The 72,089-nt window shown below is 30.1% G+C and overlaps 1 protein-coding gene across 1 annotated transcript; it reads left to right on the top strand.

The window, feature by feature from the left end:
- Window positions 1-41,595: 41,595 nt before the first annotated feature.
- Window positions 41,596-62,365, top strand: LOC127287060 (uncharacterized; the record flags this gene model as incomplete). Its single annotated transcript, XM_051313783.1, is given in 2 exon segments — window positions 41,596-42,918; window positions 61,251-62,365. Coding segments are annotated over 2 exon segments (1,725 nt in total). The 5' UTR covers window positions 41,596-42,008.
- Between the last annotated feature and the right edge of the window lie 9,724 nt (window positions 62,366-72,089).

Here is a 72,089-nt window from a genome sequence, read left to right as displayed (position 1 = left end):
ACTAAATTTTTAACACCAAATAAAACTATAATAAAATTAAATTTCCATGCAAAATATTTTATCAAGTAATAATTATTTAATAATAATATATATGAATTTTTAATTATTTAAATAACAATTAATTAATTTAATTAATTAAAATAATTTATTTATTAAAATTATTAATTTCTTAAAAAATTAAAGAAAAATTAATTAAGTTAATTTTTAAAAAAAATTTAACAATTTTAATCTAAGAATTTTATCAACAACTCAAAAGAAATAAGTGATTTTTTCTTTACAAAAACTAAAATTTATTTGTCTTTTTTTTACTATATTATCTATATTTTAGATAATAAGAAAAATTATGTTCCTAAGTTTTAATAAAATAAAAAAATGAAAATATTGACTTATGTTAAATAAATTATTTAACATTAAAAATAAATTATAATTTATATATAATTATTGTTATTATTTTCCTCAGTCGCAACTTATCAATTCAATTTTGTATTTATTTTCTCACGTTAAGTTGGCGTAATGGTTAGCGTGTTAGGTTAGGGGGTTCGATCCCAGCGAGCGTTAAATATTTTTCAAAATTTATGTAAGCGATTGCGTTAAATAATAATAGGTAGGGGTAAATATAAGGTCTCCAGTTATAAATAATGTGTTAATTGTATAATTAATTCCATATTTAATTTTTTTGTTTAGTGTTGGTGTTACTACATATTTGAAGTTGGGTCGACTTTGGGATTATTATTTGTCAGGCTGGAATTGTGCATTCTTCTGTTTTTGTTTTGTTACAAGTTTTTGTTGCTTACTGATTCAATCAATTACTCATTACAACTGATTATAAGCCTGTAGTGCATTTTTCACTGATTGTTATTTTTGTCACAAAATATAGGGTTATTCCCAGGAAAACTCTCATGGCCCTGGCAAGTTCATCCGTAAGTAGGGCAAATCCTTGCAAAACCGTTTCAAGCCATTACTAGGGCCTTGCCAGTTTGCCATGTCAGGCCCTTGCCAGAATCCAGGCATACTGGGAAGGGCCTTGAAAGGCCCAGACCATAATTTCAGCACGGGTATATACTATACTCAGCAGAAAAGTACACTTTTTTGCACTCAGTGCAGCAAAGTATTGGTTTGAGTGCAGAAAAGTATACTTTCCTTCACTGAGTGCAGGAATTAACAACTTTGTGCTGCATTTACATTAAAAGTAAAGTGGAGCTTTTTTTACAGATGTTGCACAAAATTTTTTTGTTTGCCCAACCAAATTTTAGTTGCTGAGACGAAATATTTTTCTCAGTGTAAATAATAAAAATTTCCAAATATGATAATAATTCATTTATACATATACATATATATTATATAGAATATCGAAGAATCGAGCACTTTCCGACAAGTCAATCGTCGTGCGAAATTCCAGAGAATGAAAATGGGTTTCCTTTACTCAAGATAATCTTCTCGATTCATTGCTCTGTATACATCACAGTATATATAGTGTATCTTTTTCCCCGGTGAAAAAAGTAAGTACGGTCGATAAAACGCTTCCCATCAGTGGAAGAAAGACCTTCTGCTATGGAAGTGGGTGGGCTTGAATACAACAGCATTAAGTATATATGTATATATATATTATATATATAGCAGGAGAGGGTGAACAGGATTCGTGGACGCGTCACAAAAAAAGAAGGTTTCAAGTATATATATAGTAGATGGCACTCGCAATGTAAAGTTTTGCGTTTCGCATCTGCAGAATATGCCACCGTAGAAAGAAGTGTTGAAGGTGGCAGATATAGAGCGAGAAAGAAAGAGAAATTGAAAGTGGAATGGTTGACGGGTGGTTATGCTTCAGCTCTGTGTTCTTGTTCGTTTCCTCCCAATTCGTTGGTAAAGTACTTGGTTTGGGGTTTGCGCGGAGAAGGAAATTGGCGTTGCAGAATATCGTTCTGGAAAAGTGGGTAGGTGAATACGGAGCGAAGGGCATGCGAGCAACCATAGCTGGAAAGTGAGGAGTCAGGAGGATACAGGAGGTAAAGGAGGGTGGCAAATAATAACAATAATCATATTTCCCGGCAACATGGCCGCTGAAAGAGGATGGCTGGGTTGCCAGCGGTGGATGAGGCGACGCCACCGTGTGCCAATGGCGGTAAAATGAGGGTGAAGGGGGAGGTTAGGTTGGTTGGTTGCGGGAGGGAAGGTGGGTTATCATAATATTACAAACCACCCGCCACAGGGCTGTATCCATATATATAAACACATATCTGACACGTTATACTAAGACCTCGCCTCGAATCATCCGCATCCACAATTGTCGCATCGCTTGATTCTACTACGAAATAATAATAATAATAATAATAAAAAAAGTATTCTTTTGCATTCGTCTATTATATTGTAAGCATTTTGTGTCTTATTTTTACCTCATGCCACATTCGTTCGGCGAAAATCCTTTTTAGCGTACGTGCATTGCTGTCTATGGGCGGAAAAATAATTAGCAATAAATTTTTTGTATAACTCGACACGAGAGACAGTGTTTGTGAATTTTTTTTTTTTTTTTTTTTGTCGGTTATAAAGATGTGTTTGTGTATATGTATGTGAACAGTATGAAAAACTCACGCATTTATTCATAGCTCTCAGTCATTTATAGAGATCGTACACTGTTGTGTTGTTATATTGCAGTTTTACTGCCGAGAGTTCAATTAAAAAGTCAGATTGTTAGAGGGTTATTTATAATCACACAGAACATGATAAATCTGGGAGTTTAGTTAATTTGTGTAATTTGTTGCGGACAAAACAAAAGAAATATGTTTTTACGATAAGTCAAAAAAAAAATTTTTTCATAATTTTTTTGTACATGATTTGATGTACATGAACAGAATTTTTAACTCTCTAATATAACCTAATCCTGATGCCACACTTACTTTATCTTCAAATTTGTCAATAAAATTTTGAACTAGATTTCTGAATTAACGACCGATAAGATAATATTTCGTACAAGCTGGTGCGATACTTGTCACTATCTGACATTCGCTCGTCGCATAATTGCATTTTAATCTAATTAATTACAAAAAAGGCGATGTCATTCTCAAAATCCTGCGACCGTATCATTTAAAAAAATTGAGATTAAGACCCTTTTAACTCTTTAAGTTGAAGAAGTACTGTGTCTTAGATTCAACATTACTTTTAAATAATTTCAGCTATTAATTGTCTTAAATTCAGCACATTAAAAAAATTAAGTAAAAAAATTGACAAAAATGTTGAAAAATATGTCTGAAAGCTATAATCGTTATTATACATGTATATCTATGAAAATAATGTCATGGTATTTCTCATGGAATAATAGGCAGTAGAGAAGTGAACTAATTGCTTGACGCCCGGAAAACGATTGATTCCATCAACAACATCGAGAGCACTGATTAAACCATTGTACAAAATCAATGCGCATTGAGTGGAGGAGAACGACGTCGACGACAATTCGTCGTTTGTTTCCAATTTTGGATGTAGTTTACTGGTTACAGTATCCCTCACGTATATATATATATAAATGGTTTTCGTATAGATATACATGTTTATAGCTTGAATTCGAGTGGCTAGACATTTGCGGATGTTAGGTAGTCAGCTACTTATAGTATACACGATCCTACTTACTCTTTTCTGTGTTGCCCAGACTCTATATTCTCGTAGTACTCGCGTTGAGCGGTAAAAGGGTAGATAGATATACACGTCACAGTATTAGTAAGGTATTAGGTGTTGGCCTGGGAACAAGTGCACGTGCCCCATGGAGAATCCCATCCCTTCTGCGAGTTCGGATAATTCTTTAAGTGCTTCCTACACTCCCTGACCCCTTACCCTGGCCCGATCCTTGGTCTCGACCCCCCCGATCTCCCCACCCCCCATCAGACCGATGCGCTCGCGGTGCCACTCTAGGCTCTCTTCTCATCTTCTGTCCTCCTTTTCATGTATTTTCTCTTTCTCTCTTTCTCCCGCATTCTCATCCCACTGTTCTTTGAGCAGCGAAATACGAGGATTCGGCCAGGCAGCTTTTAGAAATTCTCCGTACTCTCTCCATATATTCCTCTCGATTCTTCTGTTTCTCTCATTTTCTCTCTCTATCTCACTTGCTAAAGCTCTGTCGAGAGCTTGCACCTTCACCTGCCAAAGGCGTCGTGGTTCACGCTTCAAGGATCAGAGTCAGTTACGCGAAGAACGCTTGTGTTCGTTCGTACGTCGTATTGCTCTCGAAAAAGTTTCACTTCTCGCTGAAAGGTTTAGACACAGTTCAGTGGCGATTGGGTATTTCACTTGATGGTATACGAGTAATATATCTTGGAGATGGGGAAAAGGAGAGGAAGGGGGGGGGGTGAATTCAAAAGTTGTATGCGGAAAAAGTTAATTCAATGAAATGCTGAAAAAAAAATAATCGACAAATGGAGTATTAATTACATTTCTTGTCAATTAGAAGGCGATAAAAAGAAAAATTAATGAAATTAATCCAAATTGGTATTAAAATAAGAGAGTTGCAAGATTAGCTTAACACTTTTTGAGTCATATATTTTTCTATTTAACAAAGTTTACGGATCACTGTATAACTGTAAAGGTTTTTGGGGTCGCTGATTATGTTACTTATTATGTTACTCAGGGATTTTTGATTCGTTGCCTACAACTCTAAAGACGGTTTTCAAAAATTAAAAATGTATTCAATATATCAGACAAATACACAGAAAATTAAAAGGCATTAAAATAAGCTGCAACGCTTATTATTTTAATCCAATTTTGCTTATTTTTATACCAAAATGGATTAAAATAAGCAAAATTGGATTAAAATAATAAGCGTTGCAGCTTATTTTAATGCCTTTTAATTTTCTGTGTATATATTAAAAATTATTTTGTAATATTTTTCATTTCGCAATGACAAACACTTACAAACCAAATTGATAATCGAAGCACAGATTTTCAATTGTTTTCATTCCTGATACCAAGAAACACCTTTGGAATGAGTTTCAAACGAATCCAGATTTTTCATAACATAACCCAAAAATACATTGCTCCTTATTTGTAAAACTTTTACAATGGCTGATTGTCCAACTGAGTTTAACATAATCAATGGCGCTAGTGTTCCATTAGGTACGTATATTTTTTGACACTAAGCGGTTACCAAAATTTGGTCCACTTTTAACGCAGATTTAACATGGTCGTTCGATCTCCTTATACTACTCTATGGTTCATACGTAGTAGCACGAGATTATGTAACTTTTTCCGGATTCCCTTTTCGGATCCCACATTCCAGATGCTACATTTCAAATCCAACATTCTGGATTCCAAACGGATTTCACATTCCGGATTATACATTTTGAATCCCACATCAGATCTCACTTTCCGTATCCTACTTTTCGTATTCTGGTGTGGGATATAGAATACGGATTGTGGAATCCGGAATGTGGAATACGGAATGTGGAATACAGAATGTGTAATTCTGATAAATAATTGCTGAAAATTGGAAATCTTATTGAAGTAAGTGTTGTTAACTTCTAACAATGAAATTATAGTAATAATTTTATCATAAAAAAATTGTTAATTATATTTTATAATATACAATTTTGTCTAAAAGTGTAATATGGTTTTTTTTACCTTTATTCTTTATGAGCATATAAATATAAATAGTAAATTTAAAAATAGAAATCGAATTTCTGTTTGTCGGAAGTATCTTAAATCTTCATATGAGAAAAGGATAAAAAAAATGTTTGTCACTCGTTTATGCATTTATTTATATATGTGAGAATGATTTCTGTGCCAGACTGCAGGGCTCGTTTTTGAAATTCGAAATTCTAAGAATTCTCATATTTTAATTAGAACCCTCTTGTTAAAATTTTTTTGTCAACTGCGGAAGAACATATAAACGTTCAGGAAGTTCTTCCTGCACATTAATTTCAATTGAGGTTGAAAAAAATTTCACGCTTCTGTTATTCAATTGGGTTTAAAAAAAACCTACCCATTTCATTAAAACAACATTAGAAAATCATCATTTCTTTTATTATTATTGCAAAATAAAGTTATTTATTAACAGTTCCATTATTCAATTAAGTGACAATTATTTCATTACTTTTTTAAATTTTAACAATTTAACAATGGTTTCGTAAAAAGTAAAAAAAAAAAATCTTCATACGATTTTCACTTTAAAATTTCCGACAATCAAATTTGATTTGTAGAATCGATTTTAAGTAGTGTGTATATTGTATTTCGACAAATATAATTGGAAAAAAACTTGAAATTGCAACGCATTTAAAATGTCACTAAAGTTTTTGACTCATGATGAAAAGTCAAGAGTCACTGATTCCAATTAGTCGCAGCAATTGCGACCAATTCAAAAGTGAGAGACAGTCCAAAATTAGAAAGGCCTTTGATCAAAAGAAGAAGACGTATCTCAAAATATATATATATATATATATTATCTTGAGCGACAAATATGAGAACAGCTAGACTGCTAGTCTCGCCTTAAAGAGAATCCCAATCTCTCATTCTCTAATTGTCAGGATTTTTTTCTCATCACCGCGAGCGGAGTATATAGTGATTATGTTAGCAAGAAGGATGGCTATGAAGATTGTGTGACACACGTGTTGCTAACGCATTCCCCGACAAATTGACTTCAGGCCTCGACACACTCCGCGGGCGTTCGTCGCGCACTATCCCCACCCTCCCCCCCATCATCTCTTCCTTTCCTCTCTCCGTTTGTTTCCTTCTGGACCACATTTCCAGCCTCCCTCATCCTCATCCCTCATCCCCTTTTGCCAACTCACATATACAACGTCAAAATAGATGGAAGCAATTCTCCGTCATTTGTATATATATATATATATATATATATATATATATATATATACAAGCATCGTTTCCAAAGATGACGCCTTTATTATTAGTCATATCTCGGGACCGCGCTAGTTAACCGAGTTAGTTAAGCGAGAATTATTATTTAGTTCAACTGGATCGCCCTTGTTTCTTGTTCCACAAACTCGAGTCTTCACTATGTCTTTGTTTTCCATGCGGTATTATTATATTTCTGTGAACGATACCTTTGATATAATGGGATTTGCTATGGAAACGCAAGATAAGGTTCATATTACCGAAAAAAAATGATACTTTTTTACAAATATAATACTTATTGTAATTTATTCTTACAATTGAAAAATAATATTCTTAAAAAAACAAGCAACCAAACTATTTAATTAAGTCAATCAAAAAATTTGGTTAACTGTTTTAATAAGAAAAATATGCCGAGTTGGACTAAATTTTGATTTTATTGTCCATCTTTAATAAACAGTAGAATTCTTGTTTTTTTATCATCAATAGATAAATTAAAACAAAATAGAAAGAACCAATTTTTAAAAGTTTGGTATTTTTTCTATGCACTATTTTTAATTAAAAAAAAAAAAAAAACGACGTTGACTTGATTCAATAAAAATAAAACAATAAAATCAAGGCTTGAGAAATTTATTTGTCTTTCTCGAAAATATCTAATATTTTGATCTACACGAGAAAAAGGAATTGCTTACAGATGCTAACTGATGTTTGCTATCAGATTTATCAAAATTAGTAACCACAGCTAAATTCTTTGCTACAACAACGAAAAAGTTTGCTATGATATACAATAGCAGTCTTAATTTTTAAAAATTTACAGTCACAGAAAACTTTTTTGCCCCCACAGAAAATTAGTTTGCTGTCCCTATATTAGCTAACGTACTTGAATGTAACAGCAAATAATTCGCTGCCACAGCAAATTTTTTATATGCGTATAAAATCATTTTGATTAGACAATGGGTAAGTACATTGGATAATTAAAATTTATAATGAGGTAGAAAATTCTGACTATACACGGATAGAAAAAGTTTGCTGTGGCAGCGAACTATTTGCTGTCACAGCAAATTACGTTAGCTAATATAGGGATAGCGAACGCTGTGGAATGAAAAAAGGTTTGCTGTGACAGTAAATTTTTAAAAATTAAGACTGATATTGTTCATCACGGAAAAGTTTTTCGTAGTCATAGCAAAACATTTAGCTGTGATTACTAATTTTAATAGATCCGATAGCAAACATCAGTTAGCATTTGTTAGCAATTTCTTTTTTTCCGTGTAATTGCAGACTTAAAATTATTGAAATTTTTATTACAGTTAAATAATTTATTTAAATGAGATTTCGATTTTTATTATAATTTTTAATCCAATTTGAAAAGTATATTTTGGTAAAATTTCGATTGATGTTAGGTATATTTTTTGAACCAAGTAAAAAGAACCAAAAATTAAAAAGTTTTCATTATTTAATTATCGTAAGTCGAAAAATTCAATTTGGTCAGACATTGGATATTTTGAATTTGTTCTCTAGTATGATGGAAGCCTAAATCTTACAAATATTAGTTAATTAACTTTAGCGAAGTAGAAACAATCGATTTTGCCAAGTTGTGGTATTTTTTTATTTACTGTATAATAAATAATAAATAGAAAAATTCGATTCACTTTTTGTCAAATATATTGATTTTATTTTTTAAAAAAAGGAAATTAAGTCGATATGATGTATTTGCTTTTGCTTCCTCGTAGGAAGCTTTATAGTGATGACAATTTTCGAACTTACTAATATCAATTATTTTAATAAATTTTTAACTAATATATTTATATTTCGACATGAGGAACAAATGTCCGGATGTGTGTGTAGATGTGTATGTGTGTATGGCACCGCTTCTTGTGTAAAAATTATCTCAAACAAACGTTAATGGATCGCCCTGAAATTTTGCATGCTAATTCTACTTACTAATACCAAAAATTGGACACAAGGATTTCCAAAAATATCGACATAAAAATTTCACTTTATTTATTTTAAAAAATTATTCTATGCGTTAAATAAAATTTTTTAACCTACATTAAGTTTATATTTTACCTAAATTAATAGATGAAATCATTATTTTTATTTTTTCAAAAAATTTAAATTTTTTGTTTTTGTTAAGGGTTAGGGAGGCATATAAATTGGGATTAAATTATGATCAATTAAAACGCGGAAAACATAAGATTCAATGGGAAACTAAAGAATCCTCAATAAAATTCAGAGTCATTATTAAAACAAAGGATGAAAAAAATTTGAAAGAACTTAAGAAAAAGAAAAATTTAAGAATTAACAAAAACTTCTTCAGGAAATGAAAAATCGAAATTGAAATAAATTTAATTAAAAGTATTAAAAAAATTTTTTTTAAATGTAAATTAAATGAAATATTTTCTGCTAGGAAGCATAATGTTCGTGAAATGAACATCACATTTATGTTATATAGATGTCCACCACTTCTTGTTTTTTGTTATTGTAAATAACGGAAAATAACTTAAGTCTTTTATTTGGAAAACAATATAAACATCATTATTATAGCTGCTTTCTTTTAGCTATTCAGTTCCCCTGTTTTTATGATCATTATATGTAGTTCCACAATTAAACGAGAAAATTAAAAGATGAATTATTTATCACGCTTTTAATTACATAAAAGACTTTATTAATTAATTTGTAATTACGTAATAAAATCGGGGTGCATAAATATTTTCCTCTATAACTTTATATTTCTATTTTCCCAATCGAATTCGTCATTTTAATTAATTTACTTTTTTTAAAACCAATTTTCACTTTATTTTCTTCTTTATACCAATTTATATCTTTATAATATCCATTATATTTTGACAAAATTTACATTTAAAATAAACCCCGAGAAATCTTTTACTTTTATTTATTTAAAACAAATAAAATTTATTTATCAAATAAAAATATATTTGCCTGAAAGTCAAATAAACTTTATGAATATTATTCAATTTTATTTTTATTTTATTAAACTGATTCGTCATTTTAATTTACAGTTTTTTAATGTACTTCAAATTTGTTTTATACTATTTCTCATTGTTATTTGCTATTTATTTAAAATAAACAATTTTTTTTCTGCACAAATAAAATTTTATTTAGCAAAATTAAAATTTTTTTAAAAAACTTTTTCTCTGGGTGTGTATACATTTTGGAAAATATGCACATAAAAAATATTTCAAATTTAAAAACAAATAATTATACTAATTTTTTAATTTATTCAATTTTTTTTTATAAATCTTGTCTTCCTTATGTGATTTTCACGAATATTAATCTTTTTTTCTTTCATCGATTTTTATATAGACAAATTAAAATGAAGGCGCAGTAAAATACGATAGAATCATCGAAAAATGATAATTTCCGAGAAACGTTTTTTTTAAAAAGTGATATCGTAGGCAATAAATCTTGAATAATTGGACGGCAAGTGAATTGATGTTCGCTAAGCGAGCGTGCGACCTTTTCCCGTTGGTTCCTTGATCTCGAAGGATGGTGAAAGTCGATGAGAAGACCCTTGTCGTGCACTTGATCTATATATATGTGTATATATAAATGTGTGTATGTGTATATACATTGAGCAAGTAATCGTTACGACGTATATACCGTAGACAGATAAGAGGCATCGAGTGCTTCCCTTTCTGAGCCTTTCGACCTCCTCTTCACCTCTCCACTGCCACCTATTTCACGTATACCTTCTCCGCCCTCCGAAAAAGCTTGGGAATCCTCTCTCTCTCACTGATTCCCCGGAGTCGTCTTATCCGCGCAGGATTCCGCGCTTGGGCAAAGTGGCGGGTGATCCTCGATGAACCGTAACGGTCAGGTTCTCAACCCATCTTTTCCCTCCTTTGCCCATCCCTTTCATCCCTTACTCTTTTTTTCCTCCGACTCAAAGCTAGGGTCTGTCATAGTAACCGGGTCGCTAAATATATCTATTCTCGAGGACACGATCATCTCGGATCTACTCTTTATCGTTCCTCCTCTTTTTAAGTCCATTTCAGAGTGAAGTGCATTCGTCTGAAATTGCTATTCTCAATGTTTTTCTATTTTTTTTTTTCTAAATATTCTCGAATAAAGACTGATAAAAATAGAAATAAATCTGTACATTTTTTTTTATTTTGTTCAAGGAGGATGGTGACTAACATCTCACACATAGCACGTAAGTTTGCAGCAACGTTGCGGCAAGCTTACCGAGAAATATTGCCAACCTTGCTCGTCAAATTTACCGCAATTTTACTGCAAACTTCAAATGTTCCGTCTGACCGAAAGCTTGTATGGTAAGCTTACCGAAAGATTGCTCAATAAGCCTACTGAAAGATTACAGTGTAAGGTTACTGCAAGATTGCACAATAAGATTATCGCAAGATTGCTCAGTAAGTAGCAAGGTTGGTGTAAGTTTGCCAAATAACCTTAAATAACATTTAAAAAGTTTTTTCTTAGGTTCACAGCAAGGTTATTTGGCAACCTTACACCAATCTTGATACAAGCTTACCGTGCAACCTTACTAAGCAATCTTGGGATAAGTTTATTCACTTTTCAGAAAAAAATTATGTTGAGTTAAAATCTTGCGTTAAATAATATTATTTTCTTTAAATTTTTATTTTTTTCTTTCAGCTCTGAAAAAAATCACAATTTCTATAACCAATATCTCATTTTACTCCTCCGCGATGAAACTAACAAGATGCTTCAAAATTGATTGAAATTAAATTATACCAATTAGGTATAAAGAAATTGTTTCACTAAATTCTAAGTAGATGAAAATTAATTCAATTTCTTCAAACGTGAATTTTTTTTATTTTATTTCTCTTCTAAATTTTCAATCATTTTTCATTCGATAAAAAATAAATTCACCTTCTATATTAAAACACCGTTTTCCATATAAAATAAATTTCATTTACTGAAAAAAATGCTTCCTTTGTTGAGCTAATATTTTCCCTTTCCCAGAAAAATGTATTTCTACATTGTGAAATATTTTTTATAGGCAAAAAAATATATCTTTCACAGACATCATATTTTTCAGTTGACAAAACATATTTTTAGTGAATAAAGTGTATTTATTTGCGAAATATTTTAAGTTAGTGAAATATATTTTACTTTAGTAAAAATTGATAAAAAAAAACAATTTACTAAAGCGAAAAATATTAAAATTATATAGATGCTAATTAAATCGAAAATAATAATAAATATACATAAAAAAATGAATTCAGTATATTTTACAAAACTGACGGAGAAGCGAATACAGCTTTTTACGAAGCTGAGTTTTGTAAAACGTGATGGATATATTTTCGGATAAAACTAGGTGCGGAAATTTCGTTGTTTATACTTAATATTTCTGGAGTTCATTTTGAAAATTTCTGTCATTTTACAACACTCAATTGTATTAGCTACTCCGTGATAGTTCTGTAAAATCTACTGAATTAATTTTTTTCGTGTAGGAAAATATTTTCTACTGTTCTAAAAATAAATTTAAAGTAAAATAATTTGTCACTTGGTGGAAAAAAAATATTTACATAATGAGAAGTGCCTTTTAAACAATGTGCACAAAAGAGAAAAGATTTAAAAAATAAATTGAACTAGTGAAAGATTTATTTTAACGATTTTGACTGTTGAACCTTTCCACTCAGATAGGATTAAACACACTATACTAGCCTTTGGTGGATGCTGGAAGGTAAGAACTTGTAGCGTCTGGCGACCCCAAACTCTGTGGGTAATGTCAACATTGCAAAATGCAGTAGAAGCAACGACATAGGTCGACTTTACTCAGAGGTTTCCACGTAAATTGTGTAAGTGCCTCGACAGATTTTAAACATCTTTATTTACCTAGGGTAGCCTGCAGCCTTTCTTTCGTAAATAAATTGCCCTCTTTCTCACTTCGCTATATCAGACTCTTGAGAAAAATCAAACTAACCACAACATTTTTATATACTTTAGATAAATGCAACTTTTTTACTTTAAACTTTAAAAAAAAATTCTTCAATTTGTAAATTTTTATGGATTTATGAAGATTAAATTCTAATTGATTATTTTTAAATATTCTAAAAAATAAATGTTTGTGTAATATTAATATTTCCACGGAATATACACAAAAAAAATGATATGTTTGGGACATACATATTCGTGAATATGAATGGAACATCAATTTTCTATGGATGTGACAACCATAGATGTGGAAGTGTCAATTAAAAAAATGGATGTGGTAGCAATATAATATTGATATTCCATATTTATCTGGTTTGTTCCAACCATTCTAGACAATATTCCGTAGAATAGAATATTTATATAATATTGTAGGAATAATTCTAACAAAAATTATAAGAGTATATTATTATGAAATATTTATAAAATGTGAATATAATTTAAACTTTCCACAACTGATTTTTACTTCTGTTTCTTACTGCAGTCAATAAAAAGATAAGAATTCGAACGATTGTCTGACTTAAATTGATTTTGACTACTGATATACAAAAATTACAAGAATTCATAGTAATGTTGTGTCTTACTGATACGGTTTTTACTGTTGATACAAAAATTAAAAAATTATTACTAATTAAATTAATACTTGGAGAATTAAATTCGTTATAACTTCGTAAAAAAAATTTTTTGCAAACAAACAAAAAAGTACATGTCTAAAAATCTTAAAAAACAATATTTTGGAAGAAAAAAATTAATTTCCAGCTTAGATGATATTTAGCCTGCCTGATTTATAACACAGGACAACAAAATTAGAAAACTTTTTTGATGCGGCAAATGTCAGACCTGTTTCTGATATGTTTTTTCGTGCCGAACACGAATCCGTAAACGAAAATCTCCTATCAGCTCTAGTTTTTGAGAAAAACGGGTTTAAAATGTTCAAAAATCGCGTTTTTGGCTAACTTTGAGTACCTCTAACACTGAAACAAAAGGTCTTAGAACCTTCTATTTGGGCTTAATTTGAAGCTTAATGTTTTAACTATTATCCCCAAAAATGACCTATCTTGCACCATAACCTCAAAGTCATTTATTATCCATTTTTGATTCCCGCAAATATTAATTTTGTAAAAGTTTATGCGCGTACATCTAGTCCTTGAGGTTAAGGTGCAGCAATGTAATTTTTATGAACTACATTCAAGGGATAAATTGAATTGAAGCTCAACAAGAAGGTTCACTCACCTTTGATTTTATTGACTAGAGTTATTCAAATATTACCAAATAAATTCTGTAGGCAAATACTAGTTACCCACAATTTTGAGGTTATTAGTGAATAATATGATTTTTAGGGCTTGTAGTTCATATGCATATAACCTTAAATTTATTCTTTAGAACAGCATATAAAATAGCTTTTTTCTTGCAGATGTTACACAAAGCACTGCGTGCAACTCGAGCCGAAAGTATCATTTTCCGATGAGATTAATTTGCTAGCAACTTACAAACTCGTCAGAAAACGGCATCTTTCCGCTTTCATTGCACAATGTACTATTTTTGTGCAACACCTGAAAAAAGCACTACTTTAGAAGCAATAAATCTCGTCAGAAAATGCTACTTTCCGCTCGAGTTGCACACAGTGCTTTGTGCAACATCTGCAAGAAAAAAATCTATTTTATATGCTGTTTTAATGAATTATTATAAGATTATGTTGCTTAATATGCCTGAAAGTGTGCAGAGAAGTATACTTTGCTGCACACTTTATCAGAATGCAGAAATCAACAACTTTGTGCTGCATTTACTTAAAATTAAAGTAGCGCTTTTTTTGCAAGCGTTGCACAAAGTAATTTTTTACCGCAGGATTATTCAAGTGCGACACAATAATAAGATGATGAATGAAACTTTGTCATTTCATGCAGACGTGATGTACGTATACAAGTGGAAAATAACATCTGTTAAAAGCTGGAATAAAGGTAAATTTTGTAAAACGCTTAAGTGAAGGATATAATTACCATATCACGTTAACAGCAAGATGGGTGTTCGCTAGCGTGCAGTGATTTTGCGCACGTGCAACGTCAAAGAAGCTGTGCACATAATCGCACGCCGGTACGTAGTACTTATAATTAGTTAAGCACCGAACATGCTATGTGGCAGTTACTCATCTATAACTTCATATACATATATATATATACAACATTTCATCTTATTATGCGTTGAGGTAGATTCGCCTGCACCTTTTGCGCGTCGTGGGTGTCAAGGGACAGGTTGCTATAGGGAAGCAGTTCAGAGAGCTGTGGGGGGGTCAGAGGGAGGGGGGTAAGCGAAATAGGGGAATAGGGATTCCATTATTTAACCGAGGTAGTTTAGGCGAGTATTAGGGGTTTGAGTTTATGACACCCCTCGGCTGCCCGGATTGCCTATTAATACGATATGAGCTTCGCTCGTCGACTGTGCCTCTCCCATTTCCACCTCATTCCACTGGTGCTCGCGTTTTTCCTGCAACGTGCTGAATTTTTTTTTTTTCTATTTTTTTCGCCTGGTCCAGGATCGTTCTCTTCTGGGAGAAGGGGACAAGTGGCAATCAACTCTTCGCGAATATTGGCCAACTCTTCACAACACACTCATATATATATATATATATATATATATATATATATGATTTTTGTTTTAACCCCGAAATCTCTCGACATTTTTATTTTTACTATGAGAGAAAAATGTTTCTCCAATTTTCGATTATCAGGGAGTCATGTAAATTAAAATTTCTAAATATTATACGGGGGAAAAGTCATTGACAAACGTAATGTGAGGAAAAACTCACAATTTATATTTTTTTTAGAAAGAAAAGTAGGAAAATACCTGATTGAAGAGACAAGTTCTGCCTTTTGCCTGAAAAATAGTAAAATATTGTGTTATTGATTTTCAAAAAAAGTAATAGATATATCAATCACTTGTTACTTAGTGATAAAAAAATAGATTTTCAAAATTCAAAAAAGTGGATTAAATATGGCGGATAATTTTTAAGTTAATGAATTTTCATGTAAAATAATGTTTAAAAGTTTTCAAAAATTGCTAATTACAAATTTTATAGATAGATTTTAAAAATTCACAAATAGGAACTTTTTTAGTTAAGTATAGATATTTTGAATTTTTAAAATCTAATTTCAACACTGTAAAATGAAAGGTATTAATTTAATACCGAGTTAAGGTACTAAACTGTCATTTTCTTCTACTTTGATACCTATAATTTGTTAAAATTTAGGGTAAGTCCGGGTGAGTTGGCCAATTCAAATATTTTATAGAATTTGCTGCTACAGGTATCGCTTATTAAAGATTAATTCGCTTTGTTTTATGTCAAAACACAATGAAAAGAAAAAAACTTTACGAAAAATATTGAAAACGTAAGTAAAAAAATGATTTGTTATTTTGACTAGTTCTGAAAAAAAGTGAAGAGTTTACGTTTCTCACTGGTGTTATGTTATTTTATAGATTAATTTTGAATTTCATTTTTTTTGTAAAGTACATGACCCAAGCTTTATCATAACTTTATATTTATTCAAGAAATTTATTTATTTAAATTTTAGTTGCGTCAATTTGTCTCCTGACATTAGGAAAGATGGCCATGTTTTTTCGAGGTGAGATGGCTAAGTTATTGGCACCCTTGAGATTCGTGTGTTTGCTAAAAAAAACATTAATTCTGTAGCAAATTACATTTTTCATGACGTATATTACAACAAGACACTCCAACAAAGATTTTCAAATTTAAATATGGTCAAATAAAATAATCACTATTGTGTAATTAAATCTTAAAAACGTTTATAAACAATCATAACACAGGTCTACATAATAAGACTTTTTTATATATACATAGCGGAGTGGTTTCCAATGTATTTTTGTGTGCTGAACCCGATTCCAGGTTCCAAAACTGCGTATCACATCAGGATTTTGAATAAAGTGGAGGTAAAGTCTCCAAAAACTGTGTTTTGTTTTGAGTGTTTACAGTTTACAGTAAGATATAAGCTTTAATTTAAGCCTATATAGAAGTCTCTATCACGTCAGATTAAGGAGAAAAAATATTTAAAAATCCTCAAAAACACGGTTTTTGAATACTTTACCCCCACTTTACTCAAAATCCTGACGTAATACGCAATTTTGGAACCCGGAATCGTGTTCAGGACATAAAAATACATTGGAAACCACTCTGATATCTCAAAAAAATTCCTTGTAGCCTTCACTGAAAAAAGGGGTTTGGTATTGATAACCAAACATTTGGTTGGTATTTAAGCAACCAAAATTTTTTTGTTGAATTAACAAAATTTTAGTTGTCTCCATCAAAATTTGTTTGTCACAACCAAAATTAGAAAAAAAGGATTTTTGTTGTCCTAACTAAAGTTTGATTGAGACAATTAAAATTTTGTTGATTCAACAAAAAAATTTTGGTTGCTTAAATAACAACCAAATGTTTGGTTGTTAATACCAAACCTTTTTTTCAGTGTTGTTGTGTTGGTAAGACAGACAGACAGCGCTTATGAAAATTGCACTGAATTTAATAATAAATGTTCGAAATGTGGGGTCAGAAGAAGAAAAGATTTTGATAAAGCGAAAAGCTAAAGATTGATTTTAAAGTATTGGGCATCTCTCTCGTACGCCTATGGCCATCTCCCCCGTACATTCCGGGAGAGATGGCCAAACGTGTTTTTTAAAAAATATTAATTTTGAGATTGTTTACATTTAAAAAATTTCTCATTTCTATTAGTATTTGTAAGTTAAATGTTCAATGTTTAAGTAGCAATAAAAGTTAATATGTAAATCACTTTCTTTTTATTTTTACAGACCTTTAAAAAAACTATGTCCAACTCCCCCGGACTTATCCTAAATAAAATTTTTTTGTGAAGTGTTATACTAATTTACTTAGTTATTTTTTAACAAAATCTACTAAATTATCTGCATAACTATTTTATTAGTTGGCTAAACTAATTATAGTTTGTTGGAATAACTATATATTTAATTAGTTACCTTACTAACGAATAGTTACACTGACTAACTAAATGGTAACAGTAACTAATATAAATTAGCAAAAAATACTCTTACTAACGAAATGGTAATCGCAACCAATTAATTACTAAATTTGCATTTTTCTAAAACTTTTTAACCCAAATTTCAAAGCAAAAACATTTTTTAAATATAAAATGTGCAAACAAATTTTATTGAATCCAACGATTGACTACGATTAATTTTTCACTGTGTATATTCAAACTGGAAAATCGACAGATCACGTGAATAATTAATTGAAAACGAGGTTGATTTTCTTAGAAGGAATATATATATATATATATATATATATATATATATATATTTGCTCTCGCAATTTAAGTTTGGCTTGTGGTTTGCATTATGAATTGTATTTGAATTTGAATTGAGGAATGTTTACAGGTGTGTACAATGGTTGGGTTTGAACCCCTTTATTTTGCATTTGTAGTCAAGACACGTATACACACACAATATATATATATATATATATAAATGTGTGTGTGTGAGTGTATGAAGATCGTCTACGCGCGTCCATTGGAAAGCCAAGCTTCACTTGGAAACACACAGAACTGATTCCCTTTGGCGCTCGTGCACAGACTGTTGAGTGGTAGTCACTCGTCGATCGTTTTCTAATTTGGCGAGTAAACACTAGGTCCACAATGTCGAGTCAGAGATTCGTCGAGGGGTAAAATATATATTGGGAAGTATCGATGCCAAACTTTCAAGCTGTTTCAATGCGTAATGGACCGAAGTAGCGTTGGCTTGATCGCAAAAAGATGTGGCTACAGGGAAAAACTGCTCTCTTTCTTTTCTCATCAAAAAATTTCATCTTATTTTCCTTATCCTCAAAATGCAATTCTTCATCAACTTTTTTTTCCATTACTAAAAAAAAATGTCTTTCATCAAAAATACATTTTTCTTAATATTTTAAACTAAAATAAAAATTAATTTTTTCTTTAGAGAAAATAGTTTCTTTGTAACGAGAAAAAATTTAAAACATAATTATGTTAAATATTTAATATTAAATGTGCGAAATAAATTAAAGAATAGTTAATAAATACATTTGTATAAAATAATTAACAGAAATTATTAATTTTTTTTTGTGTATAGCTTATGTCATCGTTATGTAATTATCAATCACTTTAATGAGAGGAATTATTTTCACTTTTCTTAAGTGCGCTACGCTTTAATTAATAAATAATAATTAAAAATGTGAGATCAGTTTTTAAACATATTTTTTTTTCTTTGTTGAAATACTGATTAACTGTAACGATCATGTCAACGATTGCTCATTCAACGTTTTCTGTTCTAATTAGTCTTTCAATTACTTCACGGTTCATGCACTCTACTGCATTAACGAATACAAGTTACTTTCATCAATATTGACTTACTAACTATTAATTATGTAACAGCTCGAATATCACTCTATTTGAGGATATTATTTGTTTCCATTAAGTGAATTACTATAACATAGTGAATATATACACAGAAAAAAGTTGGATTCATATTTGTTGCAACTCAAAATGAGACAATGCTAAACGACATAGAAAGTGGCGCCACCAACCTGACTTATTTTTGTTGTACATCAAAATGAGCCATTATGCCAAACAGTACCTCAAGATTTTTTATTTAATTAATATGACTTCAAAAATTTCTTCAACTAATTTAAAAAAATCACAACATAGAAACGCAAATTTTCATTATGAGCATATATACTTTTTAAAACTCTTTTATATTTCCGGCAATTTTTTTTCCCCCAAAAATAAATAATAAAATTTCCCTAAGAAATTTTCTCGATCGAAAAAAGAAAAGCAAAAAAAAAACGTACAATTGTCCCAATGGCATTAAAGTTGAAAGCAGTGAAACTCGATTTGAAATGGAAACCGACTCGGTGAAATTACACTTCTTTTTAAAATTGTAAAATAACTCTGTGGACGAAACGAGAGAATATATCAGGGCTTTCTCATCCCCCCATATATTTTTTGTTTTCACCGGAATCTCTCTTTCTCTCATATAACTTGGTTTGGTGTGTTTTTAATTTTTTTAAAATTGGGAGGAAATAAACCGCCAACTCTATAAAGTTGGTGTTCGCATGTATACATAGGAGAGGTTGCAAATGTATATATGTATATACATATATATAGTGTTACAGACGATTTGACCTGCGAGAGTGTTTGTGGCCGGTTTTACCTACATACGTATAGAGCGAGAGAGAGAGAGAGGCCGCCGGGGTGGCTGGTTCGTTCGTTGAATGCGGTTTAATATTAATGGGAACTGATGATAAGCAGCGCAAACAAGCGTCGAGTCTCCCGGGAGAGATCTGCCTTCTGTTACCCGCGTGCAGTGGGGCGATACACGGTAACGTAGCCCAAACCACCCCATCCCCTTCTCTTCGCCCATTTTCCATCCCCCCCTGACTCCGCTGTAACTTTCCCTATACCACCTCAACGACCATCATGCCTCGGCACAAACTCCGGCTGTATAGGGCACACAGTGGAGAATACAGGGTGCTTAAATGTGAACTAAAACTCACCTACCCCCGTGATCGTTTAGACATTACAAGAGTGAAAGAGAATGATTGTGTGGGCCGTACACAATCATACAAGGATGTGATCAACAATCTCATAGAACTATATTGCAGATTTGTCAAGAAATAGGGGACGTTTTTCGAGCTCCCCTTCATTAAATTTAAACCAACAATTCCTCGACGATGGTAATTAACGAGTGTGTAAAACAGATTATAATAAGTGATGTCATTTTTGCAATAAGGAACAAATGTTCAAGCTTAAATAATTTATAATATATATTCTTAGCTGATGGGTGTTCTCTCTAAATTTGAATCAACGGAATCTCGCGGATTCTCAGCTATATGTATATCACTGATTCAAATCAGCTTATATGCACTGATGAATTAGTGGAATTTTACTGATATTTAGCGTATATCCGCTGATTGGTACCAGTGGTATACTTATCGTTGATTCAAATTTAGAGAGTTGATGAAACTTGTTAGTCGAGGGTTTTTTGGGGTCGCTGGTCACAAATTCGATGTCAGTTTTTAAAAATTGTTTGGATTCACTCGAAACTGGTTTACACTGAAAAATCAGTGAAATTTCACTCATTCATCAGTGAATATACGCTGATTGGAATCAGTGGCATACTAATAGCTGAGAATCAGCGCACTGAGAAAAATAATAATGTAATGTTAACAAAATAATTTGGTGGAGCACTTTTAGTTAAGATTAGAAAAATTTAGTTGACATAACAGTAACGAAAGAAGCAATCAATCGAGAAATTTAGTTGGCTGTACCAAAAATTTCGTTCAAGCTTTTGCGTCTGTTAACTGAATAATTTGGTTCTCCAAACCAAACCGTCTGAATGCTCAATTGCGCATGCGCTGTTCTCGTAAATATGTCACACGTTAACCATGCTTCGCTCTTCGTGTCGTCCAGTTTTATTCAAGTGTTTTCGGGATTTTTATGTGTTTCAGAAATTCGGTAAAAAAGTGTGTGTAGTGATGCATATCGAACAGAGAGAATAAAGCTTGTTAAAAGAACGGAAGTTTTTCTCCAGCCTGTATACTTTATGAAAATAATTTACACTCACATTGTCACTAGGATTCTTAGTGTAGTGGTCAGCGTTCTTGATTTGCGTTGCGTAGTCTGAGGGTTCGATCCCCAGCAGTGTTAGGTTTTTCCGCAATAGAAATTAATTTCAGTAGACATAGGGTAATAAAAGAGGATAACAAAAGTGATAAAATTAAGTGAAAAATAAAAAATATAAGTGTGAGCCAAAAAATAATTTGGTTGAGAAAAGAAAAAAATTTTTTTCATTTAACTAAATTTTTTGTTTGCTTAAAAACAATAAGTTAGTTGTGCAAAACAAAAAATTTGGTAGACCGAACAAAATGATTCAACGAAAAAATTTAGTAGCCCGAACCAAACGGATTAGTTGCACATATATCAAATAAAAAATTTGGTTTGGAGAACCAAATTTCAGTAGATGATACCAAACAGTTTTCTCAGTGCGAGATTTTATTGATTCAAATTTAGAGAGTACGAATTTAAAAACAATTAAAAATAGAGGGTCCAATATAATTCATGGTAAGATTTATTTGATAATAATCAAGTAATCGATTATTTGAATCAAATAAATTTTGTTTTTCCAGTATATCATCACTGAGAAAAATGTTTAGTATCATCTACCAAAGTTTGGTTCTCTCTACCAAATTTTTTATTTGATATATGTGCAACTAATCCGTTTGGTTCGGGCTACTAAATTTTTTCGTTGAATCATTTTGTTCGGTCTACCAAATTTTTTGTTTTGCAAAACTAACTTATTGTTTTTAAGCAAACAAAAAATTTAGTTAAATGAAAATTTTTTTTTGTTTTCTCAACCAACTTATTTTTTTGTTTCACCCTTTTCTCTTTATATAACCTACCTATGCCTACTTAAATTAATTTCTATCGCGGAAAAAACCTAACACTGCTGGGGCTCGAACCCTCAGACTACGCAACGCTAGTCGAGAACGCTGACCACTACTCTACGAATCCTACTAACAATTTGAGATTAAATCATTTTCACAATGTATAAAAGCTGGAAAAAAACTTTCGTTCTTGTAACAAGTTTTATTTATTTATTTTCACTACACAAACTTTTTTTTTTAAAAAATGTCTGAAAAACATAAAAACTTCAACACTGAAACTTCACGACGCGAACGACATATGGTTAATGTTGACATCCTGTGAATGGGAAGCGACGCCATATTTACGAGAAGAGCGCGTGCGCAATACAGCATGTCAGCTATTTAGTACTGGGAACCAAACTATTTAGTTCGTAAACATGAAAGCTTCAAATATATTTTTTGGTAGAGCCAACTAAACTTCCCGATTTATTGCCACTTTCTATTCTGTTGTGACAACCATATTTTAGTAACGCCAACTAAAAAAGCTCAACTAAATTATTTTCTTATTATTACGAAATTATTTTTCTCAGTGATTGCATTGGTCAAAAGTCAGCCCCAAAAAAAATTACATTAGATTTTTTTTGTGTTAAATTATTACTTAATTTTTCCTATACAATAAATTTACTGTTTTACACTGTTTTAAAAATATAACACCCTTTTCAGAATTTCCCATTTTTTTTTTATTTATATTCTACTAACTTTTTTAAACCTTGTTCCCTGGATACTCATCAGGGAATTAAGTAAAAAAAAATCTGAACACGAATTGCATTCAAATTAACTTCACCGTTGTATTTGGTCTCCGCTTATGTATAAATTTATATTTGCAAAGAGAGAACCATATAAATGGAGTGTTTGTTATAATATGCATTTCGTGAATCCTAAAAGAAGCACACACCTGTGCAATTGAACGAAATTCGGCAAGAGATTAGGATATGATTGTTCATGAGTGTACTCAGCAAGCAAAGCAAAGCCACAGAGTTTACATTAGGCTCCGATGGCTATGTGCCATGGGTTTCATTGCGCAAGCCAGAGGGAAGAAGCAAGAGAAAGAGAGAGAGAAAGAGAGAGAGAGTGCTCAATTTTCACCCTTTGTTTAATCGCCGCTCGGAGTCGACTACATTAATTTAATACCCACGCGTGCGCGATGTACCACTTCAATAGGCGTCTTATTATCCTCGGCGCGTGCGACCCTTGTCTTTGCGGCTGATTTTACAGCTGTCGTTCATTTCCAACTTTTCGGCTCATCTGCCATCGCGACAAAGTTCAACCCTTCTTATCATTTCCTTCCAAGATTAAGATTTTAGATTCTTATCTTCAAAGGAATTTGAAATGTACAAAAATCATTCTTTTAAATAAATAAACTCAATTTAAGGTGGCTTGAGGTTCTAACATAACCTCAAAACTGAAAAATGGTTTTTAACGCAAACAAAACTTTAATTTTTAATAAAAATTAAACAATTTTAGAAGATCTACATAGAAAAAATCTAAACTTAAAATGAGTTGAATTCAGACTCAATTTGATGTGCAACAAAAATGTGGCACCGCAAGTTCTATGTCGTTTAGCATTGGCTTATTTTTGTTGCATTTAGTCTGTTAAACTCATTTTGAGTTCATGTTTTTTATATTAGTTGTTTACTTTTCGAAAAAAAATTATGTTCAGTTAAATTATATTTTGTTAAATAATTATCTTTTGAACATTTTGACAATTTTCTTTCAGAACAGACAAAAATTGCAATTTTTATAAACAATAGCTTATTTTACGCAGTGAAACATTCTCTACAATAGAAATATTTTCAATTTTTTTTTTTGAAAAGTGTATAACTAGATCTTCTAAAATTGTTTGAAATTAATTTTCATTAAAGTTTTGCTTGCGTTAAAAACCATTTTTCAATTTTGAGGTTATGTAAGGGCCTTCATCCTTCTTAAACAAATTTAAGACTTTCCCAGATAGCACAAAAATTTTCTGCAAGTTTGCACTGAAAACTTGCTGCAAACATGCTAAGTAAGATTTGTGGAAAGTTTCAAAAACAATTTGCGGAAAATTTTTAGAAATTTTGGGAAGCAATTTTTAGGAAAATCAAATTTTAAAGTTTTCTTAAAAATTACTTTGCCAACTTTTTTTTGTAAATTAATAATTAAAATAAGAAAATCACAGGATTAAAAAGAACAAATAGTGAAAATAAAATAAAATTACTGCAATTCAACTCTAGGAGAAAAAACTCTCACCATCTGGCGGCGTAAGTATGCAACTATGAAAATTTCCATTATAATATTAACATAGTTGCACACTTACGCCGCCAGATGGTGAGTTTTTTCTCCTACAATTGATATCAGTCTTGAATACTATAAGAGCGGATACTCTAACACAGAAATGAAAAGCACAAATTTTTTTATTTTTATTATATGAATTGCAATAATATTATTTGATTTTCATTATTTTTTCTTTTTTATCCTGTGATTTTCTTATTTTAATTATTAATTTACAAAAAAAAGTTAGCAAAGTAATTTTTAAAAAAATTTAATTTTCCTAAAAATATTTAATTAATTCTAATTTTATTATTTTACCGATTATTTTGTAAAAAGAATATGAGATAAATTGAATTGTTCAAAAGAGAATCGATTACAATTTGGAATTAATTTAAATCTTTTTTTTGTAAGAGGATTGATATGTTAGAAAATGTTGGTGGGAGTTTTTTTTTCTGGATTGATCACAGAAAATGGAAACTAAAGGAAAATGAGGGAGTTAAAGAAGTGATTCGCCAATAGCAATGGGCGTAGCTAGTGATCGCTTAAAGGCCAAAGGACGATTCAATTAGGATCGACTAGAGTAATCCTGTACTCCAACTGCTCCCGCTAGCCATCCTTTCTATAGAACCAAACTCTCCCGTATAGAATCCTTAATCGATGAACCTCTCGAAACCCTCACTCTCGATTAAAGGCACTTTGCCTGGCTTACACTTACACCAGTAAAAACGATTATATATACCAAACTTTATCTAATCCGAACAGTATGCTTTTATATAATAAATGTACTAAGTGCTCTCTTAAATTATCCAAAAATATACAATTAACTTATTAACATATTGTATATATCAAGTAAAATTATTTCTAAGAGATCAATTTACTTTCAATAAATTTTCCCTATCTTTGATATTAATATAAGAATTTAATTGCGATATTTTCTTTCTAAAGGGGAGAGAATTTTTTTTCGAAAATTCCTATTTTTTTGTTGAAACTAAATTGCTTTATATGTAAGAAATGATTTGTCTGATATGGAGAAAAAGCGATTCAATTCTCAGGAGAGTTAATTCGAGGATTTTGAATCAGAAATATAGGTTTTTCCTTGGAATTGACAAATGCAATATTAATATCGAGGTAATAAGGGTGAATTGACCGAATGTCCAATTATCACTGATTTTCCGATGATTCGTAAAATGGAACCCCTCCATTTAGTGGAAAAGACAATGACAAATCAGTGACAGGAGGAGAATGAATGTTAGAATGAAAATATATATATATATGTGTAGAAAATGGCTAAGGTCTGTGTGCAGCCACTTGGTAGTCGATCGTTTCCAACCCTCCACCTTCACCATCGCCTTACAGTCCACTATACAGACGGATGGGGTGACATCTCATTAGGGAGACAAATTGCTTCACCTCTCCACCACTTGTGCACACTGTGAGACGCACACATATGTCTATACCTGCTATGGCAACCTATAGATAGAGCCAGTGTTTGAAACGCAAAACTTTATAAATATGTACATTAAAAATTGTCATTACGAATACATAAAATATAAATACAATATGAGTGTTTTAAATTTTGTAAATTTTTAACTTCTCTTTCAAAAAATTGTTCAATAAATTTTAAATTATATTCATTTATTTTTTAAATTGGATACTTTAATTTTTATTTAGGTATTTTAAAATTAAAAAACAAATTTCATTTCTTTTTAGGATTTTTTTAAAACTATTTATATAGTAAATGGAAAAAAAAGAATTGCTTACAGATGCTAACTGATGTTTGTTTTTGTATCTATCAAAATTAGTAACCACAGCCAAATTATTTGCTATGAAAACAAAAAAAAATTTGCTGTGATAAACAAAATGGGTAAAAAATTTTTAAATTAACTCTCACAGTAAACTTTTTTGACCCCACAGCAAATTTGTTTGCTGTCCTTTTTTTTGCTAAAATGTAATTTGATGTGTCAGTAAATAATTCGCTGCCACAGCAAACTTTTTCTATGCGTGTAATAAATAATGTTTTCACCTTTAGTACCTAAAATTCAATTGTTTCTCACTGAAAATTAAATTAAAAACATTTTCCAAACATTTTAAAAAGTAATTTTTGCAAAAAAAACATTAACCACACATTTTTACGTAAGTTTAACATAAGAAATAAGAAATGACAAATTGAAAGTGGAAAACAAAGACAATTACGATTTACATAACTGACCCCAAAAAATGTTTAATAAATAATTAAATATTAAAAACAAATAAAATTTTTTTAAAAATAATGAAAAGTTGAATTTCTGCAAATGATCATATATAAAAGTGTTTTATAATCATAATTGCTATTATTGATAAATTAATCATTTCTGCAATAAATTACTTTTCAAAGTTCAAAATTTCAGTAAATATGACATGTTACAACTTACCCCTGTGACAACCAGCCCTTAGCTTCTCTATTTTAATTTTTATTTAGGTATCTTAAAATTATACTCTCTGAATCTGAATTTGTAAAAATTTTAACTAATTTGAATTGTTGACTCACTTATTGCTTTTAAATTGGTAAATTTAATTAATTATAGGTCAAAAGCAAACAGTAAGACACAAATTCAAATTTAGAGACTAAGCATTGATTTACTATTTCAAGATTTTAAACTTTTTCTTATGTATTTATAATTTTATATAGAGACCGTTTTCACCGTGTGGATAAATTTAATCCTCCGAGAGGTTAAAGGCAGTAGATATATTCTGCGTTTGCGCAGAATGTTTGTATACATTTTATGCGCAAACGCAGAATATATCTACTGCCTTTAACTTCTCGGAGGATTAAATTTATCCACACGGTGAAAACGGCCTTGTAGTAATAAATTTATTCCAATTTTTTATACTTTGAAAAAAATTTAGTCTCTGAAACTTTTTAGGTAAATGACTAAATATTAAGAAGTACAAATAAAAATTTAAAATAAAATAAGAATTTTCTCAGTGTAAGATAAATATGATAATTACATAATTTTTAATATAAAATAAAAATAGACAATAAATTAACGAAAAGTTGAATTTCTTCAAAATGGTGATAAAAATAAGATGTGAAGAAATAAAATTTCTGAAGAGGCAGTCAGAGTCAACTTCGAAATGTTAAATTGTTAATTTATTATTAACTTTTTATTTGTTATGTCCACATTGGTCGTTTTTTACAATATAAACAAATTTAGAGGACTTTAATCAATATGATTATAAGAATAAGAAATTGCAGAATAAAATAATGTACATTTTAGAAATAGAATATAATAGGAAAGCAATTGATGGTCATTTATAGGGTGGCAAACTAGAATTACCGTGAATAATATAATGACATATATATACATATAGGCCTATATAATATCGTATCTCTCTACATGAGAGAGAGAGAACGGTGAAAATGTATTAGGGCTCACATAGCTAAACTAATTGGTTAAATCTGTTGGGCCGCATAACTGGGAGGCTAATTGGGTGATTTCCTGACAAATTATATCCACCCCGACAACGAGTACGCCTACTCGGTATATATGTATAGCGGGCCCGTTTGTCACTTGACACGCTGTGAAAGATGAGGAACGGCGAGAAGAAAGAGTCAACCAGCCGCGAAGAACCAAGTGTCCGAGTATATTCGCGCCTCCTCTGCAATATGCTCTCAAGTTATAGACTCGTTCATTTACTTGAGCACGAGCCTGATTTACTCAAACAACTTAACGGCCCGACGCTCACCCGTCATTCTCATTTTTTTTCCTCTTCTTCGTCTCCTATTTTTCATCGTTCTTTTAATTCAAATTTGGAACTTATATTTCGTTTAATAATACAATTTATAGCATTATAATTAATTTTTAAACTATTAATCGATTTCATTTTTTTTTATTCAACAGCAAAAAGAATACGTTATTTTAAAGGAAAATGGAATCTAATTTTAATTTTTAACTTCATTTTTCTAACAATAAGTTTGATTTCTGAACTGATTTTTTATATTGATTATAAGTACCTTAAATGTGGCGAATTTAAGACAGTTATATGACAACCCAACCCAGATAGCACGTAAATAAATAAATAATAATAAATATTTCAATCTCGCAACCTCTGATATATAATGAAATAAATTTGCAGAGCTTCTTCATCTTGTGACGCGTTTCGTATGTATATATAAGCGTGAAAATTATTTTTACAGCAATCGAAAGACGTACAGCTTTGTGCAAAGGAGAAGCGTCTTATTATTCCTCTTCCTTCTACCGTGATTCGTGTCGTCATTATTAGATATACACATATATGTAAGTTAACTGTGTATATTCGTGGGTTACGAACGCGTGTTGAAATTAATTTCGCATTGAAATAACGTCTCGCGAGTCTGTCATATATAGAAAGCACGCGACCATCCTAACCAATTTATTTTCAGAGATGCACTCACATACATACATGTTCTCTGATGCGATTACAAAAGCAAAAATTACTGCAGCATAAAAGAAAATAATGAACAAAAATTTTCTTTCCTAAATAAATATATAACAGATGCTTGTGACGTGCGCGCGCTCGAGAAAACTGTCTCGCAATTAAAGAGAAAATAAAGTAACCTATATACGCGGTTAAATAAAATTGCTTAGGAAGGCAGTAAACTTTTTTCTTTAGGTCTTAAAGGAAAAAAGTCTATTTACAGGGAGTAAAATACAATTTTTTACCCTAGGGTAATAAAAATTTAGGATGAGGAATATTAAATTTCTTTTAGGCTATATAGGCTCAGTCAGGGGGTAAAAGTGTACTTTTCCTATTTCTATATAAAAGAAAAAATTTATGTTGGGGTAAAATGTTCTTTTCTAACCTCGGGGAGAGGCGAAAGTTTACTTCTTTATTTTTTAAGGTAGAAAATGTATGTAGTGGCAAAATTGTACTTTCTCTATTTTCGAAAAGAAAAAAGTATGTATTGTGTAAAATGTTCTTTTCTAGTCTCTGGAGAGAGGTAAAAGTATATTTTTTCCCGTTTTCAAGGTTGAAAATTTATGTACTGGGTAAAATGGACCCTTTTTGACCCTAGAGAGAAAGAGACAAACTCTAGAAAGGGGGTAAAAGCATACTTTTTGTCTATTATATAGAGAAGAAAAAAATTTAAGTACACGGAAAGAAATGCTATCGAAATTTCAGCCATAAACTTATGGTTGAGATTTCTGGTTGAATTGGTTATACAGTCTGTCAAATTGGCAGGTAAGTTAGGTTATATTAGCCATGTGAAGTCTGATTCAGACATCTTGCTCTTTAGAAGTACTATTCGTTTGTTGGATTACCCAAACTGTATGGCAGTAACAGTGCCATGTTAATTCCGTTATACGATATAACAGAAACAGCAAGAATTATGGCAGTAATTACGAAAAAATTCTTTCAGTGTAATATAGTCTTTTTTATTGGCTCAGATAAGATACCAAACAGGGACTGATTTCTCTCTAACAGATAATGCAACATTTAACTGTTTAAGGGACAGTTTTATCAACTTCGATTAAAAGTTAATCAGAGATTAAATCTCTAACCGATCAATCATGAGCGGTTAAATTGGCTTTAATCGCTGATTAAGTTTTAACCGTAGTTGGTGAAACTGACTCTAAATCAGTTATAATAACTGATTTTCAGTGAAATGTGACTCAATTTCAGTGAAAATGTTATACTGTAGTGATTCAGTTGCTAAATTCTAACTATTTCATCAGAGAAATCTCACTGATCTAGTGCAAATAATAAAAAATTAACAATGATGTGTTAATTAATAAAAATGAATAACACCGTAGTCAATAAAAATAGTATGATTGTACATAATTAATTAGTGCTAATTAATATTAATTAACTAGCACAAATTAATAATAATAATTAGTAGAAAAATAATGAACAAGTCAATGAACTAAAAAGCCGAGATAATCGAATGAATGTACTGTTATATTTGGCAGTAAAATTTCCCTCTCTTCATATATACAGTGTGCATGCAGAAATGTCTTAATGATTAGACACTTCCAGATGGAGTGGCTTAGATACTCTCGATTGGACGTGTCATTAGGTAGGAATTATTGCGATTCGCTTGTTAAGCAAGGAGCCAGGAAGCGCAGTAGCGATCACGTTAGGCGTTATGAGATATCGCTCTAAGATTGCTTGCGGGGTGCTATAATGGCTCCTATCAGCATTTCTCGTTCTCTCTCTGTCTCTCTCTCTCTCACTTGCTCTCCAGTGGGATCAGATCACAGTTAGGGAAAGCAAAAGAAGGGAATCTTTTAATTTGACGCACCATAAAGCACGCATAGTCAGTTTTCCACGGGTTCCCCGTTCCGGATATATACGGCGTGACAGTTGGTACCTACATTGTATATGATATCGATAGAGCCCCATGGGAGGTCATGGGTGACACCATAGCGTGTCGTATCGCTGCAATAATAACGCGTAAGCGATACTCAGACCCTACAATATCCCGCATCTAATGCGACACCATATACAGATACCTCTACACATCGATTGTATATATGACTCTTTACATGCATATATGTATGAGAGAGCGTTGGCAACATTGGCTGTATAATCATCTCCTTGGGGCCCTATTCGCTCTTTCGCACGAGACCCCTAAACATGTTTCGAAAATCGTTTCTATCTGATACCATATTACGTTCCTTGTAATGCCTATTTGAAACGCTACTTTTCAGTTAATTATTCCCATTATTATAATAATTTGGAAATTTATTTCTTATTCCTATCTCCCTAATTCTTCACAAAGAGAAACTTTTTATTCGCATCAAATATCATTTATTTGAATTAAATAAAGATATAAGGCGGAAATGTACCAATTACTGTGGATTTTAGTCATTTTAGAAATTTGAAAGATTTTTTGTAGGTATACTACTATAAATAAATAAGTGAAAAAAATCATATATCTGATTTTTCCACAAGGACTAAAATTTTGTAAAATAATTAAATTTCTAAGTAAAAATGCCTTTTAAACGGACCTCAATACCCTTTTCATATGACAAATGTCCGCCCTCAAAAAAAAGATATGTCTGTTCTATTAATAAATCTTATTCATCTCACCCGACAGTATGACTTTGACAAGAGTTTTTAAAGAAATATTTGTAATTTTCTCCTTTTAACGCTGACTAACTCAATTTCCGTTAGTCACGCCTCTTTTCTTTTATTAATTCTTCAAAATATGATAGTTTCTTAATTAACTAATATATACAAGCAGTCGTTTGCACTATGTAGAGAGAGAGAGAGAGAGAGAGAGAGAGAGAGAGAGAAAAGAAAAAAAAACCCAGAAACTAAAAAGGGAAACTTTGGAAAGAATTTTTGTGGTGGAGGAAAAAGGCAAGTGGCGCACACGTGTTCAACTCGTGCCACACATCCCTCTATTATTCTTAAATATCGTGTCCGACAGGCATGGCCAACGAGAATTTGAAACTAAATTCTTGAATTAGAATCACTCATACAAAAAAAGTAACTTTGCGCAATCATTATAAAATAATAGCTTTTTTGTCTCCCTATTTTTAAAAGTTTATCATAATTATTGAAAGTTTATATACGATTTCCAGTCAGTTTTCCAAAACTTGCATTGTAGGGAAAATGACAGTTTTGGTACATCCCTAGTAGCACGTAATATTCCAGTAATATTAAAATGTACGCCCCATGGTAATATTACTAGATAATATTACTGTAATATTATCGGTTAATATTGCTGTAATATTAATGCAATTAATTAATTCTAATATTAATCTTGGGATTTGATTTATTTTTATTTAATTAAGTCCAAAACCAATTGCAAAAAATTGGTAAAACTGCCACCCATAATTATTTAACAAAAGTTTTTCCAAAAAAATCAATTTTAATATTAATCTTGTTATTTAATTTATTTTTATTTAATAAAGTCCGAAACAAATTGCAGAAAATTTGCAAAACTACCACCCACAGTCATTTAACAAAAGTTTATTCAAAAAAATAATCAATTTTAATATTAATCTTGTTATTTGATTTCTGTTTATAAAATTAAGTCCGAAACCAGTTGCAGAAAGTTTGAAAAACTGCCACCCATAATTATTTAACAAAAGTTTTTCCAAAAAAAATCAATTTAAATATTAATCTTGTTATTTGATTTCTTTTTATTTAATTAAGTCAGAAACCAATTGCAGAAAATTTGCAAAACTACCACCCACAATCATTTATCAAAAGTTTATCCAAAAAAATAATCAATTTTATTATTAATCTTGTTATTTGATTTCTTTTTATTTAATTAAGTCCAAAACCAATTGCAGAAAATTTGCAAAACTACCACCCACAATCATTTAACAAAAGTTTATCCAAAAAAATAATCAATTTTAATATTAATCTTGTTATTTGATTTATTTTTATTTAATTAAGTCCGAAACGAATTGCAGAAAATTTGCAAAACTACCACCCACAATCAGTTAACAAAAGTTTATCCAAAAAAATAATCAATTTTAATATTAATCTTGTTATTTGATTTCTGTTTATACAATTAAGTCCGAAACCAATTGCAGAAAGTTTGAAAAACTGCCACCCATAATTATTTAACAAAAGTTTTTCCAAAAAAATCAATTTTAATATTAATCTTGTTATTGAATTTATTTTTATTTAATTAAGCCCGAAACGAATTGCAGAAAATTTGCAAAACTACCACCCACAATCAGTTAACAAAAGTTTATCCAAAAAAATAATCAATTTTAATATTAATCTTGTTATTTGATTTCTGTTTATACAATTAAGTCCGAAACCAATTGCAGAAAGTTGGAAAAACTGCCACCCATAATTATTTAACAAAAGTTTTTCCAAAAAAAATCAATTTTAATATTAATCTTGTTATTTGATTTATTTTTATTTAATTAATTCTGAACCCAGTAAAACTGCCACCCATTGTTATTTAACAAAAGTTTAAAAAAAATCAATTTTAATATTAATCTAGTTATTTGATTTATTTTTATTTAATTATGTCCGAAACCAATTGCAGAAAATTTTCAAAACTGCAACAAATAATCATTTAACAAAAGTTTTTCAAAAAAAATAATCAATTTTAATATTAATCTTGTTATTTAATTTATTTTTATTTAATTAAGTCCGAAACCAATTACAGAAAATTGGTAAAACTGACACCCATAATTATTTAAGAAAAGTTTTTTCAAAAAAAAATAAATTTGATTATTAATCTTGTTATTTGATTTCTTTTTATTTAAGTCCGAAAACAATTGCAGAAAATTAATAAAACTGCCACCCATAATTATTTAACAAAAGTTTTTCAAAAAAAAATTATCAATTTTAATATTAATCTTGTTATTTTATTTATTTTTATTTACTCAAGTCCGAAACCAATTGCAGAAACTTTGCAAAACGGCCTTGATAATTTTTGCTACCTCTTCTCTAGACGAAGCTTTTTATTCTTGATTATGTTCGATTTGAATTTAAAGTTTTTTAAAACTAATAATGTGTAAGTGTTTATCATGATGAAGAATCTAAATTGTCATGAAATGAACAAATTTTTAACTGGTATTTCACTTGTTTTGTTTGTATATATGTTTATGTATTTGACAGAAATTTATCCTACTGAACGTTTATTCTGCTTCATATAAAATAAAAGCCCTTTATGGATAGAGGATTTATGGAAGGAAAAATATTCCTTCCGACAATAGAAATTTATTTTGAAGCAATATTAAAAGGAAAATCTGATTATTATTAAATGATTTCTCTTACTGTAAATAGATTATTTTGTCGGTGTAGCCAAAAATTATTAAACTTATAATGACTATTTTTTTTCTTTAATTCCCTCTTGTTCAAAAAATAATTGAAATTTTATATTTGCATTTTAGGAATGAGGATTGTTTGTTTTTTTTAATATGGATTTTTGACGCATTCAGGTAATTTCCAATTTCATCCTCCCGCATCAAGGAACGGTATCGTTAAATAAATTGATATCCGGGATTTTTTGCAAGGAAAGTGGAGCGAAAAATATTTTCCGACCACGCATTTGCAGCAGAGACGTTAAGGAGGGAGTTTTCCGCATTGATTTATATACGTTATGCGGTGCGAACCGTAGAATTCGAAGCCACGTAATCGGAATAGTCGATTCCACTGCCGTTACCACCCTTCTCTCTCACTTGCTCTTCATTCCTCTCGCAATATCCTCTTTCAATTCTCTCATCCCCCTTTTTCTTCCCTTCTCCCACCTCTCTCTCTATCTCACCCTCGTGTTTCCTCCCGGAAAGCCCGTCGCGTGGATACGTGAACGAACCGCCAGCGATACCGTATAATTATCGGATGGCAGGTAACTCGAGCGGTCCCAGTGCGTTTTAATTGGCCAATTATCGTGGCGCGATAGGTAGCGGTGCGTGGGTCCAGATAGGCGTGAAACGTTGGGGTAGCTGGTCTCAACCGAATAACACAACGTAACTTCCTTCCATCTCCATCCTTTCTTCTCCAAATATCAATCCCAATTCCTTCTCTCTCTCTCTCTCTCTCTTTTCAATCCCTCTTTCGTCCTTTTTTCGTTCACTTACTTTTTTTCATCCCCTTTTCGGTCGAGGACACTCTCCCTTTTTCTGTTCGTTTATATTCTATTCTTTGCTTTCTCGTTCTCTTTTGCCACGACAAAAATACATCTCGGTTGAATCGAAGGTCCGACGATTCTCATTATTTTTTTTTTCATTTTTTATCTTTTAAATATATTTCATTCGATTTGTTCTTCAATTATCTAAATATTGATAAAATATAGATTTTAATCTGTGGCTTCAGTGGCTTTGAGTTACAGTCAAATTGAATCAATTGAAGAACATAATTTTTTTATGTACGTTGAAATTTTTTTTCATAAAATAATTTTTAAAAAATCCTTTAATTTTATATAAAATAATATAATATCATCATTTAAAGAAGAAACTTTATTTTTACGATAATTTTGTTATCTCGAGGGAAATTTTATTGTTATTTATTTTACATTCGTCAGTGGAAAATTTTTTCAAATTTAAACTTTTTGTAAAAGTCATAAAATGTTATGTTGAGAAAATCGTCAAGATCCTTTGATCTTTGTTAATGAATTGTTTCTCATTAAATCTTTCCTACTGAATTCTAACTAAAGTCCTCTTTGAAATTCGGGCACAGAAAGCAACACTTAAAGATTTTATGCTAATTGTGCATAATCTTCTTATCTCATTAATGGATTATGGAAGCATCCAATTTCCAATCCTTTAAAAATGAAATAAAATCACATTTACATATTTTATGAACTAATCTTTCACGTATTCTTTTAAATACAATTTTCAACTACAAAGATTTATATTACACTGAAAAAAATGTATTTGATTCAAATAATCGGTTACTTAATTATCAAATAAATATTGAATCAAATAATTTTTATTTAAATTAAATAAACTGCATTTGAACCAATAATTTTTGTATTTGAAACAAATACCATTTCATTGACTCAAATAATAATTATTTAATACAAATAAGACAATAAAAATATTTTTTTTGATAATAATCAAGTAACTGATTATTTGAATTAAATACATTTTTTTATAAAACAAAATAAAAATTATTTGAAATTTGTGATTTTTGACTCGTTTATATTGAAAAATGACAAAACTGTGCGGTTGCCTCTTGCGCTCATTTCACTCTCTGTGTCAGTAAATTCAGCAAATTGAAATGTTTTAATACCTTTCAGTACAGCTGATTGCGTCGCATGTACATAAAGGTGATTCAGTCAAATCGGTTTCAATGCAACAAGCTGCAACATTGGATTTAATTTTCATTCTTCGCAGACATTTTCAGCAATCATGCAATTTCATCCTATTAAGCAACAATTTTCCCAATCATCAACGTTTATCCTTTAAATGCCGCTTCTATTTCACTCCTTATACAAAAACAAGTATATCTATAATATTTAATTAATAAAAACTACTTTTTCTACATTTTTTCTTTTCAATTTTAGATTATCATATCAATCATAATTTTTTAACTTATTTTAAGTTGACAATTTATTTTTTCGGGGAAGTTTTTGTTACATAAAGAATAAGTAATGAGAATGACCTTTTAATTAATGTCCCACTTAGTTTGTACGAAACGATACTTGTTTCCAGTTTCCTTAACTTCACAGTAGATATATATTCAGTATAGTGAAAGAGAGACTGAAGTTGTAGCTGGAAATTTTGTACTTGGAGATTGTAAGTTTTCAGTAACGAGACCCAGGGTGAATGGTGCTATGCAAGCGCAAATTGGTCACGGCTGGTCTGTTCGATTCCAGTTTGCTCCCCCTTATAGTTCGCTTCCTATGTATATATATATATATATGCACAAGTCTACTGAACTATTAGTAACATTTGGCCTAAACCCATGTTCCCGAGCAGGTGGATAATCGTCCTGTCGAAACTGCACTTTGCGCCCTGTTCCACAATGTCACCCTCTTTAACCACTTTTAATTACGTTCAAAATCTAATTACGAACATAACATCAAACAAGAAAATTAATTTGCACCACAATTTTCCACTGAGAGCAATATATTTTTTTTGTTGAAAATAATTATTATTACTCTAGATTAATCAATATAAAAGTGTAGCAATAACAGTTCACTGGATTTTTATTTATTTATTTATATATAACATAAAATATTTATTTAACAAAAGTGAAAAATAAATTGAGTGAAAATATGAAAATTCGACTGTTAAGAATTTTTAAATTCGGCTATATATGAAAATTCTGCTGACAGAAAATATATTAAAATTCTCTTTGATGAAAATTTCATAACATAAAAATTGAGTGAAATAAAAATTCTTTTATATACACGAATTTGGTGTTAAATAAAAATTCTTTGCTGTGAAAATACAATTAAATGTCAATTCTACTGTATAAAATTCGATTCAAAAACCCTTTCCTCTATTAAACGAATCATTTTCTGGAATTTAAATTAATATAAATATAAGTAATTACCACAAAGATATAATAATATGTATAAAGAGAATATTAAAAAAAGTATAATCCATGTACATGATAATTAAGTTTAATTGACAACTAAGTAGACTTTAATCTAGTTTAAATATTTATAATTAAAATAGATTCGTGTAATAATACGTATATGATGAGGAAAATATGAAGATGATATAATTAACATAATCAACGAGGTCAGGTGAAAAGTAAATTGTTAAGACAATAGACTGAAACTATGTGCATAAATGCGAGAGAAGCTCGACTAGGAATTTTCACTGTGTTTTAGTATTATAGTTATTATAATCACCCCATTAGGAGCAAGCGCATGCGCGCAAATATATATGTTGAGCCAAGTTGTAATACTCGCCACCCCTATCTACCTTCATATTAAAACCGCAATTACTCCCAGCCGTTTTCGCCTCAAGGGCGGTGGAAAATTAGAATTACTGCTTTCCATCATATTCATCCTTCATATTTTCCACGTCACTTATTTTCATTTCAATACAAAATACACGACATTTATGTAAATAATCATAAATTCCATTATGAAATCTTTATTTTATTTCAAGAATATAATTTTATCACTAAAATTTTATTAATAAATTTAATTAGACTAAAAACAATGGATTCTATATAAAGCAAATAATTTTAATAATTTATTTAATTTTATTTCATATCTATATATTTGAATTAAGAAATGATGAAATTTATCTACAATATTTGTATATCTTTATATATAAAATAGAGAAATTTTGAAACAAATGAATTTCATAATTATAACAACAATGAATATTGCGCGTCTATATATATAAAACAGCACATAGTGAAATATCTGGAAATTACCCAAGCTACGAAAATTGCGAGTGCAAAACTAATGATGGTTAAAGAGTCGAATTGGATCTGGTTGCCAAAATTTGCACGAAATTACCGCTTCGTTTGAATCATAATAACGTGCTGATGGCTTTTGGAGACCATTAGCTTCAAAGCTACTGGTAATTATTTACAGATGCTAAATCATCATGGAAAATTAAACGCATTTAAACTTAAATTGTTTCAGTATTTCCTTTCAGAAAAGTCTTTGCACAATTGATGATTAGAAAATGCTCGCGAATAATGTATTTTCTGTTTATAACGCGCGAGACGCAAAATTCTCTTTCGGTGTGAAAAAAAAATAATTTACTCTTTTTTTCTTAAATAATTGACTGTAATATTTACTTTTACTATATATTAATATATTTAAAAAAAAATCTATAAAGTCTGACTAAAACTGATTTTTTCATTTTGATACTAAATTGCAAGATATTCAATAACATTTTGTCCGGCTGAATCTATTTTTGAACTATTGAAACAAAATTACAATATTTTATAAACTTTTGTACGATTATTACTTATCACAGTTATTAACAACAGGATTACAAGAATTTAATTCGTTTTACTACTTCAAAATCGACCTGCACTACTGAAAAAAAAGTTAGAAAAATTTATCAAGTATGACTGAACGTGAATTATTTAACTACTTAATCTATTTTACTAGATTTTATTATGTTTTTATTGACGTTAATAATTTTTCATTATTACTAAGACTACACAGAAAAAACCTAATCTCAAATTGAGTACAAAATTTATACTCAATTTGATACGCATCAAAAATGAGACAGGCAGATGGCACCACATTCTATGTCATTTAACATGAATTCATTTTGAGATGCAACAAATATGAGTCCAACTTTTTTCTGTGTGAAGTTTCAAGAATTAAAACTATTTATTGTCCGATTGAAATTGTCCTACACTACTATGACAAAATTACCAAAATTTTACAAAGTCTGATTCAATTTTTTACTTCTAAAAATAATTACAAGAATTCAAACCATTTTGTCTGACAGAAACTCATTTTTACTACTGATATTAAAAATCATTAAACTTTGAAATGCTTGCACTGAAAAAAAAATTTGGCCTTGAAAACAAAACGTTTGGTTGGTATTTAAGCAACCAAAATTTTTCTGTTGCGCTAATAAAATTTCAGTTGTCCCAACAAAACTTGAGTTAATACAACAAAGATATAAATTTTCCTAATTTTGGTTGTGTCAAACAATGTTTGATTGAGAAAATAAAAATTTTCTTGAGGCAACAAAAAAATTTTAATTTCTTAAATACCAACCAAACGTTTTGTTGTCAAAACCAAACCCTGTTTTCAGTTTGGGCTGACTATATTCATCTTTTACTACTGACACTATAATTTGCAATAGTTTTGCATGATTGAATCTGTTCTTTATTACTAAAATCAAAGTTACAATAATCCCGCACTAACAGATTTTTATTGCTGACTGAAACAAAATCAGTAGAATTATATGAAGTCTGAATAAACCTGACTTTTACTACTGAAATTACAAGAGTTTGTATAAAAAAATTTCATTTTTTCACTACTGATCATTGGATGATTACTACATGGATGATTATAAAGATTTGGATTATTAAATTTTCTTTTTTCTATTGAGAATTACTCTACATTTTGTAATTGTTGTTAATCTCAATCTGACAATAAATATAATCTTCAATTGAATATTCTGATTGCATTTTATGCTTTATAATTTTAGAAGATTAATTATCAGCTTTTAATTTCTGATCTAGCATCAAATCTCAAATTGTTGAATCATCTAACGATCACGTATAGTGATTTAACTTAATGACTCTTAGAATGATGATCATCAGCTCTTAATCTCTGACCTAACTAAAATTTCTTCTATTAATGATGATTATTATTCATAAATCTAAAATTAAAATCATCCTTCAACAAATATTAGTTTATCATTAAGACAATCATTGCTCCTCGATCAACAATCAGAAAATGGGTATAACAGTTGACAAATTAGATATTGTATCACGTCTTCCATTATAGAAAACACTTTTTATATTTCGACAATAAGAGATGATTAGATTTATTTTTATATCAAAAAAATCTAATCCCTAAATAAATACATTCATGCTATCATTTCTCCTTTTTCACCGATTCTACGCAAATTTTACGTAAAATGCATTCTGTTTTTAAACGTTACGAGCGTCATATTTCAATGATGATTCCTATAGTCAAAAGAATGATATCACAATAATCCACTGTTTTCACATACACACACACACATATAAACAGTGAGTGATCGTTTAATCGTTTCATCAACAATTTGCAGCTTGCGATTGTTGATCAATTTGATGATCAAGAAGGGGCTGATTGGGGAAGTAGAAGAGCAAAAACAAAAAAAAAATTGAAGTTTATACAGCGGAATAGCCGAGATCGATTGAACCAGCAGCTAATTCGCCAACGATCGAGGGGAATCGGTGTCGCGAGCTCATCCGCTCGTACGTTCGATTGGCAGGCGGGGCGGTAGGCCAGCAATTACCTAAATGGTCGGGTAAACAATATCTGTGCGCAGAGTTAAGAGCACAGTAGCTGTGGCAGCAGTAACAGCAGCTCATACTCTCCCTCTCTCTAGCTCTATGCACATAGATGTGAGTGACTAAATACCAATACCAATGCATTATAATGGTTGGCAACACTGCGACGTCGCATTTAATACTTCAACCCACACACATGCACCGATTACTGCTGCGGCGGTTACCAGGAAAACTTTTCCACCATCATCCAACGTCAGACACCATCACCATCAAACCTCCAAGGAACATCTACCTACAGGAAGGAAGCGCCCACTCTCTTCAGCATATAGTGGTAGCGGCGCGGTGGCTAAATCAAAGACAAACCACTTTAGCCAGTCCGATCGCGGGGAAGTTGTGTGTACATACCCGAGTATCTGGCGAAAGCGCGCACCCCCGTCAAGAGAGAACCCCCCCCCACCCTTTTCTTTCTCTACCCCATCGTTTCTGGCTTATGTTATCTGTATATATGTAGACAGCCATTTTCATAATAGTATTTGTGAATGAATGAGTGTCGGTGCATCGTTGTGCGTAAGAGAGAGGGGGAGAGAGAGAGACGCAAAGCGTTCAACGTAATCACGCACAACCATCACACCCGCCACTGATACAGCTTTTGTGTGAGGCAACCCTCCGCTTTTGCCATGATTCTCGTCAACTCCGATTGGCCGACGGTCGAGCTTTCTGGTAACCGTTGAATCATTTGGCCACGCCCTTCTCGAGGCGGAACAACCCCCTTCAGCTTTGGTAGACTCTCTCTCTCACTCACTCTCGTTTCACTGTCTAATAATACCACGATATACCACCTATTCTGCCACCATGACTCTATAGAACCACTATAGACACCCTACGAAGTAGACCACGTCAAGACTCACGCTTTCAAAATCAGAATCAAAAGGAAAAAAAAACACCATTCTCCCCACCTAAGAGGAATCTTTCCGTCCAAGAAATTGTTCGCGATCCCTTAGTGATGTTAAAAGTGTCACAGAACTAATTAAACGTGGATTAAAGTGAGTGACTAAAGAGAAATTAGTGAAAATCAAATGTTGTGGATTAGAGGATTCCAATTGCTGGCTAGTGAAACAATGTGTCGTTGTGTTCGATCATCATGTGCTCCTTGATAATGATGATCATGTGGCATGCTGCCAGGTAAAGAGCATTATCTCCGGGGATGTGGAGAATGCAAGAGGGCAGAACAATGTCTCCTCTCGGACCGATCCTCGGGGAAGAGGCTGGAGTTCCATTGCAGGATAGGCGACACGTGTTACTTCAAGTTAGGACAGCTGATCCTTTCTTTCGTTACGATCATCATTTGCGATCGGAACAAACATCATCGCCACGTCTTGCTGAGGATATCGTCGATAACGACGATACAAGGGCAAAAATGAAACGTGTTGAGAAAATTGAGGTACTCGAGAAGGAAGAGGATGAAAATGAAAATGGAATCATTAGCGAGAGGTTCGAGAGAATTAATGAACAAATCGTGCCAAATAGTAATAATGAACGATTCGGTGATCGTATCAACGAAAGAGTCAGTGATCGAATCACTTCGAAAAGTGAAGAGGACGATGACGATGAAATGGAGGATGATGATGAGGAGATGGAGAAAAGAAATGGTTCGTTTCATGAGGATGAGGATGTTGAGGTTGATGTGTGTCGTGATGGTGATGAGAGTAATCCAAGTAGCCCTGTAGACTTGACGGCATCGTCGAGATGCTCGGGAAGTGAACAATTTTTGCATCCATTTGCAAATCGTGGACTACATTCGTTTTCATGTCTTCAAAATGGTGCAAATATTGGTGGACAAGCGACGGGTCATCCGGTTTTTCTCTCTGGACATACGGCAACAGGCTCGACGACGCTCGTTACCGTTTGTAGTGCCAGTAATCAATTATCGGAGACAAATGGCCCAAGCGGTGGTAATATTATCACAACAACTGCTAGTTCTGTGCAATCAAATAAAAGGGGACTTGCTTTCTCCGTGGAGAATATCCTCGATCCTAATAAATTCACCGGCGGCCGCGTTATACACGGTCGTTTACAACATCGTCGGCGACGACGTGCCGGCAGCATTCATGAAGGTACGACTAAATTTTTTAAAATGAAAATCAATTTTTAAAAATTGCTACAATTTGTCAATTTCTATTACAGACATTTGTATTAATTTTCCCCTTCATTATTGTTATTCATACGAATGAAATTTGTTTTTTTTTTTAAATTATATTTGTAACCATTAAGATCATGTGATTAATGTTGTGATTTCACATGTAAATATTTTCCACAGGTTTTCTCGCAAATTATTTGATAGATTAAACTAAAAATTTTTTGGACTATTCAAAAACAGTTTAAGGATTCATTGTCATGTGCTAGATTATATTAATATTTTATCAAAAAAATTTAATATTTGTGGAAATTACTAAAATTATTGTCGCCATAATTCTTGCACTAACAGCGATTCCTTATACTATTTTTGAATTCTCCAAAAAAATTTAAGCTCAATCTATAAAGCATTTTACAAAAAAAATCTGAGGAGAATTTTTATACACTGCAAAAAGAAGTATCTTATTTTAAGTTGTTTTGGTAGCGTTTTCAAGACATTAAGACATCTTAAACATTTTAATGTCTTAAAAACGCTACCAAAACATCTTGAAATAAGATACTTCTTTTTGCCGCTGAAATGAAAATATACGGGAAATAAATTTAATTTAAATTAAAAATTGATCGTCTTTCATCTGTTTTTTACGGGAAAAATATATATGTATCAAAAGAAACTTTGATTTCAAAAGATTTAAAGGACATTTTTCTAAATTTCAATTGACCATCCAGTTATTAATTTTAAGCTTATGATTGAAAACAATTTATGGTATTAATAAAAGTGCAAATTAAATTAATAACTTGAAAATAATTGTAACAGTATTTTGAAATCTATTTTTTTTCATGATCGAAAATAGAAATTTTGTTATTCATATACTTTTGATTGCAAGTATATAAAAAAATTTATATTGGAAAAAAGCTTTTCTGCATCCGTATAGAAATAGTTCCAAATTCCAATTAAATTCCGACGGTGCGATTAAAACAAATTTATTGTTTTATACCTATTTTGTCAATTAATGAAACATTGTTTTTGAAATCATTTTTTTTTTAAAACAAAATTAATAATTTTAATTTTTTTATACTGATAATGTATTGAATAAGTTTTTTTGACATGGGTTAAATAATAATTTGATTAAGAAAAAAATAAATAATAATCGGTTGAATTATAACTGGTTAAATATTAATTCTTAATAAATAAATAACATTTAATTAATAACTACCTATTACTTTTGTATTCTATTAAAAGTAAATTTCGAATCACATTTTCAATTACTGTCTATAATTTAAATTTAATTTTACCACGACCCCACACAAAGATTTTATTCGCGACGATAAATTTGATGAGATTCAGTGCAAAAAAAAAAGAAGATTATGAGTTTTCGACAGTAGTCGGTAAATCCTACAAAACTGACGGTTAAAAAAACGATTCTGTATTGCCATGAAAAACACGTATATTTCTGTCATTTCGTTGTAATTTGCTTATTTCCGACGGCTAATTTGCTTCTCATTTTATGATCCACATTCTGGTTTATAAATAAAGCAAACCTTAATAAAAATATTTTCACTCTAAATACATTTATATTTGTTATACAAAATTTATATGAAAATTAGTTATTTTCTGATTCGTTCATATAATTCATGTATATTATTATGCATTATAAACAAAGATAATAATAATTTAATACACAGTATAAATTGAATTATTTTCGATAACTGTTATTATTACTATTATTTAATTTATTATTTTATTTTATTTTTAGTTCACTATTATTGTTATTATTATTCATTGGCAGTTATTATCAATTAAATCATTCCTCTTTTATAAATGATCAATTTTGTCAATAGAAAATAATATTAAATATCAATAACTTTAACAGTCAATTTGATTATTATTCACAATTGTAATAATAACAATAGTTAGTAACGAAATTTAATTTATTTTTATTAAAATACAAAAAATTATTATTATTTTTTAAATTTTCTTGCTGGAAATTTTTTTTGTTTCATCATTTATTTGTTGCGATAGTGTGTTTTAAAAGAAAAAAAAGACTTCCTCATTCTAAAAATAGGGAACACAAAAAATTCACTTCCTCGCAATTTTAAGAGCAGTGTATAGTTATTTGTGTGAAAGAGAGACAGGATATACGGGATAAAGGACGAGTAAAAGTGTTGATGTAGGCGGATCTTTAAGAACGGAAAGACGTAAGTCTTCTCGTTTGATGACAGTGTCGAGTGTTAGATATTTTCGCAACTTCGTAAACTGTGCATCTTTACGACATCCGCAAAATTATTATCTCATTCTTGAAATTATATATGCATTTAAGAGCATTTAAAATTCAGAAACATATTAACACCCGGAATTATTTGATATTCGAAATAATACCCAACACCAATTAAACGAATAAAATATTTATCAATTATTTACGCGAAGAGATATGCGCATAGAAAAAGTTTGCTGCAGGGTTTAAATTATGAATTCTTTTTCTTTATTTTTAACAAGTCACAATTAAATTTTTAGCAAAATATTTTACGAATAAAAAACTAAATAAATTTTTAAAAAAATTTAATTCAACTAAGTGAAAGGTAATTTTATTTAATTCTTTGGAAAGAATTTATTCTATTCGAATTTTTGCACCTGATGAGTGTATCTAAACATTATAATTTTGAATTTTCTTGCAGTGAAGTGATATATTGCTTCCGTTTGCCAACTAGAAAATATCTTGATAAAGTGAATAGCATAACTTCTCGCAAAGTCAAGTGGAGTGAAATTAACATGTTCACTTGGACGATTACTTTGGATGATTGCTTGTCCGTTAGCGGTCGTTCAAACGCTTACGTTATATGTTCCTAAAAACAGCCATCTGGCATTTATATACACTCTGGGCATGCGTTCTCTCGATCCCAAAGAATATCGTGAACACCCCGCAACATCTTCCTAATGACGGGATACACTGTTGACAAGTAAATCTCTAATATGATCACCTCTCACAAAAACCCATGAAATATCACTCTCATTCCACGAACATTAATACCTCTTAATTTCCCTGTGTTCTTCTTCTTTTTTTAAAAAAAAAAAACATCACCCTCCACTGTGAGCATGAAAAAAAATTAAACCAAAAGTCCAAACACTTCAAATTTTTCTGTGAATTTTGGAAGTATTATGCTTTTAGATTAATAACATTTTAGAATCAAAATCTGCATATTGAACATTATTACGTCAAACATAGTGATTTAAGTATTGACTTTTGGTTTAATTTTATTTCAGGCGCACTGTGCCTCTCATTCTAAACTATATAAATTAAAAATAAACATCCAAATTTCTCAATCTGAAATAATAATTTAAATATTTACACTTTTTAAAAATTCTTTTTTCATAATAATGGAAAAAAAATTTCGATAAAAATTGTCAACGCATTGATTGGGGTGACCCGTTGTGAAAATAGAATTAAAGGCACAAAATTCGTAAGGACTTTTGTTGAGAAAGTATATAGCAATATCTCGGGAGCGTTGAGATTAAACGAAAATAAGATTTTGGTCGTCGTAATAAGCGGGATCCGAAAAATACGGATGGCACGAGGAGGCGACTGTCGGAGCGTGACGAATTGCCAAGCTAATCTGCGTTAACCAGTCTTTGAAGCCCATCATTTCACGTCCCTTTATTCCCGTACGGGCCATCCCCCCCGCCAGGCTTTTCGAAACATTCGATAAACCTCTTCCGCCGCGATGCTCTTGTTTTTTAGTGCGCACACAAGGGAGAAATCTCAAATCGCAATTGACCCCTTAGTCCACGCAAATAATTATATTATCAACAAAATAATCGAGAATTGATTTCATCCGAATTTGGGATTACGAGCCATCAATCTTATCCGATGGTCACAGCTTTCCATTAAAAGTGCATCAGAGGAGGAATCTCCGAATTTCTCGTGAAAGAAATCCATTTCGATTGCACGCCAAAAGTTATATACTGATACTCTTTTTTTTTATCATTCTTTTTTTTTTTTTTAATACGCACAAGCCCCGAGAGTGCCAACTTTCAACGCCGCCGCGCGTTACCGAGAATAATATCGCATCGGTTGTTATGATAATCGTACGGCATCGTTTCGTATCGCGCCAAGCCGCCCAGAAAATTGGCTCTTCTGCATTACAATGACTTTCTCTCCTACGTCTCCAACCCCCGCGCGTTCAAGCTTCACACTACATATACTACTATATATATATATATATATATATAAGTGTACGTGGGATTCAGCAACCCTCGAAATCTCGAATGATTCGCTTAGACCAAACAACTTTTGACAAAAAAAATAATAATGATAATAACCTAAATCGTTTAATAATTTCTTCTTTTAATTATAGAAATAAAATTTTGATACGTGTTTTTAATGTTAACAGGGCAACAATACAACGTGTTTTTAAATATCGTTATTTGTTTAAGGAAAGTGAAAATTATTTTTTAAACAAATAACCATATTTAAAAAACAGTGTATGTACTTGTTTAAAAATTCCAAAGTTAAAATAAATAATTATTTTCTTTAGAAAATAAGACATCATTCCTTATTAAAAAACAAAAAAAAATTCACTATACTTCACTTGCAAACCACACCAGTTTTCCATTAGAGGGTAAAAATATCATATTTCCATTCTAGGGTTAATTGACTCAAATATTAATTATTTGATGCAAATAAATATTTATTTGATAATAGTCAAGTAATCGAGTACCTATTTGAATATAATAATTTATTTTTTCAGTGTATAAATTTTCATTAAATTTTAGTAAACTAATACTATTTGATTTTTTTTTTTTTTTTTACAAGTTTTAGCCGAAAATGACTAAAAATTAGTAGAAATTTCCACTAATTTAAATTAGCGGACTAATTCTCAATAATTCAAAATTAGAGAGTACATATAGAACAAATTTTAGTAAACTATAACCCATGTGCGAAATGCCAAGACTAACAATACGGCCCAACATTGGCCCAGTAATGTCTGCCAAAGTATGTCAAACGTTACTGGACCAGTACTGGCGATCAATTCGTCCCATTATTGGGCCAATATTGGCACCAATTGTCGGTTACTCTAATTTGTCATTATTGGGCCGAACTCTGTCCCATTCCTGGGCCAATATTGGCAATGCGTCTCAGTTACTCCAATTTGCCATAATTGGGTCGAACTCCGTCCCATTATTGGGACAATATTGGCACCGTTTCTCGATTATTCTAATTTGCCATTATTGGACCTTCTCTGTCCCATTACTGGGCCAATATTGGCACTGCATCTCAGTTACTCCAATTTGCCATAATTGGGCCGAACTCTGTCACACTACTGGGCCAATATTGGCACCAATACTTGGTAATTCTACTTTTCCATAATTGAGACGAACTCTGTCCCATTACTGGATTATTATTGGCTCATTGACGGCTGAAATGTTGAATTTATTTTGAAAAGTCATTTTTTCCAAAGTTGGAACAAATCTTGGCCCAGTAATGGCGCATTAACAGCTGAAATGTTCCTCAAATGCAGCTTATCAAAACATTTTTGTGTTGAGATTCCCATATCCGCGTATAGTGTAGTGGTTAGCGTGTTAGACTTCGGTGCGTTAGGTTGCGAGTTCGGTTCTCGCGAGCGTTACAAATTTTCAAATGTTTAAACAATTGTGCTTTCTGTCAGGACTTGAATTATAAATGTATAATGAATTAATTTGTTAATTAATTAATTATTATAATTTTTTAAACTTTGACAATACTGGGCCACTAATGGCAGCCAATATTGGCCCAATAATGGTGTCTGATACTTGGCTGCCGACGTCCAACCGCAGTTAACACCACAAGAGTTGGCCCAATATTGTCTGCCAAGACTTGGTGCCCGATTTGACAATGCTGGGCCAATATATTGGCCCATGTTGGCTTTCGCACTTGGGAAGGTTAAATAATATACTACGCTTTGAATTAAACTTAAATAAAGTTCGATTTTTTTAACCCCAAAAAAACCTGGACTTAAAATGATACTAATTTTGAGCTTGTAATGAAATAATACCGCTATTACATGTTTTGAATTTTTTATGAAAAATTTCGAAATTAACGATATTAGGTATATATTTTTAGGTTAGGAATCTTGTGAATTATCAAATACAAGTACCAACCATGTAACACAAAACTATAGATAATGGCGCTAAATTTAAAAATTATTGTATAAAATTATATTAATATCAAAAAATTTTTATTAATACCTATTTTTAGAAATTCTATTAAGTACACAAGACTATCAAACATGGAAATATTCATCAAATATAATTTACCCTAATATTTCGCTGGGTTAGTGGAAAAAAGGATACATCATAGTTAAATCAAACGAACGTGTCCTTCATTCCACTAACCCAGCGATTTGCTCTATATAGATTAAAAGGTTATCACACAGAAAAAAACTGGACTTATTTTGCTTCTTCGTGGAGGAAGCTTTGTAGTCCTTTTGTTTATAAAAATTTTCAAAGTGTCGGAAACAAATTTTTCTCTATATAGATACATGTTATATGAGATCCTGATCAATTGTCCGGATGTATGTGTGTGTGTGGATCCCTTTTTTGTTTAGAAGATAACTTTAATAGGTTTTAATGAATTTAGATAAAATTTGGTAGGCTCATTTATCATATTAATATCTCAAATCTGACCAAAGGATTTTAAAAAATACCCAAAAAAAAAAATTTTATCATCTTTTTTCCAACAATTTTTTTAATCGAAAAAATTTTTAAATAGAAAAATTTAAGGTTATATATAAATTAATGAAAGTTAAAAAATAGAAAATACACATTTTAGCTGAAAAATTTTGTATTTATTTAAATTTAAGTTTAAATATAAAATAATTGTATTCAAATGTATAAGTACTCAAATGTTTATATTATTATATTATTTTTGTATGTTTATTTCAATGTTAATGCTTTCTCCACGAGGAAGCAAATTTTTTTGCTGCTCGTAAAGAGGAAGCAAAATGTTCATGTAATGAACATCTGAATTTTCAACTTGTTTGTTTTATATCATTTTGAATATTTTCTATATGATTATAAACTTACATGATTGAAGAGTTTCTCAGCTTTACCTAAAACAGAGTAAAATATTATAAATTATTACATTTTTTACTTTCAAATGTAAAATATTAATAACAAGTTGTAAATTCAGATGTTCATTACATGAACATTTTGCTTCCTCTTTACGATCAGCAAAAAAATTTGCTTCCTCGTGGAGAAAGCAAAATTTTATTGCCAAAATGTGAATTTTTGATTTTTTAACTTTCATTAATTCTTTAAATTTACCTCAAATGTATACTTTATATATATCGATCGATTCGTCTTGACGTAAGGAATTCAATTATTTCATATATAAACTTCAATTTAAAAAATCACAAAATTTTATAGCCAAAATGTGAATTTTTGATTTTTTAACTTTCGTTAATTCTTTAAATTTACCTCAAATATATACTTTATATATATCGATCGATTCGTTTTGACGTAAGGAATACGATTTTATTATATATAACCTTAAATCTTCCTATTTAAAAATTTTTTCGATTAAAAAAAAAATTTTTGAAAAAAGACGATAAAATTTTTTTTTTGGGTATTTTTCAAAATCCTTTGGTCAGATTTGAGATATTAATATGATAAATGAGCCTACCAAATTTTATCTAAATCCATTAAAACCTGTTAAAGTTATCTTCTAAACAAAAAAGGGATCCACACACACACACACACACATACACAAACACATACATACATCCGGACAATTGATCAGGATCTCATATAACATGTTTCTATAAAGAAAAAAATTTGTTTCCACCACTTTGGAAAGTTTTATAAACGAAAGGACTACAAAGCTTTCTCCACGAGGAAGCAAAAACATAAAATAACTTTTTTTAATGTTTAAAATGTATATTTAATTGACGTTAAAAATATATACATTAATTTTGTTCTCACTGAGAAATAAAATATATTTGATTAAAATTTTCAATTTTATATTTTAAATTATACGATTTTTTACTAATAAAATATTTTGATTATTTTCAAATTACAATATTATTTAATTTGAGTTTTAATTTTCAATTAATTAAATTTTAATGATTTGTTAAAATATTGGTAACGAATAAATGGAACTATATTTTATTATAAAATCTGTGTATTAATTAAAAAAAGTTATTATTTTTTCATATGTATTTGTATAATAATTTGAATAAAAATATTTTATTTTCATGTTTTCAAATTTTACATTTTATTTTTTCTATCTCATTAAGAATGAAATTTTATTTTAAAACAGAAAATTAATTTAAGAATTTATTTTTCGTAAAATATATATATGTATATATAAATTTGACTAATAAATCAGTAAAGTTAAATAATTTTTAACAAAAAGTAAATTACTGAATTTAATAATAATTTATTAACAAAAATTTTTGTTCGTTCATCCAAAAAAAATTTTGGTTATCCGCATAAATCAATTATTGTTTTTGTTATAAAAATAATTGTTTTCCTCTGTCAGTTATTTATATACGTAATGATATTATATCACATAAAATTTACCCCAAGTTTTGCTCTTTTCACTTAGTATAATGTATATTGCTAAACGACTAATTAACGCGAGCATCTTCGATAACGAGAGTGTTTTTCTTGTTTCCTTCAAAGAAACCTGGTGAAGCATGAAAAAGAAGTCTGATAATTTAGAAGCACGTGACCTTCTTCGTTATGTTCAATCACGTCACGACACCAGAGCAAGATTAATGACTCTGGACTCTCGAAGCGATTCTGATGGAAAAGAAAAATGTGCGCGCAAAGGAAAAATCCCAGTGACGTCCCATTATTATACGGGAATATTACGTATAGAAGCGTAAGTTTCGTCGCCTATTACGAGAAAAAAAAATATATATACGATCCTTTAGCAAGATTCTAATTGGGTATAATAAATTCTTCTGTTTTTTACTTTTTCCAAAATCTTCTTATTATTTTTTATTTTCGACCTCATTTTCAAAAATTTTTCTTTTATTGATCATAAAATCAGTACCTAACGAAATTTTATTACAAAAAATATTTCATAAATAACCAAGCTTTTTAAAAGTTAATTAAAAAAATTATCCTAACTTTAAATAATGAGATTTCAACTAAAAAAAAAATTATAACAAATTATTTTATGATATTATCATTTTAAATGAAAGGAATATTTAAACTAGATATTTATTCAATTATAATACATGTTTGTTTCACTCTAAAAAATTTTTCCACAAAAAAAAATTTGAAGTTGCAATAAATTTTTGATAAACCAAACAAAACTTTTCTTTACTAAATCTTCAGTTATATTATATAACTATGTTTTCATTTACTTGCAGTTAATCTAATAAGTTTGTTTCAAATAATTTTTTTTCCGAACCGTATAAAAAAAACTTTTTTTTTATATCACTTAGCCCTAGGCAAAATGCATTATAAGAAACGAAATTCGATAAAGATTGAATACAGCAGAAAAAAAATAAGGAAAAGAATTGAAAAACGATGTCAAGTAAATCAAATGACATAATTAGATCGAGATATCTTATGGATAACTATCGGCCTGAAATCGAATCTTGATACAAGTATCGTGTTATATAGAGGAGTGAAAACCACTGGTTTTGCAATAGAAAGATAGAGAGAGAGAGAGAAAAAAGAAAGATATCATTGAATTGAAATCGGAGTTGAGAAATGATAACTGATACGATATCAAAACCAAGTAAAAAATAGAAACCAAAAAAAAAAAAAAAACGAAACAGTAGAGAAAGATAATAAAGAATGGGAGGATTCAATTAGACACAATCAATCGGCGTCGAGCAGGTATATAGAATAGAGAAGGTCGGCTTGGCGGCCTGTATACGACGGGCAAGAACGATCGCGCGTTAACGAGATACAAATCCCATTACGGCGTAAACCTTCTCGATCCGTCGCCCCCTCTCATCCCTTTCTGAACCCCAAAATCCCCGTATTCCTCACTCGTATGGGCCACGAGCCACGCCAATTCGGATAAAGTCCCTTTCTCTCTCTTTCTTTTCCTTCATCTCATTCTCTATCTCTCTTTAGTCCTTGCTTTTTTATCTCTCTTTTTGCTCTGTATCCGTTTCTCTCACTCACCACTATTGCCCCGCGAGAACCACCCCCTCACCCTCGTGCCAGCAACTCCCACGGGCTAGAGCCAGGGAATATCTGTCCCCGGGACATCTGCGCGTTGATTGAATCTCCAATATCCTCTCACTCATTGAGAGAGAACGATTGGCCAAACGTTCATTCATTTCGCATTGCTTCAAACTGTTCGAATCTTTTACGGACTTGCATATATATGAGAGGACTTTCACGAAGCCACGAATATTTTATTACAAAAGAAATAAAAAAAAAAAAAAAACCCAACAACAATAACGATAAAAATATTTTAAAAAACCGCTTCAAAGTTGAATTTTTTGTGTTCATATTTCATGAATACTTTGCTTCTCCATGGAGATATATAAAATAAATGCAATGTATCGCAGTGTGATTGTTAATAAAAAAACATTAATTAAAAAATGTTATCAAATAAATATAATTTTGTTATATAATAAATACAAAAAAAAAAAAAATTTTACAACTAGAACATGATATATTTTTAAAATAAAGTTTTAATTGGAAAAAAGATATAGATATATAACGAATTATTATGTAAGGATGTTATAATTAAGTAAGAGGTTATTATAAAACCCTTAGAAATTATTTTACGAGAAAGATAAGAGGTGATCAAATCAATGCTTAAGGAATTATTTGATATAAAATCATACAAAACTTATTTCCCCTCTCTTTGTGTTGCAAACAAATCTTTTTCCATATTGACAGACACAAAAACAAACGATTGTAAAATCTTATATCTTCAAATTACAATAAATGTTATTACGCAATCACATTTTTTAAGATAAAACAAATTTAGTTTCAAATAATTCTAATCTTCTCTACATTCCTTAATCACAAACACTTTTTTTTCTTATTTATTCACTACACTGACAAGAGAAAAATGTTTAGTCAGAGCAACCAAAATTTGGTTGGGCCAACAATAAAATTTTGTTGGTATTTAAGCAACCAAACTATATGTTTGAGTCAACCAAAAATTTGGTTGAGTGTTTTTTGTTGGCATAACAAAAATGTTTGGTTAGCCGAACCAAATTTTTTTTGTTAAGTCAACAAAAATGTTTGGTTGATCAAACAGTTTTTTTTGTAAAATTAAAAATTTTATTCTACTTTATCTCTTTTTTGCAGGGACTGTCTCGGACACGAAATGTTGTTGAATTTTAAGAAAGTGTCCGTGTAGTGTCGCGACTCGACACGTTTGAAAACAATTAAAAGTATCGTGGCGAGACCCGACACTTTTAAAACTTTTCAAATGTATCGTGGCACGACCCGACACAGTTAAGAAATTCATAATTGTATCGTGGCGAACCACGATACATTTAGAAATTTGTAATCGTATCGTGGCAGGACTGGACGCGTTTACGAATTTCCAAAAGTATCGTGGCGCGACTAGACACATTAACAATTTGAGAATCGTATCGTATCATGACTTGCCACGACACGATAATTCTGCATAAATATGTCGTGTCGCATGAAAAAAAATTGTTCAATTAATTTAAACTTATCTATTATGTATTATCTATTATAATATAGTATATATGGAATTATAATAATACTAATAATAATATGCATACAAAATAATATACAATAATATATAATTTTTATATTATATTATATTATATTATATTATATTATATTATATTATATTATATTATATTATATTATATTATATTATATTATATTATATTATATTATATTATATTATATTATATTATATTATATTATATTATATTATATTATATTATATTATATTATATTATATTATATTATATTATATTATATTATATTATATTATATTATATTACATTATTTCCACGAATTTCTGTTTTCATCCTATACTGTTTATTTTCATGTATTTCTTTTTGTATTATCAACAACTTATTGTCTAGTATGTAAACAAACCACACTTAAAATTAAAAATAATTTTGTTCAATAAAATTAATAGATTAATTTAATTTATTAACATTTTAATATTATTATGATTTAAAGAATTGAAAAAAATGTAAGACTTGATTACGAATTCAATATCAGTTTTTTAAAATTCAAAATGGCGGATCCAATATACCGAATCAAAATAACTAAAAATGGGCAAATTCGTCTAAACCATGTTACCCAGGGGTTTTCGGGGTCGCTGATTACGAATCTGACATCAGTTTTTCAAAGTTCAAAATGGCGGATACAATATGGCGGAAGACAAAATAAAAAATTAATCGGATTGTATTAAAAACCTATTACTCGGGGGTTTCAGGGTCATTGATTACGAATTGTGACAAAAGTTTTTTAAAATTCAAAATGGCGGATCCAATATGGCGGACGACAAAATAAAAAATTAATCGGATTGGATTGAAACCGGTTACTGAGGGGTTTTCAGGGTCGCTGATTACAAATGTAACATCAGTTTTTTAGGGTTTCGTGGCCCATGGCCGAAAGCCTTATAGTTTCACTTTGGCGTCCGTCTGTCCGTAGTATATTTTGGGGCACCACAGCTCCCAAAATCAAATTTTAGGGCTCAGATCCCAAATTAAAATTTTGGGGCACCACAGATCCCAAATTAAAATTTTGGGGCCCCACAGATCCCAAATTAAACTTTTGGGGCACCACAGATCCCAAATTAAACTTTTGGGGCACCACAGATCCCAAATTCGAACTTTGGGGCACCACAGATCCCAAATTCGAACTTTGGGGCACCACAGATCCCAAATTCAAATTTTGGGCAAACATAGCTTCCAAATTCGAATTTTGGGGCACCACAGATCCCAAATTCAAATTTTGGGGCACCATAGCTCCCAAATTCAAATGTTGGGGCCCACAGATCCCAAATCTCCATTTACTGAATGGACATTTTCCCGAATGGACATTACATAAATGGACATTACATGTCCCATTAGTTAACATGCCCCTATAATTGACATGTCCCAGTAGTTGACCTGTCTCAGTAATTGACATGTCCCAATAGTTGACATGTCCATATAGTTGACATGTCCATATAGTTGACATGTCCCTATAGTTGACATGTCCCAGTAGTTGACATTAAAATTTAAAGCGCCACGAAACCCTAGATGTAGGCGCAATTGCGCCTAGTTCTTTTCCTATTTTTAATATTCAAAATGGCGGATCTAATATGCTGAACAATTTTTTAAAAAGGATCGGATCTTTTGAAACTTGTTACTCGAGCGTTTTTTGGGACATTTTGAATTTTGAAATACTTTTGTCACAATTCGTAATCAATGACCCTGAAAACCCCCGAGTAATAGGTTTTTAATACAATCCGATTAATTTTTTATTTTGTCTTCCGCCATATTGGATCCGCCATTTTGAACTTTGAAAAACTGATGTCAGATTCGTAATCAGCGACCCCGAAAACCCCTGGGTAACATGGTTTAGACGAATTTGCCCATTTTTAGTTATTTTGATTCGGTATATTGGATCCGCCATTTTGAATTTTAAAAAACTGATATTGAATTCGTAATCAAGTCTTACATTTTTTTCAATTCTTTAAATCATAATAATATTAAAATGTTAATAAATTAAATTAATCTATTAATTTTATTGAACAAAATTATTTTTAATTTTAACCCCTTGACAGTCCAGGGCCCATATGTGGCCAGAAAAAGTCGTGCCACCTTTGTGCAAGTGGCCATATATGGCCATCGCAAAAAAATAATACTAAATTTAATTTGATTCGCTTGAAACTCGTTACTCGGAGGTTTTTGGGGTCGCTGAATCCAAATTTGAAGTCAGATTTCAAAAAAACAAAATGGCGGACCCAAAATGGCGACCATGAAAACTTAAAATTTATCAGATTTACATGAAACTCGTTGCTCAGGGGTTTTCGGGGTCTCTGATTACGAATCTGAGGTCGGTTTTTCAAAATTCAAAATGGCGGATCCAATATGGCGGATAATTTAAAAATTAATGCGTTTTGACCACAAATTGTTACTCGAGGGTTTTCGTAGTCGCTGAATTCGAATTTGAGGTCAGTTTTTCAAAATTCAAAATGGCGGATCCAATATGGCGGACAAATTTTTAAAAAATCAATCCGATTTGTCTGAAATTTGTTACTCGGGGGTTTTTGGGATCGCTGAATTCGAATTTGAGGTCGGTTTTTTGAAATTCAAAATAGCGGATCTAATATGGCGGACAAATTTTTAAAATTTTTTGTTTAAAAATTTGTCCGCCATATTGGATCCGCCATTTTGAATTTTGAAAAACTGACCTCAAATTCGAATTCAGCGACCACAAAAACCCCTGAGTAACAAATTTCAGGCAAATCGGTTTGATTTTTTAAAAATTTGTCCGCCATATTGGATCCGCCATTTTGAATTTTGAAAAACTGACCTCAAATTTGAATTTAGCGACCCCAAAAACCCCCGAGTAACAAATTTCAGGCAAATTGGATTGATTTTTTAAAAATTTGTCCGCCATATTGGATCCGCCATTTTGAATTTTGAAAAATTGACCTCAAATTGGAATTCAGCGACCACAAAAACCTTAAATATGAAGAAGTCATATTTTTTTGGAAACTTTTTTTTCGGACCGTTTTAGGCCCACCAGCGATTTTTAACTGGACTGCGAAGGGGTTAAGTGTGGTTTGTTTACATACTAGACAATAAGTTGTTGATAATACAAAAAGAAATACATGAAAATAAACAGTATAGGATGAAAACAGAAATTCGTGGAAATAATGTAATATAATATAATATAATATAATATAATATAATATAATATAATATAATATAAATTTAATAATTTACATTTGATATATATTCAATCTATATCTATTTTATTTTAATTTTATTTCTTGAAATGTTATTGAAGGATTAATAAACTGTCAAGATGTTGATCAACAAGTTTCATTGTATGCGACACGAAATTCATAATTATTTTTGTATTGTGTCGTGTAGTTCAGCCCCACGATACGATTCTCAAATTTTTATTGTGTCTAGTCGCGCCACGATACTTTTGGAAATTCGTAAACGTGTCCAGTCCTGCCACGATACGATTACAAATTTCTAAATGTATCGTGGTTCGCCACGATACAATTATGAATTTCTTAACTGTGTCGGGTCGTGCCACGATACGTTTGAAAAGTTTTAAAAGTGTCGGGTCTCGCCACGATACTTTTAATTGTTTTCAAACGTGTCGAGTCGCGACACTACACGGACATGACACAAATATTTCGAGACAGTCCCTGCTTTTTTGTTTTTATTTTTTTTATTTATTTCATTATTTATTTATTATCAATTTAACATTGAATTTATATTTATCCAATTGAAATATTTGAGGACTTTGAAAAATCTCATCTCCGCCTGGGATCGAACCTCTGTTTTAAAACTGAAGATCGGGAGCTCTAACCACTTTTTTTTAACATGTTTATTAAAGATTTAGTACAATTAGAATAATAGGCGCAGTAACAAACAATCAACACCCGCACTACATCACAGTGAGCTCTAACCACTGGACTACCCATCCCTGTGAGAGATTTAAACTATCTGTCCTCTTAAGCTATAAGCTGAGAGCGAATCAAATTATTTGGTTGTCGCAACCAAATTTTGGTTAGAACAACAAACGATCATTTGGTTTTTTAGACCAAACTATTTTGTTGTGTTAACCAAGTTATTTTGTTGTCGAAACCAAATTTTGGTTGGAATTTAATAATATTCAACCAAATAATATTGTTGGCCTAACCAAATGTTTGGTTGAGATAACTCTACGAATTTGTTTCAGCCAACCAAAATTTGATTGCAAGAAGCAAAATTACCTAACCAAACAATTTTGTTGCAAACACTAAATTTTTTTTCTCAGTGTATACTGTTAATAAAATTATAAGAATTTAATCAGTCATGTCTGTCTAAAATTTACTTTAACTACTAGAGAAGAAATTTACAGAAAATTAAAAGGCATTAAAATAAGCTGCAACGCTTATTATTTTAATCCAATTTTGCTTATTTCAATACATTTTGGTATTAAAATAAGAAAAATTGGATTAAAATAATAAGCGTTGCAGCTTATTTTAATGCCTTTTAATTTCCTGTTTTATAAGACTTCTGAAAATATGTTATGATTTAGAGTAATAATTTTTGTAATAATAAAACTCACGTTTATATTGATATGTACTACATATTTAGAAAAATTTAAGAAATTTAACTCTGCAACTGTTTTTACTAAACTAATAACATACCTACATTACAAGGATTTAAAACTTTTTCTGACTAAAGCAGACTTTTATTAAATATACAAGAATTTAAAAGATTGTCTGTAATTGACTTACATACTACTTACACTCGAATTAATAAAATTTAAAACGTCTGACTAAAACTTACTTTTACTACTAGAACGACATTTACAAAAGTGTAAATAGTTGTCTTGCTAAAGCTTACATTTACTATTGATATAATTACTTTCAAAAAAAAGTTTTTGTTAATTAAAATAAATAATATTCTTTGATTTGGTTTTATTGATTAGTAGTTAATTTTTGTTTGATTCAAAGAAAATTTATTCGTTTCAAATAAATTTTTATTTTTGACGTTAATTAGAATTTCTTTCTGATATAAAAAGCAAATTTTTTTTTGATTCAAAGAAACTTTTGTTGAATCACAAAACCTTTTTTTGTTTTACAGAAACATTTTTTTTTTTAATAAAACAAAACAAATCAAGAAAAATAATTTCTTTAAATTAACAAACGCTTAAAAAAAAAAATTTAAAGCGGGGGTCTGTATTTATTACACGGACGGAGAATTTTGATCGTGAAAACGTCTTTTTTAATTAATTTAACTATATTTTATAAGATTATTATTTAGTATTTATTTTGTACAAAAACACACTGAAAAAAATTTATTTGATTTAAATAATCGGTTGCTTGACTATTATCAAATAAATATTTACTTGAACCAAATAATTTTTATTTGAATTAAATAAAGTGTACTTGAACCAATAATTTTTGTATTTGAAACAAATACCATTTCATTGACTCAAATAATTATTTGATACAAATAAATATTTATTCGATAATAATCAAGTAACCGATTATTTTAATCAAATAAATTTATTTTTCAGTGCATAAAATTACAATAAACTGACAATAATTTCCAAACAATTAAACTTAAAAATATTTAAAACGTAATGCCACATTATTACCAATTGATGAAATTTTGCACCAGAATAATATCAAAACATAACCTCAATTATGGATTTACTCTGTTCAAGAATTGTGGTGGACCCGTTAATTATAATAATTCTTGAACAGAATACATCCATGATTGAGGTTATGTTTTGATATTATTCCGGTGCAAAATTTCAGCAATTGGCAATACTGTGACTATATACTAATGTACACAGGCCAACACCACACTGTACTACACGATCGCGGATTGTTCTACATTTTTTTCCTCGAATAACGATACGAAAACAAAACAAAGTGACATCTTCGGCAGCCATGTTTATTTTGACTATTATACATAATATATAGGTATAATGGATACTGACAGCAGTGGCGCTGTATACTAACATGTTAAATCTTTAACCGGTCGGTAACATAGAAAACTATAAAAAAAATTTCATTTCCAAATTTAACAAAAATAAGTTTAGTATCGAGATTAGATCGAAAGTAATCGAATAACACAAAAATCTTGAAAATATGACTTATAGTTTTCGAGTTCTGGCCGACGATATAAACGCCAATTTTTCTGACTGGCTCCCTAGACCTCGGAGTAAGACGTTGTAACGTCAAAAAATCATGACAAAAAGGATTTACGAAAGAAAAGATTTACATGGAACAGCAAAAGGTTTAATTAGAATAGTAAAAGTTTTTAATTGTTTCAGTTACATTTTTCGCTATTGTAGTGAAACCTTTTACTGTTTCAGATAATGTTTTTCTTCATGAATAATTATGAAATCTAATTATATGAACCGTATAAACACTCAGAAAAAAATTTGTTGGAAAAATTTATTAAAATAAACAAAACGTTTATTAAAAGATGAAATAAATATTTATTTTAATCAAACAAATTTTGTTTGGAATAACCAAAAAATTGGATTAATATAAAAAAAAATGGTATATTTAATTGAAAGAAATTCTTTTCTCTGAGTGTAATAAAATGAATAAATAATATAAGAGCCTAAGAAAAATTGCTTCAATTTATAAATGAAATTTATCGAAAAATTGACTTTCAGATGGAGACTCGAGAGGAGAGTTCGCTGGGGGTAGTGGCCAAGAAGATGATATTGGTCCAGACACATTGGAAGAAATGGATGACGATATCGATGAAGAAGAAGAGGATGTGGAAATGCGAGTTGGCGAGGATGAACACGAGACGTCAGGACATGTTAGGGAAAATAATACAACAACACCATCGAATTGTAAGAAAAGACAATCTTCCTCATCGTCGTCATCGTCGTCAAGTGGCACGCCAAGTCAAGGTCAAAATTGTCAAGGACAAGGTAGTCAAAACAATGGCTCTAGTGGTGGGACAGGTGGCAAACCACGACGAGCAAGAACAGCCTTCACCTATGAACAATTGGTGTCATTAGAAAATAAATTTAAAACAACCAGATATCTCTCGGTATGTGAACGATTAAATCTTGCACTATCATTGAGTCTCACCGAGACACAGGTGAAAATTTGGTTTCAAAATCGACGAACAAAGTGGAAAAAACAAAATCCCGGCTTAGACGTTAATAGTCCAACTGTGCCAACAACACCATCACATCCATCTCCTTATGCGCCGGCATTTCTTTTTGCCGCCCATCCTCATGGACATCCGCATCCACATCCACATTCGCATTCACATGTCCATCATCCACCGCCACCACCACCGCCGCCACCTGGCTATTATCATCCATCGCCATATCCTCCCACGGGACCTTCATTCTTTGGTCATCATTTATCCACGACACCTGTGTCAGTGTCTGGTCCCCAACCTGTTACCACGTCGTCTGGTTTAACCCTCTCGTCACATCCGCATTCTCACACGCATCCGCACGCGTAGCGACCTGAATCGTTTGTGGTCTCATCGTCAATGTCGTCGTCCATTAATCGAATGAACGGCACGAAGTAAATTTTCATATATTTTATATTATTTCGCAAATTAATATTGCTCTCATTATTATTTTTTACAAAGAAAAATTATCGTTCATTAAAAAAAAAAATGTTCTCTAATTTTAATTAATTTATTCATTAAAAATTAAATTGCGAAACAATATTTTTATTAGTCGCGAGTAGCTCGTTAAAATAACAATTTAAATTTAATTGTTTCATTTCATTTCTTTTATGAAAGGAGAGGAAAAAAATTAATTATATATGTTATTTCATTTCTATCATTGGAAAAAAAAGAATAATCGAGCAATCCTCTCATTTTTTTTTATACAAAGAAATGGAAAATATTTTTAAAAAATGAAAAAATACATGTTCTGCAAGTTCTAAACGTTCAATTAAACGAAACGTTTACTACTTCTTTAAGTTCAAATATTAAAAAATAAATTAATAATTTAATAAATGTTTAATGTATTTTTTTTTCATTGAATTAGTAATTTACAAAAATATTTAGACCAAAAAAAAGATTTCGTTCATTTAAAAGTTCAGAACTTCAGACACATAAAAATATTAAGTTTTCTTAATTTTTGTAGTTTATGTGTTATTGTTTTATGAGATTGTTCAATATTGTTATTAAAATTGTCCATATTTGTTTCGGATTAGAACGTACATAATTATTATTATTATTATTATTATTATTAGATATTTACAAAAAAATTTGCAACGTAACAAAAGTATTTAATAGAAATTTGTCTTGTGAACTTTTTGATTTTTAAGATTTTGTAATTGTTGTGATTTTTCATGTAAATATTCTCCGCAGGTTTTCTCGCAAAATACTTTATAGATTAAACTAAAATTTTGAAAAGTAGTGAAAAATAGTATAAGAATTCGTTTGTCATATGCAAGACTATATTAATATTTTGACAAAAAATTTATTATTAAAAAATTGCTTATTTGGGAAAATGACTAAAAACGTATTGCTTTGGAGTTCTCCATAAAATTTTATCTCAATCTATCAAGTATTTTGCGGAAGAAAACCTACGAAAAACATTTACATGTATAGAATTAAAAAAACACACAACCTTAAGAATAATTTCAGAAAAAATAATTAAATATTAAAGCAAAGTTTTTATAAATCAAAATGGAATAAGAGGAACTTTTTACTAAAATAAAAGTTTTTGAATAAAAAGAAAATTTCCTTAGTAGGACATCTTTTTTTTTGGAATGAAGAAAAAAAGGAAAAACTAATTTTTTGTTAAAAATTTAGCAACAAATTATTAAATTTCAAATGAATTTATGATTCGCTAAGCAAGTTACAAATAGTAACTTTCCTCGACCACCTTGACGATGAGAACCGATTTTGTACCATAACCCGCAGATCACTACATATACCCAGAGAAATTTTTTATTTGAATCAAATATAATTTATTTGAATTAAATAAAAATATATTTATCTTAGAGCTAACTAAACTCAAATAAAATTTTGTGTGTCAGAAAAAAAATTTTTATTTGAACGAAATAAAAATTATTGTTTTGAAAGGAATAAACATTTATTCCCAGTGGGAAATTGCCAAGATTGAATATTGGCTAAATATTGGACCAATTATTTTAGCCAATATTTGACCAAGTCTAGGACCAATGCCAAGGCTCGAATTTCAATATTGGCCCAATATAATATTCAAGCAATATTCAAAAATACAAAAAATCAGACTTCAGCCAAGATTAAAAAAATTAATTATTAAAACTAAAATATAATAAAATTTTTTGTTATATTTATATATTATTATATTTTATTACATATAATAACATTATTATTTCATATACATTTTTTTTATATATATTTTCTAACGTCATGCTAGACATTAACAATTATCAGCTTAATAAAAGATATTGTAAAGATTCTTTACACCATCGCGGATACTTATGCCCTAACCGATTGATGTTGTTTATGAGAAAGAAAAACACTGCCATCTGGCGGATAGTTAAAAAATTAACGTAGCGCGAAATTTAAACTGCATGAAGGAAAAACTGTAAGTATGAAGAATTAAAATTATAAAAATTATTTCTGACCATTGTAACATTAATTAAGTTTTGTATAATGAAATAGTATGCATTCTTTAGTAAATACATTTTCAAGTAAATGTTTATATTTACAGTTTTTCCTTCACGCAATTTGAAGTTCGCGCTACGTTCATTTTCCAACTATTCGCCAGATGGCAGTGTTTTTCTCTCTCATAAACAACATCAATCGGTTAGGGTATAAGTATCCGCGATATGTACAGAATCTTCACAATATCTCTTTTATTTAGCTGATAATTGTTAATGCCTAGAAGGACGTTAGAAATAATAATGTTATTATATATAATAAAATGTAATATATAAATATAATATAAAATTTTATTATATTTTTGTTTTAATAATTAATTTTTTTAATCTTGGCTGAAGTCTGATTTTTTGTATTTTTGAATATTGCTTGAATATTATATTGGGCCAATATTAAAATTCGAGCCTTGGCATTGGTCTTTACACTCCTAGACTTGGTCCAATATTAGCTAAAATAATGGACCAAGATTGGCAAAAGTGCTCCCAATATTGGACCAATATTCAGCCAATCCTGCTTTTCCCACTGGATTGTTTGAAAGAGTGAAATATTTATTTACTTCTGAGACAAATATATTTTTTCTCTGGGTAAATGAGTTGAAAAGATTCGTTAGATTAAGTTGTAGATTGGAAGCTAAAAAAAATGCTCGTAGTCCTTAAGTCGTATGTATGTGTATATTCATTGTGCATATAGTTGTGATTATGAGAGTGTGTACAAAAAATACCCTTGTAGAGAAAAAAAGAGAGAGAGAGAGTGAGAAAGTGTGTATAATCGAATAAGAGGGAGTGAATCATATATATATATTATATGGGATCGTCGAGGATGTCCCTTTGTAAAAAAAAAAATAAAACAGCATACTTTACGCTTGTAAAACATTCGGTAGCGATCACACGAAAATTGACCCCTCGCGCGTTACCGAGACGAAAAAAAAAAATAATGCCTTCAGCGTATTCACGCGAAGCCCTCAATCACATACTTTATTTTTTTGACCGGCAAATTTGCAATCATTATATAATTAAACACGCTTCTATTTTAAATGGTGCTCTTCTCAAAACTAAATGTCAAAAAACACTAATTTTTCGTTTTAAGAAATATGAAAAATAAATAAATTATATTCATTTTGTAAAGTGGCTGTGGTTTTCAATTTCTGATTTCGATCTATAAATATATATACATTGTTTCTGTTATAATATATCGAGTCCGAAAAAAAAGTTTTATATATTTCTAAATATTCCAGCAAATAAGTAGTTCTTAGGTATAAAGCAAATGTGTATAAAAAAAAAACGAAGAAGAAGAAAAAGAAGAGCGAATCTACTGAAATATATTACAAAATGCAAAACAGAGTCAGTATTTATACAAAGTAGTTCTATAAACTAAATCATTGTTTTAATTTGATCTTTAGTAATAAAAATCCTTGAGATTAAAACATTTTGTTCGTTACAACTTTTATTTTTGTTTTCAAATTTCCCTGGGATGAATAGATACATATAATGTTTTTGATGAAAATTAATCATTATTAACAATAGTTATGTATTTTTAATATTTCATTAACTAAGCTAGAAAAAATTTTTCCCACGCAAATAATAAAATTTTAATATAAAAGAAGGAAGAGAAAAATAAATTTTTTAATTTAAAAAAATATATTTTACACTGAAAAAAATAAAATTTTTGTTTCAAACATATTATGTGTAATGTAAACTTATTTTATTATTCATATAGTCAAGCATAATTGTATTTGTTTCAAACATTTTTTGATTGATTCAACGTAAATAATGTACTTAATTCAGACATAAATTTTGATTGATTATTTAAATTATACATAAATTATACTTATTTTTTGCTGAACTGAAATAGAATATATAATTTTAAATTAAATATATTATTCAAAGAAACAAATAATATTTTTAAAATAAAGTAGTAGATATTTTCTATTTATTAATATTAAACTTATAGTCTGAATTAAACCAAATAAAATCATCTAAAATTATATTTTTAAATTAAATATAATTTTTTCTAATGTAGATTTTTTCGAGATTTAGAGAAAGTTTTTCAGATTTAAACGACATTATTTTGTTTCTTAACTTAATTGCTATAATTTTGTAATAAAAATTATTTTAAGCAAGAAAGTGTTTTTTGGTGTCTATACTGAGAAAGTATAGAAGTCGCCATATTTACCTATACCACTTAACTCGATCATTAAGCGGTTGGACGGTGATGAATATTCGTTGCTTTGAGGATGAGAGAGGAGCATCTTCTGAGGACTTGACGCTCGGATGACACAATATAGAGTGACTTTGTTTCTAATTTCAAAGTGGTTACGTTCAATTGGCTGAAAATCGTTCACAAAACCATTCTCGTGCCTAAATTAGAAATTGCTATTTCTGCCTCTCATTACTAGAATTCCAAAATGATTCTACATTAGTCATTAACTTTGTTAAAAGTTTCAAATTAAATCCAATTCCAAGTAGAAAACATCAATTTTTCATTTTTTAAAAGAAAACAATATATTTTATTTATTTTAACGAGAATTTTAAATTATATTTTTGTTTATTTTTTCTGCAGTTTTTAAACTATTTCTTTTGTTCATTTTAACTATGTTTCTTGTTTTTTCACGTGTTACTTTTTAATAATGTTTGAAAAACAAGTATATAACTGTGAAAAAATGTTAAGAAAAACAAAATTACAATGTAAATTTTTTTCTGAAAAATATTGTACTCTGCTGGATTTCTATTTAAAAATTCTTGGATTTTGAATGCATATTACTGAAATTCTCTCATTGTTGTTTCATTATGTCCCTAATTATGTTGCTCGCTATACCGTAAATTCCGCATAGCGCTCAGCAATAAGATATTAATTTGAATAATATATATATATGTATACATTCCAACATTGGATTATGATATTGTACAGAAAGATATAATTGAGCAAACTCTTGGTTTTTGCAAATTTTCAGTTAAATATCAGCACAAATTAGATAAATTAGCTTGACAGAAGTGGTAATTAATATTCAAAGTGGTCTTTATCAGGCAACATGGATTTTGCACTTTCAAAATGTAAAGCCTGTATTAATAATACAATATATTTGTGAATTTCATTATGTAATATAAATTCTCAATTGAAAAAAAAGCTGAAATTAAATTTATGTAAATTTTCAAAAGGAAAAAATTGTTATATTTTTAAAAACTTTGATTCATTGAAAAAGAAATTTTCTATTCTATTTCTATTATTTCACTGGGACATTTAAGTGGATTCTATTTTTATTTACTACCAGTTTAAATACAGCACCTGCAGATAATTTGTCTCCCCTAAGGTCTTTCTTTCAAATGGATCAAGATGTGATCTTTTTCGTTTTGAGGGCGCTTCTGCGTAACGGAGATTAGGTACAATTCTCTTTGTCTTACTTCTTATCTGAGAATCCTTTTGAGGCAACTTCCCTCTTCCTCGTAAAACAGAGAAGAGCTAGGCGTTATCAGAGCAGAAGTCAAGAGAAGTTGGATTGACAATGACGACTGAGGAAGATTGCAAGAGAGAGAGAGAGAGAGAGGGGGGGGGAGAAGGATCGAAGAGGTATCTGACTGTCGGTCGGTTGCCGGACGATTCTCTCGAATTAATTCTTAGGGGTGGATTTGGGAAGGGGATTCTCTGTTAGGGGTGTGAGTGGAGCGAGTGGACCGTGAAATAACCAACCCCGCTCCACTCACACCCCCTCCCCATCAATTCGAAATCCCGACAGTGGCGTAACCTCGTTACAGACACCGATTTACTCTTTCTTTGAATTCAGCTGCTCACTCCCCCTCTACCCTCACGAATTAAAAAACCCCTTCAAAATCCCCGAGTTTCATTTCAAATATATAGTCTTTTTTTCAAACAAACTTTTAACTTAATATAACTTTATTTAAAAAAACGGTTCTCTTCATTAACTTAAATATAATTTAATCTGACACCCTTTAAAAAAATAAAAAATATTTAAACTAATATTTAAGTAATATGATATTTATTAATATTATTACAAATTTTATTATTCAGATTTAATGTACAAAAAAATTTGCTTTTAAAATATAATTATTTAACAATTTCTTCGTATTTATAAAATTTGTAATCAATAAAGCCAATTTTTTGAGGTTAGTTTTCTAGAAACTAGAATATTGGAAAAAATATAAACATATAAAATTTTGTATCAACTGTAACAGTTTCTAAATATTGTACATTAATTAATTTACTAGTGATATTTGAGGGGCTGATAGTAAAAATGATTTAAAATAACATTGGGAGCAAAAGTGGGATAAGTGACTTGGGAGCAAAAACGGGTTAAAATGATTCGTGTAATTTATTGATAAATTCATTATATTATCGACTAAAAAATATTAACAATAGGAAAAAATGCATATTTTATTATAATTAATATTTTTTAATCGATAATATAATGAATTTATCAATAAATTACACGAATCATTTTAACCCGTTTTTGCTCCCAAGTCACTTATCCCACTTTTGCTCCCAATGTTATTTTAAACCATTTTTACTATCAGCCTCTCATTTAATTCAATATTATTATTTCTATAGTTATTATAGTTTTTAATAGCAAATGTCGTTTACTGTCAGGGTGTCGGTCACTGTACCTTTTACCCTAGTTTGACAAGAAAATTATACAAAAATTTAATTCAATTCATTTCACATATGAAGATAATTAAAATATCCAAAATGGCAAAGTGCGAACAAAATTAAATTATGATTACAAACGACAAGGGAGTAAATTCTTATAATAGAGAAACATCTTGATAATGAAAAGAAACGACTACCACACACCCTACACGCCACTTGTCTGAATTATTGTCGTGCTCGCATCTTTCAACGCTGCGCGGCAATATTCAAAAATGTAATTTCAAACATTGTGTGAAAGATGTAATAATTTTTTATTATAATAAATTAAAAAAAATTAATATAGGTAATTAAATAAATAAAATATTTATAATATTAATAAAAATTATTTAATCTAATTTAATTGTTTTTAATTTTTAAAATAATTATTTTACAATATAACTCAAGATTTTGTCAGTATTCTTTTTCTGAATTAGTACACTGAGAAAAAAAATTTAGTGTTTGCAACAAAATAGTTTGGTTAATACAACAAAATAGTTTGGTCTAAAAAACCAAATGATCGTTTGTTGTCCTAACCAAAATTTGGTTGCGACAACCAAATAATTTGATTCGCTCTCAGCTCATAGCTTAAGAGAACAGTTAGTTTAAATCTCTCACAAGGATTGGTAGTCCAGTGGTCAGAGCTCCCGATCTTCAGTTTTAAAACAGAGGTTCGATCCCAGGCGGAGATGAGATTTTTCAAAGTCCACAAATATTTCAATTGGATAAATATAAATTCAATTTTAAATTGATAATAAATAAATCATGAAATAAATAAAAAGGATCAAAAGAAAAGAGATAAGGTAGAATAAAATTTTTAATTTTACAAAAAAAACTTTGTTTGATCAACCAGATATTTTTGTTCACCTAACAAAAAAAATTTGATTGAGCTAACCAAACATTTTTGTTATGTCAACAAAAAACACTCAACCAAATTTTTTGGTTGACTCAAACAAATCGTTTGGTTGCTTAAATACCAACAAAAATTTTTTGTTGGCCCTACCAAGTTTTGGTTGTTCTGACTAAACATTTTTCTCAGTGTAATTATTTAATTAAAGGGTTGGGTGCCAATAGATTGACAAAAAAAACGATTGGGAACCATCCTCGGTCCATTATTTAGCCTATCGTAACCATCGGCAATTTCCCATTGGGAATGAGAAAAATATTTTCTACTGAAATATCAACTATATAAATAGATGATAATATTTAAATTTCCATAATGCTCAACTTGAAAATAATGACTTTTACCGTTTTTTTTCAGCACCTTACAAAATTCACAATTTGCAGAGGATTTACCTTAAAGTATATATATTATAACATTTTGTATAACAATATTTTCTATAATATGTGTATTATTATGATTATTATTTCGAGTGAAATTTCGCTAATGAGTATGCAATAGTTGTAGAAATGAACAGTCGACGAAACTAGCGGATTATCCAGCCGAGGTCAGAATCGACCACGTTCAATAGTAGATGGGTAATTAACACGATTGGTACGACAACATCTGTGGTACCTGAGCGGTGATAGTGCCACCGCACTACTGCAGTAAAATTAACCGCAACGAGGTAGAATAATGGCTGCGCGAATGTGGCAATTAGTGCGAATTAACTAAAGATCCCAAGTCGTTAAAAAACTTATACAATTCAAGGGGAAAAAGCTCGCACTCTTTGAGCTTTATCATCTTAAATATATAATTATAATATACATTCTTTACAACCGCCTGTACAATATCAACGTATAGTTCTTTAATTTACAATTGTTATTTCACTCTCTAAATTCTTTAGAACATAATTTTTATAAATCTTCACTAAAAATGAATTTTAAAAAACTAAATTCAGTTGAGAATTTTCGTTTTAAATTAAACTACTTAAATGATATTATTAGAGATTACGAAGTAGTTTTAAAGATAATGGAGGCCCTAACATAACCTGAAAACTGTAAAATTGTTTTTAATGTAAACAAAAAATTAAATAAAAATTAATTTCGAACAATTTTAGTTAGATATATACACTTTTCGGAAAAACATTATATATGTTTAAAATCTTTTGTTAAGTAATAGTTTTTTTTTCATTTTGTCTTTTTTCTTTCAGAGCAAACAAAAATTGCAATTTCTATCCAATTTGAGGTTATGTTAGGGCCTCCATCCTTTTTAAGTTTTGTACTTATATTCAAAATTTAAAGATATTTGCAAGTAAATTTTTTCAATAAATAGAAAAGTTCTGCCTAGTAAGACTAAATTGAAAATTACATCAAAAAAATAAAATAAATAATGTTCATTATAAATTGAAAAAAAATATCGTCCCTTGAGGAGAACAACATATCTATTCAGCTTAACGATAAAATAGATCCCTTTTTGCTTCCTCGTGGAGGAAGCTTTGTAGTCCTTTGGTTTATAAAACTTTTCAAAGTGGCGGAAACAAATTTTTTTCTTTATAGAAACATGTTATATGAGATCCTGATCAATTGTCCGGATGTATGTATGTGTGTGTATGTGGATCCCTTTTTTGTTTAGAAGATAAATTTAACAGGTTTTAATGAATTTAGATAAAATTTAGTAGGCTCATTTATCATATTAATATCTCAAATCTGACCAAAGGATTTTGAAAAATACTCCAAAAAAAAAATTTTATGGTCTTTTTTCCAAAAATTTTTTTTTAATCGAAAAAATTTTTTAAATAGAAAAATTTAAGTTTATATATAATAAAATCGTATTCTTTACGTCAAAACGAATCGATCGATATTTATAAAGTATTCATTTGAGGTAAATTTAAAGAATTAATGAAACTTAAAAAATCAAAAATTCACATTTTGTCAATAAAATTTTGCTTTCTCCACGAGGAAGCAAATTTTTTTGCTGATCATAAAGAGAAAGCAAAATGTTCATGTAATGAACATCGAAATTTACAACTTTTTGGTAAGTTTTTTATGCTTTTGATTCAGTTATTGGTCATAAAAAGGGTCTTTCTCTACTCGGATCAGGGAGTCAATTTTTTTCTACACTTTTCGGTGTATTTTGTGCAAGAATATGCAATAAAATCGTCTGCCTAAGAAAAATTGAATTTTTTTGGTAAGTTTTTTATGCTTTTGGATGCGTTTTTGGTCATAAAAAGGGTCTTCCTCTACTCGGATCAGGGTGTCAATTTTTTTCTACACTTTTCGGTGTATTTTGTTCAAGAATATGCAATAAAATCGTCTGCCTAAGAAAAATTGAATTTTTTTGTTAAGTTTTTTATGCTTT

Source organism: Leptopilina boulardi, unplaced genomic scaffold, assembly GCF_019393585.1.
Source record: "Leptopilina boulardi isolate dan_hultmark-lab unplaced genomic scaffold, ZJU_Lbou_2.1 LbouV2_367, whole genome shotgun sequence".
NCBI classification, from domain to species: domain Eukaryota; kingdom Metazoa; phylum Arthropoda; class Insecta; order Hymenoptera; family Figitidae; genus Leptopilina; species Leptopilina boulardi.
The sequence above is the reverse complement of the archived record's forward strand: the minus strand, read 5'-3'. Positions and strand labels throughout refer to the sequence as shown.